The following is a 69,282-nucleotide window of genomic DNA, read 5'->3' as shown; positions in this document are numbered from 1 at the left end:
TGCCGCTCCTGCCCCACATCCCCGCCCAGGAGCTGCGGGGTGCGGGGGCGGCCGCCGGCCCGAAACCTGCCCTTGGGGCCGGGAAGTGTGCGGGAGAGGCTTTACCTGACCCTTCTTGGTCGAGCGCTATCGAATACACCACAGTCCTGGGCTCCCTTCGTGGCCAGTCAGGGTATTTTTCTTTCTTTTAAATAAGGGAATTAATTTCTAAGAAACTGGAAATGTCAATGGCGGATATAAATCAAAAGTGGCCAGAGGATGAACATTATCCAAAGTGAAGCAATTTAGTAAAATCATCTCTTTCCCTCCATCCTCCCCCCAGTGAAAATTAAATTATTAGCCCAACAGCATAAATGATAGTGCAGCACCAGTTGGAGATGCTGTTTGGGGGTGAGTTCATTAGGTAGATGGCACAGAGAAAGATTTACAAAAATCCAAATAAAAAATGATGTTTACTTCTGCTGATCACCAAAGGGGGTTATCTGTCATTAATATGATAACAAATATATTTCTTCTAATGACAGAAGAGAGGGCCTTCTCTTAAAATACTTCTATATTGGTATTTGGATATCTGGGCAGACTGTACAAACAGCATTGCTTCGTTGATTTCAGAAGTTACTAAAAGCGCTGGCAACACAAATGAATCATAAATGCCATTTGGATTTCATATGAAATTTCCACCCTGAAATAAAACTGTAATATTTTACAGAAGATGAGAGATCCCAATCAAGTTAGGCTACATTAAAAAAAATCCAGCATCCCAAAGGTTTCAAGGATTCCTAAATAATCCGCTTCTCCAAACACTTCGTTGATGGAGAAAAACTGTTTGTAAAAATAAACCCCTCCTGGACAGAAGCCTGGCTCAAGCAGCCCTGCTGTAGCTGCCATTCCCATGCCAAAGCCCTGGTCTTACATCTAAGACCCCTGTGAACTGCACATGGAGAGGCTTCAGCCCTCAGTTCACCTGCGGGAGATGGATAAGGAAGGCCTTGACAGAGGATGGGTTAAACTGGGTTGAAACCCTTCCTTAGCAGGGACACCCATAGCCCTAGGATGAACAGGGATGACATTTGTCATCTGTTCGTACTCCTGCAGCTTATTTCTCACGCTCACAAACGCAGAGGCATCTTATTAGCACACAGATGCCACCATGCAATTTGCTTTAGGTTTGTGCCCCGAGCTTTGCCGCTGTGCAAATGTCCAGAGAGAAAGAGAAGTATAATTATTCGGCTACAGCTCTGCTGACGCAGGGGCAGGGCCACGCCAACAAGCTGCAGCCTGTCAGCTGCTCGGCACTAACTGTCCATGGGGCTGCTCTTACCCCATCCCAAATGGGAAGACACCCAGAGCAGAGCCTCCTCCTTCCCTTTTCACCCCACGTAACGCTTTCTGCCTTTCTGCTTTGAATGCATCATGGTTTGAAGCACTCTGAAAGAGGTTAAAAAGAGCTGGAGCATAGTTTTTCTCTGGAGTCGGCAAACCCTCCATCTCTGGCAGTTCCAACAACGTAAAAACTTTCCTCTGAAGTGAGCATATTGATTGTTTACTTACTTATTTCTTTTCCCTTTGGGTGTCCTTGTGCCGTGCATAAAGCAGAGAGCAGCTGCTGCAATCGGCACCGTCTCGAGGTGCTCCTCACACCCGGGGAATAAAAGCACGGACAGGTACTTGCATGCAATTAAACATCAGGAGCTGCCACTTATCAGCGGGGCTGTGTTAACCAGCTGAGTGCGTGCTCTTGGCATGCTCTTGGCCCAGTGATTTCCATCTTTGCCAGCCCTCTAATGCTTTTTCCACTGGGTGTGGATCCCTGAGTTAGTGGTTTAACCCTGGTGACAAGTGGTTTGTTTTCCAGTTACCTTTGCAAACCTCTTAGAAACCAGTTTTAGACTCTGGGGCTGGAAAGTGCTGTCCTAGCCCATTCCCAATACAAATAAAATTACTTTACCCCAAGTATCCGTAGGGAGCACGCATGCAGGCAGTTAATGCAGTTCAGCTAACGAGCAGTAACTCGTTAAGTTTCAGTGACTTTGTCTATAAGGGAGACCACACAGAAGCAGAGAGAGCAGCCGGCTCTCTGTGGTCCTGCTAGCCAGAGTCAAGGGGGAGGTGATAATTATTTGTTTGAGCTCTTCTGTTTTAGGAGAGTTACCGTTTGTTTATTTTTAAGCTGATCAGGAGTCGAGCTGTGTTTGCCTTGTGGCTTTTAAGCCGGGCTGGCGAGAGAGCAGAACCATCGCTGGCTGTGGGCGGCCTTTGAGCAGCACTTCAGGGCGAGGAGCACGGAGGATGCGCTGGCTGCGGGGATGGGACTGCTCTGGGAGTCATTTGGGAATCTCAGTTAGTGATAATTGTGTCTTGGAGGTGTCACGCAGGGCTGTCGGCAGGCTCGGGAAGACAGGCACTTCTGACAACTGTCTCTCTAGTGGGAGGGGGATTAGGGGGATGGTTTTATGGCATTTAAGCCCCCTCCTCCCCTAACTCCATGACAGATAGTTAAAGGGTAAAAGAAGTATTCTGTTTGCTCGAACTGCTGTTGCTAGAGCTCTCAGCAAAAGGGAGACAAAGCCCGAGCTTATCTCCTAAGCGTTTCCCACCGCCTTGCTTAGCTCTTTGGCTCCTCTCATTGCAGCTGTAGGCCCCCTAATTGTCCTCCGGTGTTGTAGATGGGGCTGGAGACAAGGCTGGGCACTTTGCAGGACCCACACGCCGAGAGACCCCACAGCTTGACCCATGTCCCCATCTCCCACTCTGAGGCAGGGGTGTACGGAGTTGCACACAGCGGGCCAGGAGGCAGCTGGAGCTGTGGATCAGGCACACGGCTGCTCCGCGCTAGCAGGGCATGAAAGGTTCTCTGTCACCGGCCCAGTGTTTCTGCCCGTAACTTGAGCCCGAACTTTCTTATCATCTCCCAGGGGAAGGCAATAGCAGCGTCATACATAACTCCTTGGGGCAGGAGAATAACAACATTGAATTGCTACTTTAAAAAGCCAGTCACAGATATGCTTTTCTGCTTTTCCTTTGCTGTTATACAAGCACTACTCAAGGAAAAAAAAAACCACAACATTGGAGACAGACTTGAAACAACAGCACTCTGCTGGAAGAGCGTGCGTGTGAGATATGGAGTAGATTACAGCTTGACATGGCACGTAAAAACACTCTTTCCTTTTAACACCTTTATTGCAAGTTTTAAAGGGTAATCAAAATATGTTCTTAGCTGTTTGCTTCTATGCTATAAAAGGACACTCATACCTGTGAAACCCTATGACCTACAAATAGTAAAAATTGTGTAATTTTTTGCTCCAGTGATCTTTTGAGTGAGGCTACAGAAATAAAACATAAGCAAAGTGTTGGAGATGTGTTGTATAACAGGAGGATGGTGGGGACAGTGCTGGTTTCCACCAAAGTGAGTGAAAAAAGTGTTACAAACATTTGCTTAAGGAAAATAAAACCAGTCCTGAGGTAGCATAGTTTCTCTGAAGTCAATGGAATGATGCCAGTGAGCGTTGGGCCTCAGAGAAATGCACAACCCTGCTCGGAGGAAGGCACCTGTGCATGCTCTTAGATCCTTCCCTGCCTCTCAATTCTCTGTCCTGAGGTTTTCTTTACTGCTTTTTCTCTGGGAGGTCTGGACAGATGGATTCAGATCTGACGGGCTTAGAAAGGACCAAAAGAATGCGTGGAAATTAAAAAAAAATAATAATAATTAAAACCCAGTGGCTGTTACTAAGGGTCCTGCCACCACGGCCCCTCGGCTGCAGCCGAAGGGAGGACCCATCCAGCCGTGAGTTGCAGTCACCCCCTTCACCCGTTCCTGCTTCCCCCCAGTGCCCTGCAGAGCCCCTGCTGCCCAGCTTCCCGGGGTAGGCCTGATCCTGCCCGCAAGCCTTTCCATCGCTTGCAGTGACAGCTCACAGTGACTCTGCCACCAGGTCCCCGACAGCCGTAGCTCCAGGCAGGAGGGTAGGGCAGCAAGATTTCCCTCCCCACAAACTCCGTTCCCTTTGGTATTATTTTTATTTCTGATACTCTGTGGTTTTTGGTTTGTTTTTTTCTCTGAGTCAAACTCAATGAAAGTCTGAGAATGAAGTCGAACAAGTGAATTTTGTGGCCTTGCCTACACAAGGTCATGAGATTTTGCAAGAGACCAGGGGCTGGAATGCCTTGAGCGCTCAACGGCAACGCCGCACTTTGATTCCTCAGACACGCTGAGGCTCAGGAGGGTGGTTTTTAGTAAACAGGGCTCATACAGGTACCTGGCCCTGCTTTGACGTGGTGTTTGGAAAAAGGTGCGGGAGCGGTGGTAGCACTGGTTCAGCCGGATGGAGTCTGACTCCATCCCTCTGTCTGGAAACGAAGCAAATGCCTCTGCCCCCACTATCAGCTCTGTGCATCATATGATTCATGCTCAAGGAGTCCCAGAATTACAGCTGTAAGGCACATTGTGTTTAGGCTCACTAAAATGATTCTGTCATAAAAGGGCTGGCGTTGTGGGCGCGCTGGGGAGGAAAAAAAAAAAAAGAAAGTCTCAGGAAGACGAGCTAGGCGACCAGCCATCTTGTGCAATCAATAGTCCTGCAACCGTTTCCTTACTCGGAGTCCGGTTCTTTTAAAATGCCAAGCACCTTCTTGCTGAGAGCAGCTGCCTCGCTCTTCCCCAGGGGCACGGGGAGAGCATGGACCCACCATGAACACCCGTGCTGCCTTTCATGCCCATGCAGCAGCCACGTCCAGCCCTTCCCTTTAGGCTGCCCTCAGCATGCCTAAAATGTATCAATTTTCATTTGTTTCCAAATTGTCCTGAGATCGCATGACTTGATTAAAGGCTGGTTGAAATGCACAGTGCAATCTGGTTCATCTCCACCCTGCTCTTTTTTTTTTTTTCCTGAGGATAACAAGGGGCTGGACTTGGTGTGAAGGATCTTTTCCAAGCCTGCATCTCGGAGCGGAGCTGCCGAGGTGGGGGACAGCCAGCGAGGGGAAAGCATCCCAGGTAGTCGATGTTTTCCTCTGTTTGGGAGGTGGGAAAAGGAAAAGGGCATTTCACTGTCATCTTTTCTGCACCTATTTTGGTAAAAGATGAGTTTGTTCACCTGCCCTCTGCCACATGTGGCACCTGCGGAAGCTTAGCATCTCCTCACAACGTGCAGGGGGATTGCTTTGGTGCTGTGCTGCTGCCCAGAGAACCGCCATCCTCACTCCTTGCAAAGCACCTTTCAGCTTTGGAGGGCTCCTTGCCCAAGCTGTGGGCTGGCCCTGGCCGGCTGAGCAGGCGAGGCCTTGGGGGGGCTCCGCAGGGGCAGCAGGAGCAGGTCTTGAGAGGCAGCTGTTGGCAGGACCGCTTTTTCCTCAGCCCTTTCAAACTCAGGGGACTGACTTAGAGACGTCCAGTTTACGCTGATATCTAGCTGCTGCTCCGCTTTGTTTGCTGGTATCCCACCCTTCTGTATAATCTTCGTGGATCACCCCGGTATTTGCAAGCGTCCTCACCTAGGCTTGACTTAGCTAAATTAGTTTTCAGTTGCCGGCAAAGCACAATGCTTGCTTTCTCCCATGGATATTTCTCAGCCAGTGGGTCGCAGCCCATACGAGCTCAGGAAAGGCAGCCGGCGAAGGGAGGGAGAAAGGAGGGGGAGGGAATCACTGAAAACTTTATTGCAGTCAAAAGCAAAAAATAAGTTAAAATCCCGCTCCTCCGCTCTCCCGGTGCCAGGTATCCTTTGTCATTGCGCTCTCGAAATGTCTGCCCACGGAGGGAGTGTGGGGATGGAGAGGTGTCATTGAAACGTTTCTGTTCTTACTCTTATGGGGAATGAATGGGAATAATAACACTTTTTTTTTTTCTCCCTGAAGTAATCAAAAAAGTCTGATGGGTTGTTCTAGATCAGACTCTTACTTGCAGCACATGCAGGCAATGGATACAGGATCGACGTTGTTAGTAAGCTTCTGTTTATTATTCTACCAGGTCTAATTGCTATTAGTCATAAAGTCATACTACAGTTAACCACTTTCCAAATTCATCCTGGGGACACCTCCCCTAAATTATTTCCATGCTGGTCATTTGCCATTTATTTCCTTCTCCTCTGTTTTCTGTCTCAACAAGTTTTTAATCTATGACAGCACTTTATCTCCCAACCCCATGATTATAAAATTTCCTTCAGAGACTTTACTGAAGGGCTTTATCAAAAGCCCTTTGAACCTCTCCATAAATTAGAATCTCTGTTCTCCTTTTCCTACTATTTTGTTAACTCTTTCAGGGGTTCATAGGGATAAGGAAGGTTTAATTCACCTTTACCAGCACCAGATTCCCCTCTCTTTTCCTTTACTCACAACAGTTAATTTGCATCGCTATTTTGACGTTATTTTCTCTTTTTATCACCCCTCTCTCTCCCTGCCCAGCACATCCAGATCACTGGCTTGGGACCACATGTTGGTGCTCTCCTAATTGGGGTATGGCCTTGACTGAGCTCACAGCTCCCCTCTACTGTACCTGGCACTAGTGATTGATAATGTGGAGCAGATCCCGCTGGTGCTTAATGAGCAGAGCCCTGGCTGCTGGGGAACTGTGCTGATGTACTCCAGCCTGCTTATGACACCATAATTTCTTTATTGGCAACAGACACTTTATTCTCACAAGTATTTAGGATTCTCAGATGGTCTTCTCTTGGTATTTCTCCATTTGCTGCTTGTTGGCTGCTGCCTAGCTTCTCATTTTGATCGGAGGTGGCCCTTGCTCCCTGGTGTTATGAACAAATCAAAGGGGTAGGTAGGAGCAAGCTTGTCTGAAGTGCAGTGTTGGAATGGCACTCTGGAGCCTCGGATTATTTCTCCCTGTTTCTATTCTTGACCAGATAAGTAACCTGGGGTGAGTCAGTTCAATTCGCTTTAACCCTCCCATTTTCCCTCCCACACTCTTTCTGTCTCCGTAGCATAGATTTTAATATATCTAATGCAGGAAATTGTCTCTCACTGTGTGTTTGCACAGTGCCTATTGCAATGAGATCCTGGAGGAAAAATCATAAGTCAACTTGGAAATCTCTTCCTTGAATATCTGAACCTCCTTTCCTTCTTTGATGGATTCTTTCCTGTAGCTTCTTCTCTGGCTGCATGTGGATAGTGCGCAATTATTCTTTTTCTTTTTTTTTTTTTCCCAGACAGTTGTTAAGAAAAGGAGGTTTAATTGGCTTTGCCCTTCCCCTCCATCCCCTTCCCCTAGTACCTTTTGAATGCAAACAGTGGTTTCAGTCAAAGTTGACCAAAGGGTGACAGTTTCCTAAAGGTTTTGTGAAATAGAAGGCAGTAGGATAGAGGAGGAGACCATTAGAGATTTCCACTAAAACAGTGAGAGTTAGAGCAAGCACTCATTTCTGGGTAGAGGCGTGAGGATCCGCACTGGGGACAGCTGCTTGGTACCCAGAATGGGTGACAAAGCTGTCACTGGTGTCCATGCGTTAGTGGATGCTGGAGAAATCACTCAACAGAGTCACATCCCTTGTGCAGAACCCCTGGGGCCAGACAAGGGATGAGTTCATGCCTGAGCCTTAGTGTAACTTAGTTAAAGTGGGCAATCAGCTGCGGGTGCAGATCTGCTGGAAACCAGGCCACGTTCAGTCTGTTCTCGTGCTCGTGGCACTACGTGCTTCTTGCAACAGAGGTGTCTCCTGGCGAGCCACAAGCACTGAGCATCCTATGAAGCTGTTTGGAAATACCTCTCTTCCTCCCACCCTTTGCCCACACACTGAGCTCTCGGGCAGAAGAGGGGAAGATATTACCTGCTTTCCTATTTTTCCCTCCAGATATCTCTTCAAGTGCAGAAAGTGCAGAAAGGTTGAGATTTGGGAGTCATTAATAACACACCCTATCATCAGCTGAGTGTAACAAACCACCAGTTTTGGATGCCCTGATTTTTTCTGAGTGGGTGGTTTGGAAGATGATGGAGTTGACTTTCTGGAGCTCTGCAAAATCCTTCTGCCAAATATTTGGCTGCTCAGCATCCCTGAATACTGAAACCTTTAGGGCATTTTTGAGTTGGGAGTGTGGAAAACGAGGGACCGTGAATGAACAGACTCGTGAAAATTAGAGGTTCCAATCTGCTGTGCCTCAGTTTACTCATAAGTAAATTGGGCGAAGTAATCCTTGGGTTCTTGCCTCAGGGCCCCCCCAGTCCGAATTCTTCATGCTTCAAAGTCCTTGAAGGCACTTGAATGAAAGACTCTGGACCCGGTAATTACAGAGCGTTGTGCTTGCATGGGGCTATGAGATAGGGAAACCTTTGCCAGGCAAGGTTTGGAGAAGAAAATCAACATTGTACTGCCAAGCCCTCTGAGGGGAAAATGGAAGATTTACTGTTGTTGTGAGCATCAAAATCAGCTGTTGTCATTTAAGGCCACTGCAAATGGATTTGTGGCAAGACCTTATTTGCACAAACCTGGCTAGGAGGAGGAAAGAGCAGCCTTGCCAAAGCGAGACTGTTAGTGGTGGCAGTGGGATTTGCATAGGAGCAGGTCAGGAGGCAGTGCCTGCCTGGCCGAAGACAGCTCAGCCCGACCAACCCAGCCAAGCTCTGCTCATTTCCCTAAACTGAATTTTTGGCTTCTTTCCTTGAAAAACATCTCTTGGAGAGAGAGAAAGAAGGTCAGCTGTGTCAGAGGATGTTTTGCCTGTCTCCCTTAGGACTCAGTTATGGATTTAACACAAGATTTCCTTAAAGCCCTGGGAAAAAATCAGGCTTCAAATTGTAGGTCAAAGCTGTGATTCACCCCTTCATTTCTGCTTTACTTCGTGAGGAAGGGGAAGTCATTTCAGTCCATTCTGGCCTGCACAGGGGCATCTCCACACCGCGCTGGCTCTGACCAGGACACGGGATGCGGGTAGGAGGTGGGAGCAGGGATCTCCTGGTGCACTGCTGCATCTCATCCCTCTTGCCCTTGCTGAAGAGGGAGACATTACCCTCAGAGGTTGGGTTTCTTCCCCTGTGCTGTGCCTGGCATTGAAGATAGGCTAGAGAGGAGAACACGGGGTGTCTGATATTGTCACTCATTCGTGCGCAAAGGCATAAAATGTGCCTCGGGCACTCCCTTTGCTTTACTGTAGGAAAAGCTACAAGACCCCTCACGGCTCATTCTGCTGAAACCTCTTTTAGAAGTGCCACTCAGGAGCTTTCTGCATCAAGGAAGATGTCAGCGCAAGATGATAAATGATGAGGTGCCTGCATTATTGCTAAGGGCCCATTAAAATGAGACACCTTTGAATTCACGGGGTAATAACAGGCACGGGGTATGGGTTATTGGTCTCTTTTTCAACAGAGAAATGATAAATGTTCCTGCGGAAAGAAGTGCCACACCCCCTCAAACAAGACACCCTTCCCTCTCCCATCAAAATTCCTAGGTCAAAGGAAAGGATTTGATTTCACTGTTAACACTCAGCCAGGAGAAATATGTGCTAGGTGCGAAAGCCACCTGTTCTTGGTGCAAACCTGGCAGGAAAGATGTGTGCAAAGAGCGAAGGCTGCGAGGCAATTTGGCTGTCACTCATCTTCTCAGGGACTTGGGAGTGAGGGGTGTGCGTGTATGTGTGTGTGCAAGGCACACACACCTCTAGGAAAACTATCACTTGTGGTAAAAAGTGCAAACAACTTATTTCACCATTGCCTGTCAAAAAAAAAAAATCAAGAGTTGCTTCATTGCAAGAAAAGGGAACTAAAAAATCTTGGGTCAATATTTTTTGCCCATCTACTTGCAAGGGGCTGAGTGTGGCCCTTGGAAATCCCGCCGCTGATGACTTTGCTCAATGCTAATCTCTAAGTCTTTTGATCTTTATACATTTAGGGCTTGACCTGAAGTCGGAAAAATTAATGGGAGCCTTTCTCTCTCTCAGTGGGTATTCGCTTAGGGACTGATTAATTGATTTTTAGGTTTGTTGACTGTGCCTATATCATGGACTCAAAGTACACCATTAAAATTTAATGAAATATTAAAATAGGGTATTTGTTGACAAGAGTGACCCTTTGTGTCATGCAAGAAAAACTGCACGTTTGGAAGTGTCTTCTGAGTGTCCTTAACTTCCTCCAAATCTGATGTTTCCCAGCCATGTGCTCCATCTTCAGGCTTCTTTGGCTGGACAAACTATCTGATCATGGCATGTCTTGTGTAGGCTTAGAAAATGTCTGAGGTTTCTGAGCACACCCTTTTCCATGCCTGGAAATTATGTCTAGGCTGAACACATCCAGACTTCCCAGACGTGGTCATTGAATATATGCAGATAGGCTTTGTCTCAGAGAGATGCAGCAAACCCAGCACTTCTGGGATGCCTTGGATGTGTTGTGTATGCTCTGCAGAAGGGGAGCGGTAGCAGGAAGGAAATCCAGCGTGTGTGGGACCTGACAGGGCAGCAGGGCAGAACATGCATGCATTCCCATCTGGGAAATCCTTGATGGAAAAAAGTGGATCTCCACCAGGAGGTAACCACATCCAGGCTTTGGTAAATGGAGGTGAGAAGTGGGTCGTCTTGCTAAGGGCCTCTCACTGAGCAAAGCCTGCTGTCAGCACTCTCCCCTTCGCAAACTCCTCCTGGTATAAACTCCAGCGCCTCCAGTGATCCCAGCACAGAGGGGAAGTGGTTCCTCTGAGAGGCGGGGTTCAGATCATTTAAAGCAATGAGGACAAGACCTTGAGCTTGACTTTGTGGTTGACCTGAGATCACTGAACACAGGTGTAATGCATCCTCTGTCTGAAATTCTGGCCAGCAATGGCTGAGTAAGTACCTCCATGGAGAGATGTACTGTGGTGTCTAACCCTGTGTGGTCATGCACCTCGACTGATGCCTCCCTTCAGATGTCACTCCATCAACCCCAGAGTGGCTGGAAAAGAGACAATTCAGAAAAGTCTTGTATTCCATGCTCTTCTTCGCCCTGCCAATTCCAAAGAGCATCTCTATCTCTTCGCTGAAAGGTGTTTACTCTATAGAGTAGTCATATGCAAATTGCCGAGCTGAAGTATTCACATTGCAGATGAGAAACCAGCCGCATTTCTGCTCTGCTGCTGCGCTGCCGGCACTGTTATCTGGGCATTAACTCTTCCCTTGGTTTTGCTCATTGTGCCTAGCCTGCAAAAATGGTATCCAAAAAAATGTAATGGAAAATCAAAAATCACCCAAACCCCCCCCTTTTTTTAAAAAGTTTTCAAGCGATATTCTTGGCCTCATCGCTTTCTGCAATGTCTTCATTGGCAGAATCATCCCAGTAAGCCTGAGCCTCCGAAAGGGAATGCGGTAGGGAGAGGCACCCCTGCTTCCTCCAGGCTATAAACGATTTAACTCTTCTCCCTGTCCCCCGTACCCCTTCATGATATCCTTGTCCATCTTCTTCACTGGGGTGAGTTTTACCACAGCATGAGATGTTATCTCATGATTCATATGCAATAATGGTGTGTATCATAGGTGAAGTGGTGGGTTATTAATCTTAATTATCCTAGAGAAGGCGCTCTGAACTTGCACAGCCTATTTTTCTGGCCAGAGACTTGAAACTCAGCTATTAAGAGGAAGCAAGCTGTGAAATCTCTCTCCAGGCATCTGAAGAAGCTTTAAGAGATTTTCAGAAGTGCCGAACCCTTAGATGTTCCCAAAGATTTTAGAGGAATCTCGAGTGCTTGCCTCTGGCTATAACCCCAGCCCAGGGCTTAGGGCTGTCACCATGAGCAGAGGGACCTGTTTGCAAATCCCCTGCTTGCCTCATTTGGGTCAGGTTCTCTATACTTTCCTAGCCCCAGGGAGGCAAGAGTCCTCCTGTGAGGCATTCCCAGTCTTTTCTGTTGAAACTGTTTGACTTTGTGTAATTGGGAAATCGTTGCTGGAATGAACCTTAGAATAGGCACAGGGAGATGAGAAACCTTCTCTGGGCTTTTTGTAAGAATGTGTGACTGTGGCTCTGTTGCCTATTGCAGGAGAAGGGTCGCAGCTGGAAATCCTGAGCAGAATCTGGCACCTATGAAACTTTAGGTGAAGATGTTTGGACCAACTTAGGACTCAGTGTTTCTTTTGTGCATGCCGTCCTACATCCTGTGCATCCCATGTCTGAGCACTTTGTTGCCCAGGAGCTCTGTCCTGGGAACGTGGTCACCTAACATGGGCATGTGGGATCCGTCAGGAGACCTCAGTTACATGGTGCCGTGTCGTGTGGCTTTTGTATTTGTCTCTTTGAGTACAACTTAAGGCACCCTTGCTGGAAGAGAGAGTCCAAAGGTCCTGTTAAGTGATGTTTGCATGAGGTTGGGTGATGAGATGTTGAGCTGTGTTGCTTGTTTACAAGATGTTTTTGGCTAGGGGCTACCGAAACTCATTCCACCCCTCTCTAGAGGGGACGGGACCCTCAGCAACACCCCCCATGCCCTCAGCCTGAATGGCTGCAGCCAGCCCTTCGTCCGGGAGTGCTGAATGCAGGGCTGAGTGGTCCTGGCTCCACCAGACGCCACACTTAAGAGCTGGCTTTGAGGAGGGCTTTCAGCAGGCACTAGGAGGTGGCAACAGGCCCTTGGGTTGGGAGATGGGGAATGCAGCCTTTGTCCTCTCCACAGATGAAGATGGCAGCCAGGTCCAGCCAGATTCCAGAGGCATCTGGACAGCCTCTGTCATCGAGGTGGGATGGTTGGGGGGGGACAGGACATAAGGGGGGTTATCTCCCCTCTGTCTTCTTGGCTGGGAGGGGATGCTGAGAACTGAAGGTGGCCGCAGAGCTTGGGCACCCTGCAGAACCAAGGAGGTGCTGAGAAGGGGCTCCATGGGGTCAGTTGTGATATTTGTCTTCCAGGGGCAGGGGGTGGCTGAGGGGAGAGTATCAGTCAGGCGATCTGTCTGTGCTTCATGTTGTGCCATAAGAAAAGGGGGAAAGGGAGTAAGAAGGGGGGGTGGCGGGGAACAGAGAGAAATAAACAACACAAAAGCAGAGTGAACCTGCTGGCTTCCCCAGACTACATGGCACCACTGGTCATTTCTGTAGGCTATAGGGGATGTCAGAGTAAGCTGTAAGGACAGGTGTAAATCTGTCCTGTCATTCCACCCTTCCAGCATCTTCTCACCTGAAGGGCTCCCATTTATTGCAGAGAGCAAGCAAATAAACCCAGCCATCGCTTTGACTTGCAAAGGGCATGAAAAGACAACCCGTGCCGCCGGTGAACCTCAGTCCTCTGCCTTTCCCCTCCCGTGTGGGGCTTTTACAGCCAGCCTGAAAGTAAACCTCCCCCCTCCCCAGCTGTTTGTTAAAGCAAAGCAAATAAGGGCTATTGCAGCTCAGACCAAAATCCACTTGTTTGCAGTCTGATTTTTAACTGTCATTCCTAGCAGAGGGAGAGCAGGGGGAGGGCTGGAGGCTGGCCCCAGCCCAGGGCAAGAGGGGCCATTTGTCTGCCAGGAGGAGAGGGGTTTCGGCAGCTTCCAGAGTGCTCTGGGGCAAGCGGGGAGGGATGCTACGGGTCTTTCTAAATCAGGGTAACATCTGCGAAACGACCCCAGAAATGTGTGTCGAGTGGGGACATGACCTCTGGATGCGGTTTTCCTGCTCAGCCAGGCAAGGCGGGTGCCTTTGCCCACCTCTTTCCTCTCCTTCTCCTCTTCCCTTTGCAAACTGCAGCGGTGATTTTTGTCCTCAAACCTGGCGCGAGGCTTTTCTCTCCCTCTTTAAGAAGCCATCCACAGCATCAGTCTCCCCATGGTTTTCATTAAGAAGGGGATGGTGTGTTTCCCATCAAGAACGACTTTAATCTTGACTGAGTTCTGAAAGCTGAAGGTTTGCAGTTTTCTTCGGCCACCTTTGATTATTACTTCTTCTTGTTTTCCAACTCAATATTATAGATCCTCCCTCCTGGCTGAAGTCTTTAATGGCCCGGTCCATCCCCACTCCCCCAAGTACCCATTCTGTGGATGTAGCAAACTCTAATTAATTATAACTTATCTCATGACTTGTCAGCATCACATGTTTGATCCTGTTTAGAAACCATATTCCCAGGGGACGGAAAGACTCGGGAGTAGGTTGATGCTACTCAACAGTGATTTAATGGACGCATTAATGCCGAGACAGATAACTGTGTAGCCATGTTAAGTAATACATCAAGAATCTTTCCAGAGAGGCAACTTTACAGGTCACTGCAGAACTGCTAACTGATATTAACCCGCTTTGCATTGTGCTCTGCATATGGGCGCTGGGAGTTCACACACTTTCTTTTGTTTGTTTTTTTTTTTTTTTTTTTTTGTCGAGCAGCCTCTTCCCATTCCCCCCTGGAAGCGATGGAGATATTAGACGCCTAATGACAATGTTTCACACGCGGGGGTGGGGTGAGGAGGACAACAGGCTTGTTAGCCGGGTTGATTTTAAGCACACCCAATTACTGGCCCGGAGGAGACGGGGAGCAGAGGCTGCTGCCCGGCCGCGGAGATGCTCCGGGCTGGGCTGGGCTGTCGCCGGCCCCGCCGTGACCGCGGGTGGCTCCTCGCCGCCTCCCACGGGAGGTGTGGGAGATGAAGGGCAGCTCCCGGGCACGGCCGGCGATGCAGTCTTTTTGCAAAGCTTCCCTTCTGACAAACCCGGGGATTTTTCGCCTTCCTCCAGCCGGGGAGGGGTTCCTCTCTGCCACCCCCCCTTTCTGCCAAGCTCCGTCTCGGGATGGGGGGACGGCGGGGACTTGCCCCGGTGGCCCGGGAGGCCTGTGAGTTGGCAGGAGGACGGTAGCAGCGTGGAGAGCGGCTGCCCCGTCCCCGGCGGGCGGTTCGCGTCCCCGGGGCCCGTCCTTGCTCAGCCCCGGAGGAGGGGTGCGGTGTGCCCGGAGGACGGGGATCGCCCTGCGGCCCCGCCGCTAACTACAGCAACGGGGTGCAGCGGATTTTACTGGCGGGAAAGGTCCGTCTGTCCCTTCCTCGGGCTCTCACAGCCCCAGACGGGATGCTGGGGTACCCCATATGGGTCCTACGTGCCCGCCAAAGCCTCGCTCTCCGGTGCCTCCCGGCCCCCTCCCGCTGGGTTACCGGGGCCTGGGACACGGACCGACCCCCCGATAGAGCTCCTCAGAGGCCCCTCACTTTGTTCCCTCCGTGCGGGGGGACAGCGGGGTCCCCTCCCCACCTGAGAGTACGCAAAGCGGCTCGGGGGGTGGGGGGGACACCCACACCCAGCTGTGAGTTCCCGTGGGCTGAGGGCTCCCCCTCTCTGCTCCCCTCGCTCCAGCCCGGCCAGGCTCCGCGGCAGCACCGGGGGACCCCGGCGTGCTGCTGCCGCTCCCGGAGCCCCGTGCTCGGGGCACCGGCACGGCGGGGAGTGACATTTGCCTTCAATGCCAGAAGTTTTCTCCCCGTAAGGACTCCCCTCCCGCGGCTGGAGGGAAGGTGCCGCCGGATCCCTCGCTCCTTCCCATCTCTTTTCCCCTCTCCCTCCTTCCTGCCAGCTGGACCCTTCAGGGCAAACGGCGGAGGGAGGGAGAGTGCCTGGGAATTCACCTTGCTGAGAGCGAAGGGAAAGTCCTTTCCTCCAGCCGGGGTGAGACCCCGGCGGGGCTCCGCCGCCTGCCCGCCGGCGGGGCGACCCGGGGAGCCCCGCTCCGGCCGGGGGGACCGGGGAGGCAGCGGGTGACAAGCCGTGACTTCCTCAAGGAAAGCAGGCCGGGAAGGAGGAGAAAGAAACCGGCGGTGCCCGGCTTTCGGCGGGGCGGGCGGGGAGCGGCGGCCGAGGCTGCTCCGCGGGTGGGCATCGGGGACCGCCCCGTCCACCTCCGCGGGGAAAACTCCCTCCAGACACGGGCACGGCTCCTTCCCTGCCCCTTTGGTGAAAGGCAGAGCCCCAGGGAACGCGGAGACCCAGCCTTTCAACCACAAGCACGGGCGAAGCCCCACGTGTCCGGCCGGGGACCCGCCGCGCCCCGAGGGGCCGCGGGCAGCCCCGGTTCGGGGAACTCCGGGGGGGCTCCGCCACCGCCTCCCAGCTCGCAGGAGGGTTTCACCCACTCGGGAAAGGGGGTCTATTATTTTTCTCTCTCTTTCGGAGCGGCGTCTTGTGGCGGCGGGCCGTTTGCAGGGCGGAGGGGAGGGAAGGTGGTGTGATTTGCCCAGGTTGCGAGGGGAGGATTGTGTGCCACTGTTGATTAAACGCTCTCCCCGAAAGATAGTATCCGACATGAGATAATAAGGCTCTGTGACCGGCCCCAGGTTCCCTTTAAGTTTTCCCATGGACTCGAGCTGTCGCCAATTCACAAAACGACAGTGTAAGACCGCACCACGCTACTCAGATCCAATTTACGGCGCACAAAAGCTGATCCCCAAATCCCCACTAACAAACCGGGACCCGCAGACAATTCCGATAATGTTTAGTTTTTATTCATTTCTCGACTAATTAACTGGAATCCCACCTCCTCTCCCCCCCTCTTGACAGTGCCCAATTAATCCGCAATGTATGTCAAAGGTCTGGAACCTACTGTAAACTGGTGAACCTTTGCAAAGATTTGTGTGTCTCTATATTGATCTAATTAGGACCGGGATGCTTTTTCCCTCGCTGTTACTGCGTGCAAAATAAAAATGTCGCGCTTTTTTTTTTTTTTCCTTCCCTGAAAGCTTTACTTTCCCCAACTCTAATAGGATTTCTCCAAGGCGCCTTCAAACCTCCCTGGGTGTTCGTGAAAAGGCTTGAGTTGGGGTTTGGTTTTGTTGTTGGGTTGGTGGTTGGGTTTTTTTTTTTATATGTCGGGCTCCAAAGGGAATCAAGCGAAATTAAGTTATCTGCGAGACAGGAGGGGAGCGCGCGTGTGATGGGGTGTTAGACTAAATCTGGATTCGCTGCGAAACGTCTCGTCTTGAAAAATAAACAGGGGCGGGGAGGAATAGGAGTGGGCTAAATCGGTCCTTTTTTTGGGGGGGTGGGGGGTGTTAAACCTTTCTTTTGGGGAGAGGGTCGGTTGGTGCTAGCGCTGGGGAGCTGCGGAGCGATCCCTGCCGGCCGGGGCTGCCGCCCGCTCCGCCGTCGCTGGGGCTGGGGGAGCGAATATAAAAGAGGAATTTATTAGCTTTCAGGCCATCAGAGGAATAAACATTGATTTTATTGACCTAATTATGGGCCAAATGACTTCTTCCATCGATCACGTAAAATACTTCATTTGGAGAAAAACAGGCGCGGGCGCCTGGAGGCGGGGAGGAGAGCGGGTGGTTGTGCTGCAGAAGGGAAAGAAAAGCAAAAGCTAGAAAATGTATGGAGGGGTTTTAATGCAGTTAACGTGCCCGTCGCGATGGAGCTCAAGCCCTGTCTCCCAGACGTTACAGTGCGGATGTTTTGCAAACTAAAGCTTTTATGTCGAATTCCAATCCGGCCAGTCAATTTGGCTAAAATAGCATTAAACAAATGGACAGCGGTTTATTTATATTCCCCCCACTGTATTTTATAGACAGAGAGGAATTACTTGAAATGTATTTTACAAGCACAAGACAACACGTCGTTTCAGCCCGAGAGCAGCGATTTCTCGTAATTAAAGTAGGCTCGACGCTAATAAAGAAGCGAACAGGCTCTTTTCTCTGCTTAAACCCAGCTACTGGCCCCAGCGCTTCGCTGGGGGGGTGGGATTGGCATTGCGTGGCGAGGAGGGGGTGGAGGGCGCACCCGAAGGCACCTGCCTGGGGGAGGGGGACAGAAAGGGGCTCGGGGGCGACCGGCTCCTGTCCTGGTCTTGCCAGGGCGAGCAGGGCTCATGAAACGCGATTTGGTTTTGGGTTTTTTCCCCTTGCTGGCGGGTGACAGCGAGACCTGGCTTTGGATTTATTTGCCTTTTTTTTTTTTTTTTTTTTGACGGGGGTGGTCACTATGTTTCGGAGGAGGGGGCGGTGCGGGGCGAGAGGCGCTTTTATGTCACGCGAAATATTAGGTCTCGTACACCTTCACTCAGCCTTGAATGTGAGAGGGGGGTGGTGAATATGTTTAGTCTAGCAAGACTCGATCTTTCCCTTCCCGGTTCCTAGGCTCGGCTTAGCGCTTCCCTTGCCCGGCCGTGTTATTCCTCCCCGATGGCGAGCTTTGCAGCTCAGGGGCTGCTCCCTGCGCTGCTAACTCTGACGGCCAGACCCCCACCGCCCGGATCTGAACTTCCCCGATCCCCTTCGCCCCCGCTTTCCCCGCCACCCACCCCCGGCACCGGCTATTCTGCGTGACCCGCGGTTCCCCGGCGGAGGAGGCAGAGATGCTCTCCGCCGGGGCACGCGTTGTCTCTCAACCCATAAACGCCTGGCTGTCACTTGTAATAGCTCTTTGATTGCAATTCGTTAAGATGAGCGGTGCCACTGCTCCAGCTGCGGCCCCGGCCGCCCAAGCCCCCCCACCCCGGAGCAGAGCCGGGGCAGCCCCGGGCCGGGCCGGGGGAGCCGGGCCGCCCAGGTGAGCACCGCTCCGGCAGGTGAGAGCGGGCGGCCGCGGCGCCATCCCGTGGCCGGAGCCCACGGAGCGCTCCGCGGGCCGAGCCCGGCCCTCCGCGGGGACCCCGCGCCCGCTCCCCGCCCGCGGTGGGAGCGCGGAGCCCGCCGTTCGCTCCCTCCCTCCTTCCCGCTCTCTCATTAAGATATGGCTTTATGCAGAACAGCTGTAAGGGAAGGCAAAATAAATGACAACACTTTTACACCACTTCCTACTTAACTTTTCTTTTTATGTGGCTGCTCTGGATTTTCCGACGCTTTGTACTGCTCGAATCTTGTTTGGATGTTTGTACATGTAATACTCTGCCCACTTCTGCACTTGGGACGGGCTTGTCATGTATTTTCTGACTCTTTTTTTTTTTTTTCCTTCTTCTTTTTCCCCCTCTCCCACCCACGTCCCAGCGTGCAGACGGTCTTTCACAACATGCTCTGCTCACTTTGCTGTCGGGGGAAGAGCAGCAGGATTTGTGCTGCCTCTGTAGCCTGTGCCAGGGAAGGGGCAAACGGCTACACAAGTGGCGGGCATTAATCACGCCTTGTCTTTGCAGAAGGTGAGCTCCATGCACCGTACACCCACTTATTCGCTCTTAAAATCCCTCCTTCTCCTTCCAGCCCGTCGCCTTCCTGTCTCCACTGAGCAGCATTTTTCCCTGACCTGGGATCCGGACAATTGTCCTAATGGTATTTAAAGAAAACACGGATTAAACATTCATTAATGCTTTTCCCCCTTATTTAGACAGTAACCTCAGAAGCCAGGGTGCCCTGTGCCTGTGTGAAGCCTCAGTCTAACGAGTAAAAAGCTGTTTGAGGGGGGGATCCTCCACGGACCACGGAGGTGATTTGGGCGCCTGAATGCACTTGATGAACCAGGAACCACTTTCCCGGCTAAATTTAAGCTCCCAAACCCCCCAGGAACTAGTACCAAAGTAGCGAGAAAGTGCTTGTCCTCCCCGAAAGCACATTCCCCTTCTTATCCAGAGGATCAGCAGTGATGCCCTGGCTCCCCGGGTACTTTGTCCTACCCCATCTCCCGTCTAACTAGAATAATTTTCTCCACCGCCGCTTTTCCGACACCGCCTGTAAGCGTTTTAGCTTCTGTAAGTTCATACAATTAAAGAAGCGGCTGCAGCAACAGGTGAGCAGGGATTTTTCAGGGGTAGGAGGGGGCGGCCGGTGGTCCCGTGGGGCTGCAGGCACCGAGCAGCCCAGACGCGCATCGACCGCGGGGAAGGATGCTCCGTGCCGCGGAGCCCGGCGCCGGGCGGCCGTGCGGGGCAGAGGCGAGCCCCGCGGCTTCCCAGCAAAACCTGATGCTCGGAAAAAAAACCCAAAAACCCAACAAAAAAAAATCCCAAACCAAACCTTTCCCTCTAATTCTAGTTACAGGAGGGGGAAGGATCCGCTCCGGGAAGCGGAGCGAGAGCTGCACGAATATTGTTTACACCTGCGACGCGAAGCCGGTTGTATTCCGCTCCGCTCGGCTTTAATTGGAAATCTTTTCCGTCTGCCCCAACTCCCGGATCATCTGGGTTTAATAAATTTTCACAACACTCCTGCTGATCTAGAGAAACGCTGTGGTAGAAGGCGGTTCTGCCCGTGTTTCTGAATCCCAGCAGAAGAGTAATTACCGTAGGAGCAAGAGTGGCCTGGGACTTGGTTTTGGTCCAGGGGAAGGGGTTGGGGGGGACGGGGAGAGAGAAACCTGGCCACGAAGTGGGGGCTGTAAAGCTTACGTATGTGTTTACACACATGTATGTATAGAAAAGCAAGGAGCAAGTGCAAGATCGAAAGCAGAGCCTGTCTTTTCTACAGCCACGTGTGCCATTAAAAGCAAATAATTCAAAGTAGTCTAAAACTATAAAAATATGGTATCTTTTCCCTTCTGTTGCTTTTTTTTTGGGGCGGGGGGGAATATACAGATCCCGTCTCCCCTTCTCGGATGACCTCGGAGGACCGGTTTTTTCACTTTCCCATGTGTGCGCCTTTGCGCTTTCCGGAAATCAATCTAAAGTTTGTTCAAAATAGTAAACTAAAATAAAACAGCGCTGCAAAACCTCCCACGGCCTAAAGACAGAGAGGACACCCCCCACCCCACCCCCGCTTTTTTCCTCCTGCTGCTTTTTTTTTTTTTTTTTTTTTTTAATTTCCATCTTGTGCTCCCCACGGAAATGATCTCCGGAGGGTTTTGCTGGGTCGCGTGTGGATGTGTGAGCATGTAAAGAAAGGAGCTTTCTGGTGGAGCGCAGCGGGCTGCCTGCGGGGGCGGGGGACGGCGGGGCTGCCCGGAACCCCGGGGGCGGGGGTGAGGGCCTGGGCTGCCGGACGCCCCCGCCAGGACGGCTCAGTCCCCGCGGGGAGTTGTCCAAGGGGGCAGGAGGGAGAGTTGCAAAGTGGCGGGGAAGGAGGAGAGGACTTTCTCCCTCCAACATCTCTTGGAGCGCCTCTCGGACGGAGCCCGCAGCCCCCTCTCCTGCACGTCGGGTGTCAGCCTGAGGCTGGCCGAAGCGGCCAAGCTCTTCAGCGAAACTCGCTGCTACCCAGAGGTTTCCCCAGGGCTGAGCTGGCACGTTTCGGGTGCTTGTGCAGCCCCCGTATGAAGGCAGGGCGGGCGAAGCCCTATCCTCACCCTGCGCAGGCAGATGCCGGGGTCAAACATACAGAGGGGCTGCAGGGGAAGACAAAACCCCTTCCCAGCCGCCCCCAAACCTCCTAACTGGGGCACTGGAAAAAATAAAGCTTTTCCCTCCTTCCCTAGAAAACCGGTGGGGAGATTAAAATGTCTTTCTTTGCGCTGGGGATAGTTTGGGCTCTGTTTCACGCGAGAGGGAATGAGTGAAATGAAAGTACTGGGGAGGCGGTCGCGCCGTGGGTCCCCCACCGCAGCGAGCCGGAGCTCCTCCGCTGCCCAAGTGCGCCGGGAACATCCACCCACCCCTAGTAGGTTTTGTTTCATTTAAGTCCTACAGCCGACGGCCAGAGCTGCTGCCGGGGAGGGGCGGGGGGGGGCGATACGAAGGTGCTGGGGTCGGGGTGAATTCGTTGGGCACGTCAAGGGCTCGGGGCTGGTTACAGACGTCGGTACGGGCAGGAGGTGTCCGCTGCCTCCTCTTCCCTTTCATGTCTGTCCTGCCTTGGGGTGTGCGTGTGGGGGATATAGTTCTTTTTAATTGAAACCTAGTAAGGAAAATAGTAATGGATACCAGGCTCCGGTGGAGAATACGTGTCCGCGGCTACATGATGAGTGTTAGTTCAGCAGACTTTAAGAAGCCAATTCTTCTTCTCTGTCATTTCTCTATTGACAGCAGCCCCTATTAGATTTACCATGTCCTTTTGCAACAGCTGGTCCTCCCCCCGCCTCCCCCGGCCGAGGTATCAATCGATGGCCGGGTGACTTGGTGGCATCTTGAAGAAAACGGGAGCAAAGTGTGTGTCAGCGTCGGTGCCAGAGGCTCCCGAATCCCCCTCCTTTGCTCTGATACAACCCGGCGTCTACCGGTGTGCCCGGTGGTGCTCAGCACCGCCCGGGCTCCCGCACCGCGCCGCAGCCCCGGGGCGTGCTACCCGCCCGCGCCGCGGGGCGGGGGGCGCGGAGGAGATCCGGGGCGGGGAGGGGGCAGTCGGTGGAGATGGGAAAGGCTCCGGCTCTGTGTTGTTAAAGAACACGGCTGATGGTCAAAGCAGATAAAATCAGTTTCTTTGCTGGGCGCTCTCGAGTGCCTTGCTCTACTGGGTCTGCCGGGCGTGGGGTGGGGGGGCGGGCAATGCCACATCTGGAGAGCTGCTGCGGGAGGAACCGTCCCTCCTCAGTACTCGTGTTGTGTTGTGTATGTGTTTAAATAATTGAATAAACGTATCCACTCCTTCCCTCTTTCTCCCTTGCACGCAGACACACACACAAAGACAGCATTGAAAAGATAGATCTGTTTGACTATAGGAAACGACAATTAGTGCTACTTCCTGAGCAGCTAACTGTATGTATATGCCTGGCTATTTAAAAAAAAATAACCCTTATCCAAATAGTGACCTCTATTTACAATTTCTGCTCAGCCAACGGTGGTGGAAGCAGAAGGATGGGTGTAGAGAGGGCGAGGGAGGAAGCAAGGCTTTCATTTTGCCTCTGCCAGCAACACACCGGTCAGAAGAACAAGACCGGGGTGGGTGGGTGGTAAGGGCCGCTGGGGCTGCGTGTGCAGTGAGTGACGCTTTTGGGGTAAGGAGAAACCGAGTGGTGCAAAAACGGCTTGACAAGGGTAAAAGGGATGTGAGCTGGGAAGGGAAAAGGACTGGCTTCAAATTTTGCTGTGCTGCGAAGTGCCCCAGGCAGCGAGGCAGGGCCTGGGCAGGAGGCGAAGGGGAGGGCTGTGAGAAGTGGCTCTGGGTGCTCCTTTATTTTCATCAGTGGCAAAGTGGAGGTGACTGGAGAGCGTCAGAGCTGTCTGGGGACTGGGACAAGGTGAACACAGGTCTTGGAGAAGGGAGGAACCAGAACAGGGCCAGTGACCTGAGCATGAGTGATGTTTATGAGGGGAGTGAAAAATCCTAATCCTGGAGGCCTGATGTTTGGGCTCCCACCAGAGCCGGCACCTGGCAGGAGCTGGGCCTGGCCAGGGGGGGGCTCAGGAGGAGTGAGGAGCCGGAGGCTGCAGGCAGGGAAGGGCAGCTAGCTGCCAGCGCTGCGGTGACCCCGGGCTGGGGGGATGGTGTTGCCTGACCCGGCAGCAGCTCTGTCACAGTCAGTGCCGTGCTGCTCCCACTGGGCTGGGCCATGCCGGGGGCACAAGCGGCCTTTCCCAGAGGGTGGCATGCCAGTGAGGTCTGGAGGTGAGAAACCTCGCCAGCTGCTGCTTTCCTCTCTTTTTTTCCCCGGTGCTCCAACAAGGCATATGTAACGCTGTCTCTGGGCTCCTCCTGGCCCTGCAAAGCCCTGAGCTCATCTGAGCTGTGAAGAGGACCTGACCCCTCTGCTCCCCTCCCTCTACTTCTGTTCAGAGAGATGGGAACAGCCCCTTTGATTGTGGTGGGACACGATGGGGCCCAGCCTGCTGAGAGAGAGAGGCGTGGGTTTTTTTTCCTCTCACAATTTCTAATGCCTCACTGTGCTTTTGTGGACCAGGACAGGTTATTTTGCAAAGTTTTTGGGTCAGCCTTTCTGTGAAATTCAACTGGCAATTGGAAGGGCTCTGCCAAAGCGAAAGGCAAAGAGCTGCTGTAGTGCACTCCCTTTCCCTGTAGCAGTTTATATAGTCCCAGTATATAGACTCATACCCTAAGGGACCCATGTCATTACACTTGTGGCCTGCAGTGCCACTCTGGGATGGAGCTGTGTCAACATGGCCCCCATTTACTGACACCTTTTGCTGGGCTGGGAAAGGGCCTGCACAGGGTGGGGAAGAGTTTCCCTCAGAAGCAGCGTGTAATCACCACTTGCCAGATGCCCCCCGTGCTCCAGCCAGTATTTACTCCAAACCTGCCAAAGTAAACCAGCCCGCTGCGTTTTATTTCGGATAAACACAGTGCAGCCATGGTGGGGTGTTGCCTTCCAAAGGGCTGGAGACGGAGCTGAGGCTGTGGTGCCTGGAGGGGGGAGAAAGGGAGGGAGGAGAGGGATGAATCCTGCAGGGTGCGGGGCGGCTGGCAGGCAGGATGGGTCTGGGCCCTGGGGATGCTTGGGACCAACAGCGCGATAAGGAAATGCATAGAAGGATGCAAAACCCCACTTACTCTGTGCATGTTGGCCCTGCTCACCCTGCACCCGGGCTTGGCCTCTCCTGCAGAGCAGCCAGCACACACAGAGGGTGCAAGGGACACCTCAGGTTTTGCTGTTAGGAGCAGGGATTTGCGGTGTACCCCAGGGCACGAATCCCTCCGGGTGTCACACACCCACACAACATCTCCACGTACACACACAGAGGCTGTGTAGCACACACACACAGCCCCTCCACGCACGCACACATGCCTCGGAGCTGCTCCTGCAGGCCTGGGAGAAGTCGTGTGGGCCTGAAAACCCGGCTGCCTGTATTTTCCTCTTGCCTTCTTCCTCCAGCTGGCTCTTCAGGCCACCGGGAGAGAGCCAGAGCCTCTCTCTCCTCCCACACCTCCAACACACACGCACGGGGCAGGCTCACTACATGCCCCGAACTCTCGTGTAAACGCTAAAAGTTGCTTAGGAGGGTGAAATCTGAGCAAGCAGGACTCTCCCAGCTGCTCAACCACCAAAGGCCCAGGGTCTGGCTAGCTCTGCTTTCCCTCTGGCCTGGATTGAACCAAGGAAAAACCCCAGCGAGGTGCTGGCGATGGCAGTATCAGGGAGCAGAGGAGAGCTGGGGAAGGTGGGAGCCGCTCCCCCCCGCCCCGGCCTTTAGCTCTTTGCGCTCAGAGATTAGAGAGCCCCGGCCCGGCTGCTCTCTGGGGAGACAGCGGAGACCTTTCATGCCTCTTTGAAGAGCCAAGATAGTGTCGGCCTTGGTGCAGCCCAGCCTGCAGACGGGCCGGGAGGCGCGGGGGCAGCCGGCTATCTCAGCGTGCCATCACCCTGCCTCCCCCCCGCGACCAGCCCCATTCCCACCTCCGCCCGGCTCCCGGCCCCTTCGCCATCGGCCGCTCTGATCTCCTCTTCTTTTTTTTTTTTTTTTTTTTTTTCTTACCCCCCCCCCCCTTCCACCCCTTCGCTTTGCCATTCATTTCTGCGGGCCTCCTTATTTATTTATTTCTGCGCCTCGCTTATTTATTTATATCTGGCAAAGAGGCGGCTAACAAGTAGCTGGAAGCACTGGCCAATATTTAACTAAGATGGCTGGCCATCAGGTCCCTTTTGTTTGCTTGCAAATTAATCATCCAGCGCGCAGTCGGCGCCAGGGTAGATTTATCACACACAGAAGGGGGAATGAGGCGGCCGAAGGGAGACAAAGACTGTTCGCACCTTCCCGCTTTTGATCTTAGATTAGTGCAGCCTCCCTTCATAATACGAGTCTCCAGGGGGCTTCGTCGGGGAGGTCACTCGGAACTGGCGGAAGTTTGCACGCCATTAGCCAGACGCTGAAATTGGAAATCATAAGCGGCAAACATTTTATTTTCCCTCCGCGGGCCGCTGCGCGGGTGGGTGCCGAGCGCGGTGCAAGGTGCGGGGCAGGCGCGGAGGGCGGCAGCGACTCCGGCCTCCGCCGCCGCGCCGAGGGTGCGCTCCGGCGGGGCGGCCGCGAGGGCCGGGGCGCGGCGGGGCTGGGGGCGGCTGCGCTTGTCTTGCGGGAGCCCGCGGGCACCTCCAGGTCCTCGGGAGAGAGCGGCGGCCCCGCTGGGGCAAATTGCGGCAAACTTCTTGAAGCCGCCGGGCGTTTGTTGTGGGCTCTGTTAAAGGGAAGGCATGGGGTTTGGGGGTTCCTACCGCGGCAGCGGCTGGAGGCAGGAGCCCGAGAGCCGGTTCCAAGCAGAGCCTGAAAAAACTCGCTCCTTTCGTTGATAACTAGCTGCACAGCCCAGCCGAGCGCTGCGCGGGTAGCCAAGCTCCTGGCTTCGTGAAACACATCAGACTTTCTCCCCCCCCCCCGGCCCCAAGTGCCCCCATCCTCTTTGAACGCATTACTCCCGCTTCCTTTCCTCCCTCCTCCTCCTCCTTTCTCCATTCCCCCCCCCCCCGACCAAAGGGGAGATATTTTGGTGAATGCAAAGCGATCCTAGACGCTGGTTACTACAGGGACTTCACCAAGCTGGCGCCAAGCGCTCTTAACCATGTGCGTCAAAAATGCAATGTTAGAAGAGCTAATCACTTTAGAGGTTCCGCTCCCATCTGCGCGCAGCCAGCGCCGAGCCCCCGCACTCCGCCGCTCCGCTCCCGCAGGATTATCTTCCCCTCCTTAAAGCAAGATGGGGGGTGGGGGGGTGGGGTTGTGCCGGGAGATCCCCCAGGGAGGGATCGGGGAGGGGGGCTGGGTGGTGATTCGGCATCTCCCAGCGCTGGCATATCCCGCCCGACACCCGCGTGGGCGCGCCGTGCCCTGCATGCCCACGGCTCCACGACACGCACACGCACGACGCCCCGTCTTGCTGCCCTGCACTGGCGTTCCCCGAGGAACATGTCTCCCCAGAAACTTCCCAAGCGGATCCTGCCCTGCTCTTCCCTCTCCGTGAGGCCGGCGCAGGCCCACGCGTGATGCCTTCCCCGCGCGGGAGGGGAGGTGGCTCCATGCAGCCCGGGCACGGGGGCAGCCGGGGATGGCCCCCCCCGCCCGGCGCTGCCGCGGCCCGGGCGCAGGGAAAGCCGCACTTCCCGTCTCCTCCCCGCGCACCTCATGGAAGAGGAGGGGTGTGGGAGCGTAACCCTCTCGGCGCCGGTGCCAGCCGAGTGGCCTTCATCCTCAGCGCCAAGAAAGAAAATAAAAAGAATAATGAATTTTTTTAAATCCCGTTTCCAGCCGCGCCCCCCCGCCCCTTCGCCGGCGGGATTAGCAGCCGTCCGGCCCGGGGCTGAGCGAGCGGCGGCCCCTGCCCGACTCCCCGCAGCCTGCAGCCGCCCACGACAACAATAATAACGGCGGCCGCGGCCGGAGCCGAGCCCCGAGCCAGGGGGAGACCCGCAGGGCCACCCCCCGGGCCGGCTCCCACCCCCCGGGGCTCGCCCCAGATTTGTGGGGGGATGGGGGTGGGGGGGAAAGCGCCCGGCCCCTGGCCTGGAGGTCCTGTCTCGTTTAAAGAAATTAACTTTCTCGGAGGTGGGGGAGGAGAACGGGGTGGGGTGGGGGTGCAGCGGCAGAGGGGGTGACACTAACCCCGGTGGCTGTGGGGACCGGCGGCAACCGCGCCGCGGCGGGGATGAGCGTGCGGCGCGGCGGGCCCCGCGGCCGCCCGAGGTGGGTCCGGAGCCGCGGGGTGGAGGGGGAGTGTGTGGGGGGGGCGCCTGGGGTCACCCCCGCCGCTGCGGGCCGAGAGGCGGCTGCCGGGGCAAAGCTCGTAGTGCCAGGCCCACCTGGGGTGCGGTGCGATGCGGGGGGGGCCACCCGGAGCCGGACCCCCCCACCACGCGTGGAACCCCCCCTCCTCCCCGCACTCCCGGCGCTCCCACGCCGCCTCCCGAGCGCTGCCGCTGCCTCGGAAGCTCCTACCGGGGCAGGCAGCCGGAGGAGAGCGCACTGGAAATGCCCAGCCTGCCATCTCGCCGGGGCCGCGGGGGGCCAGGGCCGGGGCTGGGGGGGGGCGAGGCGGCCCCGAGCACCCCCCTAGAGGCGGGTGCTCCCGGCCGCCCTCCCCGGCGCTGCCTGCTCCCTCCCCTCCGATCATGTTGACATATTCACACGGCCCGGAGTACTAGTGATGCTTTGCTGCAGCGTTACAGTTTCCGACACCTTCTTTTTATAACTCGGCTCTGTCCCCCTTCCACTCGACCTGTCAAAACCACGCCTATGGAGCCACACAATTGGTCCGAAAGCGTCAAAGAGCCAATCAAGGAGGCTCCAGCTCCCTTGTAACCCACAACACATCCATACAATCTGGTGCACGCAGAGCACAGACTCACAGGGAATTCTCAGAGCTGAGAGGCTCCTTCTCCCTCTCTCTCTTTCTCTTTTCCTCTCTTTCTCCCCCCCTTTTCTCTTCCTTTCTCTTTCCCTCTCTCTTTCTCCCTCTCTCCTTTGCTGGAGCGCTGCTGGAGAGAAGGCAAGCGTGTAATTCTTCCAGATTTCTTTTTTTTTTTTTTTTTTTTTTTTTTAAAGCAGAGCGAAAGAGAAAGAGAGGGGAGGAAAAAAAAAAAAAAGGAGGAGGGTGAAGAAAGAAGAGATCCTGATGGAAATCAGGGCACCCTGACCAGCTCCTGCTTGGAGAGGGGGGAAGGAGAGGCGGAAACGAGATTTCCCTACAAGTTTTTGCTGCTGAAGGTTGCTCAGGAGCCTTCCTCGGTCGGCGAGGGGGGGTGGGTTTGTTTGCTTCTTTCTGCTTTCCCTCCCTTCCCAGCCTCTGCTCTGCAGCCTGACCGTACGGAGGAAAGGTGGAGGGGTGGGGGGGAGGGGGGGGGGAGAGCCAGCCACCCAAAAAGAAAACCCAGCTTCGAGCCGTCACCCTCCGCCACGAAAGAAGAGAAGGGGGATCGAGACTAAGAGAAAAAGAAAAAGAAGAAAAAAAAGGATCTCGGCTTGTCCAGCCTTTCTGCGGCAACAGGAGCAGACAGCGAACCCGGTGGATTTTTTTTTTCCCCCTTCTTCGGCGTTTCTATTCCAGCGCAAGGACTTCCACTCAGGGAAAAAAAAAAAACCAAAACAATCAAACAAAACAAACCTGCAGAGACCGAACACACAAAAAAGCAAGACTAATAATGAACAATCTTGTTAATCCGCTGTCCCGAGGGCTGGGGATGTGCTCCGGCTCGGGAAGTTGTAGGCTGTAGAAGTTCTGCCTCTCCCCCATGTACTGTGCTGTCTAGAGCTTGTTTCCCCCCACCCTATTTTTTTGGTGCTTTATTGCTGTTATTGTTAGTATCTTAATTTTTCTTCTTCATGATGTGCTGTTAGAAACCACTCCGGGACTACTCCAGCAGTAGGAAGACCGAGGAGTGGAGTGGATGAATATACCGATGAGAGATCCAGTAATCCCTGGGACAAGCATGGCTTATCATCCTTTTTTACCTCACCGGGCACCGGACTTTGCCATGAGCGCTGTGTTGGGACATCAGCCTCCCTTCTTCCCGGCTCTGGCTTTGCCTCCCAACGGGGCGGCCGCCCTCTCCCTTCCCGGGGCTCTGGCTAAACCCATCATGGATCAGTTAGTGGGGGCTGCAGAGACTGGTATACCCTTTTCTTCCCTGGGTCACCAGGCAGCAGCCCATCTGAGGCCTTTAAAAACTCTGGAGCCAGAAGAAGAGGTGGAAGATGACCCAAAAGTGCATCTGGAAGCCAAAGAGCTTTGGGAACAATTCCATAAAAGAGGCACGGAGATGGTGATTACTAAATCGGGAAGGTAGGTCTGGGTCGGGGGTTCGTGCCTTTTATTTCTTCCCCCTTCTCTCCCACCCTTCAGCCTCTGCACCCCACCTGGCTGCTCCAGAGCAAGGCTTTTTCGCTGACAAATTGCTCCATAAAGCTTCTTTCACCTGGAATTATGGAAAGTTTTAGGCAGCTGAGGATCCGAGCCCATCTCGGGCACCACACTGCAGGGAAAGGCTCGACCACTGAACCGGCCCTGCTCTGCGTGTGCGGGGGGCGAGGGGGTCCCTTCATGGTTCAGTAGCTTAATACTTTCCGGAGAAGACTGGTAGCAGAAAGAAAATAATTTGGGGTTGGAAAAGGAGCTGGCCTGATTTCAGCCTTGCCATATGTAATTTGTCTTCCTTAAGAAAGAGAAGGGGGAATACAGGAAAAATTATTTGGAGCGGTGTATCGCTGCTGCTGAGGCAGGAGCTGCAGGCGGGCAGAGGGGCTCAGTTTATCAGTCGCTGCTCTTGTGCCTGTCTCTCTGCTGGGATCTAGGCGTGCATTTGTGCTGACTAATTGTATCTGGAAAGGCACAAAAAGCTGACAAAAATACTCAGCGGTCCTGCAGCCGCTGCTTTGGTGGCTGGGGAGGTTTTGCAGCTCCGCGCTGCCTGTCCCTGTATTTATGTAACCTTCACGTGGGAATGAATGAACATACACGGCGCGTCCACGCTCGGCATTTCTCCTTTTTATAGGTTTGCCCATCCGAAATCCCTCGCTGTATTCGCTACTCGTTGACATCTATGCTCTTTTCCAACTCTGCCTATCGCTGCGATGACACGTAGGGAGAAAACCTCCTTTGCACCCGGGTGTTTTTCTAAGGGACTCGCTTAGAAACCTCCCAAACAATTCCCGTGTAATTTGCCAGTAGAATTACTCGAGGAAGCCACTCCTGAAAAGTCTTCTTAGATGGCCTTCAGCTGCCTTGCTGGAGCTCACCTACTTGCAGAGCACCAGTTGCAGGCTACAGGCTCAGGGAAAAAAAAAAGAGCAGCAAAGAGGAAAGGAAAAAAAAAAAATCCCCTCACCCATTTTACTGCTTTCCCAAAGTTTTTTCTGTTAATTGTGGTGAAAAGTTTTTTTTTGGGTTTGTTGTGTTTGGTTGTGTGTTTTGTTTTGTTTTTTTTCGCGAAAGCCTCGGCGAGTATTAAGCGCTTTTACATGTTGCAAAGTCATGTGTTTCCTTTTAAGTTGAGATTGCTGAATGCCAACCGCTCGATATAATAAACAGCAAATTTGTGGTATCCTGTTGCAGTTTCGAGCTGGACTTGGGAGCGGAGGGGAGCGGGCTTTGCAGAGAGCCCTCTGCACAAATGGGTTATCACCGGGAGGCTGTAGCGCTGGGAAGCCGCGGCAGCCACCCTGCCCTCGCTGGAAGTTTTTTTTCCCTCCCCCTCTGCAAAGTGAAAAACTCCCCTCTCCGCTCTTCATGGCTGGATTATACTAATGCGGGGTGTTTATTGTATCGGGGTGCGATCTGTTCCCCTTTCTTTGTTTAGCAGGCGAAAAAGGAAATAATGAGAGATCTGAGAGCCCCAGATGAGGCTTGGCTGTTTAGGAATGGCAGAGGGTAGGCGCCTGCTGATTTCTAGGGAATACGTACCTCTCCCCTCCGCCGCCCATCCCAGGGACCATTTTCTCCTGAAACTTTTAAGCATTTGAGAACCCTTTCGCTGGGGGTGGAGGGAAGCCCTTTTGCTTGGAGGGGGGGGCACACAGGACTTTCCCGCTTCTGAGAGCCGAGGTGATTGCTTGGTGGACGCGCTATCGAGATTCAGGAGCTTATTTAAATGCTGTAATTAATTTTATTTTATTTTCGTCTTGTCTCTTCTTTACCCCCCCCCCCCCCCGCCCATAGGAGAATGTTTCCTCCATTTAAAGTGAGATGCACTGGACTGGATAAAAAGGCCAAGTACATTTTATTGATGGATATTGTGGCGGCTGATGATTGTAGGTACAAATTCCATAATTCCCGGTGGATGGTAGCCGGCAAAGCTGACCCTGAAATGCCAAAGAGAATGTACATCCACCCGGACAGCCCGGCCACCGGCGAACAATGGATGTCCAAAGTCGTCACCTTTCACAAGCTGAAACTCACTAACAACATCTCTGACAAGCACGGATTTGTGAGTGCCTTTTACACCTTCCTTTGCCCCCGCCTTCCCCCTCCCTCGCTGCCTGTCCGGAGCGGGGGGTGCCGGCGGGGGGATCCACCGGGAGCGCGGCGGCTGCTCGGCCGCAGCCGTGTCCGCAGCCCCGGCTCCCGCGGGTGGGAGAAATGCGGGGAGAAGGGGGAATAAATACCTCCCTCCCTCCCTGCACAAGGGGGATGCGCATCTGTCCAGTTTCTGATACTAGTTGAATTTTTTTTTCTATGGCTGAGGTCAGGATTAAGCACTCGAGTTTATTCTGTAACCTTTCCAAAGCCCCATCGTGCCATTCAGCGTTAACTTTAGAGTTGGATTTCCAGCATAGCTCAACTCACTATTTCTCGGAGCTGTGTTGACTTTATATATCTATATAATTTTTTTCTAATAAAGTCGATCACACTTTTTTTTTAAGCGTAGGAAAATGATATGCATATGTGTATAAAGAGCTTAAAGGCCTAAGTACGCAAACATTTAAATATATATTAATCTGGATAATGTAAAGCAAGCAGGAGTGAAAATAAACAGGGACGAAAATCAGAGGTCAAGTTGCCCATTCATGTCTATCCACTCCTTTACATTTACTGGGTGTGCAGAGATAAAAACTTACCCCTAAGAGTGAAATCAAACAAACCTGCTGATAAGTGCTCTAACGATCCTTGCCATTTCTTTCTATTCCTGGGAAAGCCTCAGCCTCGGAGCCGGGGGTTGCTGGTGGTGGCCGCGGTCGGGGGATCTCTAATGTGCCGAAGATTGCATTTGCTGGCTGTGATTTGATTAGATGATACATTTTTGCCTTTCGCAGAAGGCCTTAAGTGGATTGGGGCGAGCAATTAGACCTAGCCAAGGCTCTCGTGGTGGTGTTGCTATTGTAGCTGCTGCTGCTTCTTGACTTGATTTTGATTTTTTTTTTTTCCACGTTGAAATCAAAAGACATTGCGGCCGGAGCCCAAACAGCTTCTCCCACTCTCCTAGGAGAGCTCTGCTGGGATTTTACACACACACACACACACACACAAACACACACACACACACAGACAGAGGTCCAGCGGAGAGCCTAACCCCGGCGAGCTGGAGCTGTCAGTGTTTTTTGTTGGATGCTGCAAGGAGTGTGCGTGTGTTTGGAGTGTGCTCGGCGGGGAGGAGGAGTGAGGGGAGGAAGAGTGAGGGGAGGAAGGAGAGGGAAGGCAAATTAGGAGGAGAAAGTGCCGATGGCTGGGGGAAGTGCGAGGCGGGGGTGCTGCTCCAGCTGACCGTCTTCTTTCCCCCCCTCCGCCCTCTCTGCTGCCGGCCGCTGCCCCCCCCAGACCATTTTAAACTCCATGCACAAGTACCAGCCCCGGTTCCACATCGTCCGAGCAAACGATATTCTCAAGCTTCCCTATAGCACGTTCAGGACCTACGTTTTCCCGGAGACTGAATTCATCGCAGTGACCGCATACCAGAATGATAAGGTAAGGAGATTAAGAAAGGATTTGTTTTACGTGTTTTGGCTTTTAAGAGAGCTTTTACTCTGCATTGTTCCCTTAAAAATCACGAAGCCCATCCCGCTCCTCTCTCTCTCCCCCTCCCCCCGTCTTTCCCCCAAAACCTTCTTGATCCAACTTCGGGAAGGCGCCGGGGGAGGGGGCCGGGCACTCTCCTAATAGCAACCTCGGGGAAGGCAATTAAAGGGGGGGGGGGGGGGGCTGTTTAGGGGTTTGGGTTTTCTTTTTTGCTCCCCGGTATGGGGAAAGCGGTAGGATGGGGTGGGGATCGCTGCTTTCAGTGTGGATTTAATCTAAGAGGCATCAGGGAGGGAAAAAAAAAAAAAAAAAAGAATCGGCTCCGTGTGTCGAAAGACAGAGGGGGAGAGCAGCGGGGCTGGAGATTTTGTAATTCTTCCTGGCCTTTGTGCTGTTTTAGCTCCTTTAACAGCAATTGGCAATAAGGCTGGAGCGCACGTCTGGTTCCTATTATTATTATATTATGATTCTTTTTTTTGCATCCTGCAGTGTTTTATTATTTTTTGTGGTGCAGAAATATGCTCTGATCAGAGAGGGGTATCTCGCTTGAATTTAGCTGGAAGGTCTGAAAGAGCCAGTGTGAGAAAGTTTTGCAGCGCTGCAGACGCTGCTTTTGGATTTCTGCTGGTTTATTGTCGCTTGCGACGAAGGTGGTATATTTGGGCGAGTGGCAAATGGCGAATTTACGATAATTAAGTCAAGTGGAAGGAAGCGAAGGAGCCAAAAAAGGGGCTTTGGGTTTTTTTTTTTTCTGTCTATGACTTACAACTTTGCGTGCGTGTGCATTAAGCGCAGAGGGTCCGGGTGTGCAGCGCCCGCTCTCTGCAGCTTCCCCGTGCCTCTCTCTGCCCCCTCACTCCTTTCACTGTTAAAAATAAAGGGGTGAAGATGGGAGGGTCTGCACCCTTCTGCCCTCTGTTTCTGGAAAGCCACTTCTCCCTCGGGGCTCGGGCTGTTTTCCTCTCTTTCTGCGGCCGGGCGCTTGCAAGGAAACGGAAAGAAAATGTGCGTACAGAGAGTAGACTTTGCTTTGGGACTTATCAGCAGGGCTGTTCGCCCCGGTCTATCAGCCGAGGCCGGCTTGGTTGAAGGACAGAAATAAGCATATTTGTCTGATTGCCATGAAATCGCCTGGAAAGCGGCGTGCGGGAGCGGCGGGGAGCCCTCGGCTCCGGCGCTGTGGGAGCCGCCTCGCCAGCAGGTCAGAAGGCACGGCCGGAATCACCAGGATTAAAAGTCCTGCTGGTTTTTAGCAGTGGGTTTTCCTGCTCTTTCCTGATCCCGCGTGTGCTGCGGGGGAGAGGGAGGGGGGAGCTCGGGAGCCGGGGCCGGTCCTGCCCCGCACTCAGCCGCAGGCAGGGGTTTGCTCTCCGGTGTCCTGCCCTCCTGCCACCGGGTTGTGGCACTCCCAGCCCGGTCCGGGAACTGGAGCAGGAGCGGGGCGGCGGGCAGGCGGCATCCCCGTCCCCACCGCCCGCGTCCCGTTAGAGCGAGGGAAGCCCCCGGCTGGGCTTTGAATCCGTCTCCACGCATAGTGCGTGCAGGCACGGGGAGTCGCGGGGTGCCCTGCACCCATCCCGCCAAACGCTGGAAGGATCGGCCATTCCCAGCGATAACCTGAATCCCGAGGAAACCCCCAAGCATTCACCAAAAAAGTTACCCGCCCCCCGAAAAAACACCAGAAAACCTGCCTCAATCCCAGCTCGCTCCGGCACCGCCAGTACCGCAACACACACGCACCCGCGGAGCATAATGCGATTATATAGAGTATTTTATTATAGCAAGGGGGTGGGTATGATTCCTTTGCGGTTTAATTATGGCATTTAAAGAGTTTTAAGCGCAGGCATAACTTGCACGGATCGCATTGCACGGCTAAATTAATTCCGATGCGGTGGCAGCAGCACGGGGTTCTTTCATTGCCACCACAGCCCGGGTCACCGGCCAGCCCGGCCAGGGGATCGGGTGCGAGCTGCCTCCAAAACAGCTCGGGAAACCATAGGGATTCACCCCAAAACCAGGGACCTTTGCTCCTGCCTTGTCCTCGTCCTGCCGGCATGGGTGAACTGAGAAGAGGGGGGTTTTGCTGTTGTTTTTAATCTAAAATCTTCTTTCTGCCCCAACCCCCTGCCTATTTTTTTTCCCCTCCTTTCTATAGATCACTCAGTTAAAAATTGACAACAATCCCTTTGCCAAAGGTTTTCGGGACACCGGGAATGGAAGGAGGGAAAAAAGGTGAGTCTGGATAGATTATATATAGGTGCCTCGCTTGGTTTTCATGTGTAAAGCTCAGAACATAAGCAGAGGTCAAAATCACCTTACCTTGCCTCCAAACCACACCTCCCCCCGCCAAAATTCATAAGGATTTTGTCGTTAATAACGCCAAACTGATTGCATAGGAATTCTTTCCTGCTTTCCACATTTATTTTTCACATCGCAGGGAATGGCTGGCCAAAGCGATGTTGGTGCATTAAGCAATTATCACTGGAGAAGGAAGTTTCTCTTAAAATTTGGAGAGGAATATTACATTATAGTTTGTATTTGGACTGTGAAGGAGGGAGAAGCGAGGGCAGAGCTGATCGCTGGTTGAATCTCCTCTGGCTTTTTCCCGGGGACTGTATGGAAAAGACTAAAGTGTGGAGGAGAAACATAAATAAACTGTTTTGACAGAGGTGTCTCGTGAATATGGAAGTAATCAATGATAGAAGAGTCTTTATTTTTTTCCAAGAGCAGCAGGACACAGTTTGTTCCCCAGGTAGACAGACAGAACTCATTTTAATTGGACTCAAGTTTTTTGTTTTTAATCTTGGAGAAAATAGAGAAAATGATATTTTTTTTCCTTCGATGGAGGATATGTCTCTGTTTTGTTACAGCAGACAGGATATTTTAGCCATTTGCACTCGGGTTTAGATAATGAATATATGCCTGTTCCTCTTTTTTTTTTTTTAAACAAAAAAAAAAAAGGGGGTGGGGGTGGTAGGGAAGAATATGATGTAAAACAAGAGGCCTTTCTCCCTGCCCAGCAGTGAGCCCAGCACACATTCACGCGCACACACACACACACACGCCAGCTCCTCTTGCCCGACAGTGTGAAAATAAAGTCAATGCTGGAGCCACAGGACGGAAATTATTTCTAATTTCTCTCTAAATATAAATAGATTTTTACTCCGGGTTAATTGTTGGTGAAAAGATTACATAAAGTGCCTAACAAAATAACCACTTCCTAGCAATCTTAGCAACCATTAAGATGGTTCATATCTCTGGAACATCCTCGCCTTTTAAAAGCTAATCTCCAGGGAACGCTTCCCTCTCCCCTCCACCCCTTGTCTTTAATATCTGCCCTTGCCGAGGAGCCGCTCGGCGCTTCCAAGAAAGCTCCTCTCATTGCCAGCCAAGTCCTGCCTGCGTGTTCCCCCTCCAGGGAACCTTGGACCTTAATTCCTCTGCCCCAGTGACCCCCAAATAGGAACTCAAAAACGGGCTGGGGAAGGGATGGGGGGTCCCGGGGTGGTGCCGGGGTCCGCTCGCCCAGCGGGTGCATGTCCCCATAGGAAGCAGCTGACCCTGCAGTCCATGCGGGTGTACGACGAGAGGCAGAAGAAGGAAAACCCCACCTCAGACGAGTCCTCCAACGAGCAGACGGCCTTCAAGTGCTTTGCCCAGTCCTCCTGCCCCACCGTGCCTGCCGTCGGCACCTCCAGCCTCAAAGGTGAGAGCTGCGGCCCCTGGACCCCCCCGGGGAGAGTCTGGGTGCCTGCTCTGCGAGGGGACGGATCCCAGCCTGTACCGCTGCCCTCTGGCACCGGCGCGTCTTCCTTCTTTCTTTCCTTTATCCTTCTTTTCTCTTTTTGCTCTCTTCCTTCTCACTTCTATCTCTTCTTTACCTCTTCCCTCCTCTCTGTCCTTCGTGCTCTTTTTATCTTTTTCTTTGTCTCTCCTTCCTCCTTCCTCCTTCTTTCCTTCTTTCCTTCTTTCCTTCTTTCCTTCTTTCCTTCTTTCCTTCTTTCCTTCTTTCCTTCTTTCCTTCTTTCCTTCTTTCCTTCTTTCCTTCTCTCTCCTTGCTTTTTTTTCTTTTTATTTCTTTTTCTTCCCCCCCCCCCCTTCTCTCTCTTTATCCCTCTCTGCCCTTCTCACCGTCTCCCTCTCACTTTCTTTCTCTCCTTCTCCCTCTCCCCCCGGCCTCCCTCTCCTCCCACTGCACATTCATTCCTCCCCTCCTTGGTTCAGAAAGGAGCCAGCTCCAAGTCAAGGGAGCAAAGACAGACCACGGGGCAAAAGTTCAAAACTGGAGTCACTCCATTAATATTCCTCTCTGAATCTGTTATTAGAGGAAGGATCTTTCCCCTGGATACAGTCCCGAACTTTGTTATAGAAAAGTCACCCTCGATTTCTCTCCGTGCGGGGTTGGGAGCTGTCTGCAGCTCTCTCACATGTATTAATCCATCCAGGGGCGGGGGGTGCAGGGGGAGGAAGAAACAACCTCTTTTTTGTTGTTGCTTTACTCGTTTGTTTAAAGTCCTGCCGAGCTGAGGGGAGGGGAGCTGGGAGGGGACCCGAAAAGCAAACCAGAGCTTCGCACCTGGGGCGCTGAAATTCGGAGATGAAGTGCAGAGGAATCCAGCGAAGCCGTGCATGCGTTTGGGGAGGAGGAGGAGGGGGGTCCAGGAGATGATGGAGGCGGGAGTGGGGGGGTGTTCAAATTTTGCCCATTGAAAAGGGCTGAAAACTTTAGAGAAGTTCTTAAGAGGCACATCCCCAAGGCCCTCCGACCCCACCGGGAGGACGCTGCCGTCTCTGCCGTGGCCGGGGGTGCTCCCGGGGGGTCCCGGGGGGCTCCCCGCCGCCCCGGCGCAGCGCAGCCGCTGGCCCCGGGCCCGCCCGGCTGGGGGGTCGCTCCTCCGGGCCGCCGCTTTGTTTCGCAGCCAGTTTTGTTGCTCGGTGTAAAACTCGGCTTTGGCTTGGATGGGGTGGGTGGTGGGAGCCGGGGGGCGTATTTATTTATATCATAATAAAAAAAGGAAGTGTTTACATTTAAACCTCTGGCCGACCAGGAAGCCTCTCTGCCCCCTCTCCCAGCCCGACGGGGCTTTAGGGACGTGCAGCGCCGGATCCCAGCCCCGGGCTCCCTTTGTCTTGCAGATCTCTGCCCCAGCGAGGGAGATAGCGATGCAGACAGCAAAGACGATCCCTTGCTAGAAACCAACGAGTCGGGTAAAATCAGCACGACCACCGCCGCCACCCCAGCGCCGGCCAGCTCCGCCGCGGCCGGGGGAGACGACCCCCGGGAGAAGGGGGGCAGCCCCTCCAAGAGCCACTTCTTTCCCGGTGACTCGGCGGGGAGCCGGAACCGAGAGAGAACGGAGAAAGCCCCTCCGGACTCCCGGCACAGCCCGGCTACTATCTCCTCCAGCACCCGGGGGGGAAGTCTGAGCGGCGAGGAACTGAAAAGCCCCCTCAGGGATGGCCCCAAAGTAGATGAGAACCGGCTGCTGGGTAAAGAGCCCTTTGTCCCCCTCACGGTCCAGACCGACAGCACGGCCCACCTGAGCCAGGGACACTTGCAAAACCTCGGTTTCCCCCCGGCCCTGGCCGGCCAGCAGTTCTTCAACCCGCTGGGGAACGGGCACCCGCTGCTGCTTCACCCCGGGCAGTTCGCCATGGGGGGCGCCTTCTCCGGCATGGCCGCAGGCATGGGTCCCCTCCTCGCCACCGTCTCCGGGGCATCTGCCGGGGTCTCGGGACTGGACAACACGGTCATGGCCACGGCGGCTGCCCAGGGACTCTCGGGAGCATCGGCGGCTGCTTTGCCCTTCCATCTGCAGCAGCACGTCCTGGCTTCTCAGGTACCGCATCCCTCCCCCCTCCTCTGCGCTGCTCCAGGGGCTCCGTCCCGGGGGAAGGGGGGGTAGCAGCCAGGCACCCCTTTAGCTTCCCCGCTGCGTGTCCCCCGCTCCAGCTCTCTCTGCAGGGACAGGCGCTGGATTTGGGGGAAAGTCGGAGGTGGAAAGCCCCAGGGAGGGGGGGGACACGTGTGTGTGGGAGGTGTGTGACCCAGCTTGAACTCCCGCAGCTCTTCCACCCGCCCTGCTGTCCTCTAGCTCCTGTGCTCCCTGGGACACTGTGGCGGGGCCAGGCCTTTGCCCCCCCCCACCCCCGGGGGCTTGACGGCCCCCCCGGCGCAGTCCCGGCGCGGTGCTGGGCGCGCCGCAGCTTGCGGAGCGGAGCCGCCGGCGGGGGAGGGGAGGGAATGCCCGGGGCTGCCCTGTGGGGACAGAGCGTTTGCCCCAGCGAAAGAAAAATCCCCGCGCAGAGGAGGGGGGGGGAGGCACCACGGCCCTTATCTCATTTCTCCTCCGTTGTGCCGCGACCTCCCCCACCAGTGGAAGTGGGGCCGATGGGGTGGGGGTCGTGCAGGGCAGAGCACCGGCAGGGGCGGGGGGAGGGGTGTCCGGGTGGCTTTGGCCTCGGCATTAGCAGGATGGATCTTCACCCCCTCCCGTAGGCAGCAGCAGCTTGGCCGCTGTCAGCTCTCCCACGGGCGTGTGCGTGGGGGTGGGGGTGGTGTGTGTGCTAGAGCGGGGTGCCGCGGAGCATCCCCCGGGGTGGGGGATGTTCAGGCCGGTAACCCTTTCCTTTCTCTCTCCTCCCTTCCCGCAGGGCCTGGCCATGTCTCCCTTCGGAAGCCTCTTCCCCTACCCCTACACCTACATGGCGGCGGCGGCCGCCGCCTCCAGCGCCGCCTCCAGCTCGGTGCACCGGCACCCCTTCCTCAATGCCGTGCGGCCGCGGCTCCGCTACAGCCCCTACCCGCTGCCCGTCCCCCTGCCCGACGGCAGCAGCCTCCTCACCACCGCCCTGCCCGGCCTGGCCGCCGGCTCCGGCGAGGGCAAAGCCGGGGGGCTGACCACTAGCCCCGGTTCCGTGCCCCTGGACTCCGCCTCGGACCTCACCAGCCGCTCGTCCACCCTCTCCTCCGGTTCCGTCTCCCTCTCCCCCAAACTGGTCGCAGAGAAGGAGGCGGCCACCAGCGAACTGCAAAACATCCAGCGCCTGGTCAGTGGGCTCGACCCCAAGCAGGACAGATCCCGCAGCGGCTCCCCGTAACGCCCCGGCCTCCAGGAGCTCATTTCAAATCAGTCTCGCAGTGCACTTTGTTTGAAAGAAACCACATCCTCCACCCGCGAGTTGTTTTTTTTTTTCTTGTTTACCCCCCTCTTTTGTTTTTTCTTGCCCTGTCTATTTTTTTTTTAATATGAAAATCCCCCAGCGTTGTGTGTGCGCTAATCACAAAAAAGGTATCTGGTGAAGCAGGGGGGTGAGGGTAGGGAGGGGGTCGGGGATGGGGGAGCAGAGCCGAGTTGGGAGAGCTGGGTCAGAGAACTGCTCACAGGGAGCAGGCTGGCCTGGCCAGGTCACCGGCAGGGTTGTGGCATCCTCCTTTCCTTTTTTTTTTTTTTAAACTGTGTAAAAAAAAAAAAAAGAACAACAAAAAAAAACAGAAAAAAAGGAAAAATCACCTAAAAGCAAAAATAAAACAAAAAAATCAAACAAACGTATGAATAAAAATTAAGTAAGAGAAGTGATTGTTTTCTTTCCGAAAGAAAAGTGTGTAACTCGCATATCGGTTCTTCAACAGTTGTTTCTTGGGCGGGTTGTTAACGACAACCCACTTAGTCAATATTAAGGGAAGCTGTGTGTTTATTATTGTGATGTCTGAGAGCCAGCCGGTGGCTTTTTTTGCATGTTCCATAGTAGTCTGCTTTTTTTGGGGGGGTTATTTTTTATTTCGGTGGGGTTTTGTTGTTTATTTTTAATGCTCGTTTCAAATCCCAGGGAAAAAAATTATTAATAATAAAAACAAAAATAAGACCCTCGTCCCTCTACCTTAAACATCCTCCCTGTAGCAACAACAATAAGAAGTGTAGTTGGAAAGAAAAAAAGTGAATTTATTTTATATAAAAACCTCTGTAGCTTGACTGTAGGTTTATCACAGCTTTCCCTCTGTAATTGTATATGCAATAACAAGGTTTAAACATACTGAGAAGAAGAAAAGAGCGGACACTATTATTAAAACAAAGTATTTATGTAATTATTTGATAACTCTTGTAAATACGTGGAATATGAATACTCGAAATTAAACTTTAATTTATTGACATTGTACATATCTCTGTAAATACGACTGCAGCTGTCTTTTTTCTTCCTTCTGTTTTTATTTTTAGTCGTTTTCATTTCAAGTTCGTAATTCCTTTAAACATACACCCCGACCCAGAGGAGAAATACCCCCGTTTCTGAGGGCTCGCTTTTTAAATCGGAGTTCACCCCAGAAAACCTGACCTCGTCCTTTTGTAAAGGAGCCGAACGCAAAAGGCAAAGCAGAAACAAACACGATTAATCAAAGAAAGACCTTTAAAAAAATAAAAGAAAAAGCAATGTGCCATGGTAGCTTTTAATCCTCGATTTCTCCAGTGTTCAAAGTGCTACTTTCCGTATAAAATGTCAGCAAGAACGAAATGATTTACGTTAATACACGACAACAGGCTTCTCCAGTGGCTTGAGAGAAAAAAAAAAAAAAGATTATGATTCTAGGATTTTCTTTACTTTGTATTATTTTTTTTCCCCATTTCCTTGGTGTGTCAAAAACCCCCCAGCCCCACGATGGAGTTTTACTACTGTGCTTATTGTTGTCTTTGTTTGAGTGAGTGCATATTTTCTTGGCTTGAAAGTCAGGTGTTCAGAGCTGGTTCAAAGAAAAAAAAATGAAGGTATATTTTGTGTTATATAAATGTTGAGAAGTTCTTGATTTTTTTTTCTGTATTTTTTTTCCCTTTTAAAAGTCACTGAAGTTTCAATAAATTTTTATTGAAATGTCTTGGGCGTACTGTGAAATGCCTTCACCCCAACCCTCCCCAAAGTGCCTGGGAGGATGGAGGGGTTGAAAGATATATATCCCTCCCCTGCCTTTCTCCTCCACCCCCCATCCCCTTCCCGATATTAAGATATTTCTCCTGGAAGGAGCTGGTACGAACCAGTCGGGATGGTGTGGTTTGAATTGTTGGTGGGGAAGTACGAGTTTTAAGCAAGCTGTTTAATGTACCTTTTCCGTCTTCATCCCTCTCGCTTTTAAAGTCGATCCAGAGGCTACTAAGTCACCTCTTTTAATGGAAGAATATTAAGTGGCGTTTGAAAAGTTAATGAGAAAGGCTCAGCTATGCTTTTATCTGTCATAAATTAATAACGCAAAAGTGAAGAATTAGAGAATAGATTGCTTAAATTTTAATGCACAGCCCTCCTCCAAAGTTTCCAGGTAAAGTGCTCAGGCGTTGATGGTGTTGCTGGGCTCGTTTTCCCTCCCGTCCGGGCAGAGGAATTGGCTTTTCCAGTTAGTTATCACCTGGAAAGACATGGGTTTGGTGTTTGGGTTTTTTTTTCCTTCCCCCCCCCGCCCCGAATCGCCCCTTCTCACCCTTGGGCTGATGACACGTTGAGATTAAGCTAGAAAATGGCTGAAACGGGGACAGGCATCCAGGCTGCTGGGAGGACCAGTGGCCTGGGAGGTCACCGAGAAGAGAACTAAGAACTGGCAGCCCCTGCCTGTACCTTTGCCAGTCCATGAGCACATCCTTTAGCAGAACATATATATTTCTCTCCTTGTTAAAGAGATTTTTTTCCCCCTCCCTTCAACAGTTAGTGGCCTGTATATTGGAAAGTGATTCATCCTCCGCCAGTAATAAATATTGTAAGAATGTACTTCCAGCCTGTATCCTGTTTTATACTCTGCCTGCCCCTCAGCCCGTGGCCCCGGCTCCTGCGCCGGCAAGATAAAGGGGGCCAGTGGATGAAAGTGGCCATAAACCCTTTTTTCCACCCGTTTTTTAACAAGTCCCCAGCGGGACCCCCCTCCATGCCCATCAAACCCTGCTCAGGGGGCCAGGACCCTTCTCATTTCGGCTTGTGTGTGTACGTGTGCTCATTTTAAAGCCACGGTGCTTGCAGCAGGGGAAAGGTTTGGGCTGAGCAGGGTTTTTTTTCCTCTCCCTCTTCCCCCACCCTCGAATGGCCCAAGGTGATGGCTGCTGGAAATGTCACTTCAGCTGGTGCTCCTCTGAGCTGGCCTGGGCGAGCTGGGGCTTTTAGGGGTAGGCTTGGCTTTTTTTCAGGGATAGGGGTGGATTTTAGGGGTACGGATGGCGTCGGGGCTGGCAAAAGAAATTAAAACCACCCCACCCCAAGAACCAGGCAGGGTCTGCAGGCAGCCAGCCTTCGGGCTGCAGCCCCGCAAGCCGGTTTCCACCCAGATCCTCCGCACGGGTGAGAGCCGGGGCTGCTCCTGGGGGGTTTACCCTGCCCCAGAGGGGAGCAGAGCGGCGGGGCCGGCCCCTGCCAGCCCCTCTGGGCTGTAAAACCATTCTTCGCTGTTCAACCTTCTCCCCTGCCCTGAGCTCTGGCCTTAGGGGCAGCGCAGAGGCACCCTCCCATGTGTTCCAGATCCCCCCCACTCTTCTTAATTTGGCTTCAGGAATGATGGGGGAACCGCTGTTTTTTTCCTCTTCCCCAGCTGCTGGCCCCCCAAATCTCTGTTACAGAGGGAGAGCAGTAATTGTCTGTAGGGGAGGGAGATTTTTCGTAGTTGGCGAGGAAATTCGCTGCTGATGTTTAGAGGAAAGCAGATCTCCCCCACCCCTCCCGCCTCGTTTTCCTGCCGGCCCAGGAGTCCGGTAGCCGCTCCGCAGCTCAGGCGGGCACCGGCAGCCCCGGGGCGCCACAAACCCAGAGGTCACCATTTATTTATTATTATTTTTTTTTTAAGGCTGAGGATGCAGCCTGAGTGATTTACCACCCCCTACACTCCCCTTCCACGGGCCTAATGCTGACCTCTCCCTCTCCATGCCCTTGCAAGAAATCCGTGTACCGCAGGTGTAACTCTGACTTGCAAATGGCTTTATCTCTTGTGTATCTTATTTGTATATAGTAACGTTAATGAGTAACTCTTGTGGCGCTTGTGGATGGAGGTAAACAGCGAGCAATCTCTCTGGATTATCCTGTCTATTACTCACCTGGCGCCTGTCTTGATATCCTCAATGGTTTTATGGCTGATGCAGGCGACCCGGCGCTGGGTGGGGGGGGTGTCCGGCGGCGGGGGGTCCGGCGGGGTGCCGGCGCCACCTCTCGGGCAGCCCAAGCAGTGCGGAGCGACCCCCGAGGGGATCCACGGCCCGTGGGAGGGGGCACGGCACCCACGGAAAGGGTGGCTCCGGGAGGGGTGGGTGGTGGGGAAGCGAGCCGTCATCCCCCCCCCCTCGCTGGGACCCCGGAGCTCGCCGCTGGCTTTGTTGGGAGCGGAGCTGGGGTTTACCCGCAGGAGTTTTAGTCCCAAGTCTAAATCTGTAGGAAAGTGGGGCTGGGGACGCACCGCCGGCCCCGGGGGGTGGGTTGGGGCGGGGGGCGCACCGGAGCGGCAGCAGCCCGGGAGGACACCCACACCCCCGCCGTCCTGCCGGCCTGCTCGGCCCACGCTCCGCTATTAGTTAATTATTGATTGATTACAAGTGAAAATTTATGACCCTTCCCCCCTCCCCCCCGCAGCCTCCCGGCCCCCTCGCACGCACACACGCTCCTGCCCTCTGCAAACACTCCGAGGGAGGGAGGCGGGAGGCGTGTTGTTGTTTTTGGCCTTGACAGCTTCCAGGAATATGAAATATTTAAGCCCTTCGGTCGATCTTCCGTAACCTGGCCGCCCTTTCCCCCCCCCCCCTTTTTTTTTTTTTTTTCAAATTCCCCCCCCTCTCCTTTCATGTCTCGGCTCGGGCGGGGGGGGGGGGTTGCTCCCGCGGCGGCCGGGCCCCCTCCCCGCACATAGCCGGCGTGCGGGCTCGGAGCATGCCAGGCCTCGCAGATCAAAGGGACCTCTCCGGCCTCCGCGCAAGGGAAAAGAAAGAGAGAGAGAGAGAAAAAAAAGTTTGATTTCTTTAACGATTGTTCGTAAAAGTCTTGGAAGCAGGGGCCATCCCGCCTCCTCCCTCGCCCCGGGCTGCAGGATTGCACAGGGAAATGATTTTTTGGGAAGGCAGAGAGAGGGCTAGGGAGAAGAGAAGGGTTGGGGGGGGCGGGGGGGAAGAGGAGTTGCTTGAAATTTAGCAGCCTTGTGTCTGCAGGGGTGCAAATCCCCGTCCCGGGTGGGAGCCCGAGCCGCGGGGTCTGCGCGCCCCGGGTGGGCAGCGGGGCCCGGGCCGCGCTCGGAGCTGCGCTCCCAAAAATGCCCCGCAAGAGCGGGGCCGAGGCAAACCCCAAGAGCCTTAGTAAGCCCGTTGGTGTGCGGGGGGCGTATCAGGGCGCCCCCCCCCCAACACCTTCCCGCCCCGTTTCTGCAGCTCCTGCTGCCGGGCAGCTCGGGGCGAAGGGCGCTGCAAACCGGGTACCGGAGCGCGCTGCCCCTCGCACGGACACGCACTGCCCTGGCCAGGGCTGAGACATGGACGGACGACGGACGGACGGATGGATCGGTTGTTTGTTGTCTTGGGAGGGTAAACGGTGTGATGTGGCGATTGCCTTGGGGCGCTGGGGTTTGACGCGGCCGAGGCGAGCCACCGGGGCACCCCGCGGGGTCCGCCCCGCTCCCCCCGGCCCGCCGGCCCCTCTCACCCCGGCCCCGGGGCGACACCGGGCGCAGCCGGCCGGGCGGCCCCGTTCTGGCGGCGGCGGGTTGGGATGAGCTCGGGGAGGGGGAAACGGAGCGGGAAAACCCTCCCTCCTTCGGCACCTATAGCCGCGCCTTGCAAAGCAGCCCCCGTCCCCAGGAGCACGGTGGCACCGCCGAGCCCTCGGCCCTTTCCACACCGCACACACACGCACCGGGAGAACGAACGGCCCCGCACAGGGACATTCCAGACCGTGGAGCTGGGGGCTCGCATCACCTTACCGCCCTGACCCGCCGACCTCTCCGGCACCGGCCTCTCCGCGCATCCAGCGCCCGAGCCGTGCAAGGGCGGCCCTTTACACCTGAAGCCTTTTGACTGCGGGCGGAGAGAAAAAGCCAGCGGCTCCCGGGGACCCCGCTCTGCGGGGTGATGCATGGGGGTGGCGTGGGGTTTTTGTTATTTTTTTTTTTCAGCCAGCCCCGAACTTCCCACGTGCTTCTCCCCAAACCCCACATTATTAGTGAACAATTAAGGCGTGTAAAAACACGGCGAGGCGAAGCCCTTAGCTTGAAGTGGCCGTTTCAAGGCGCTGTTGTAACTCCTGGTTCCAGCAGCTCGCCCCGGTGCGGAGGGCTGCAGCGGGTCCCCGCGGCCGCTGCGGGCAGGGTCAGCTGCGGGGCTCGGTAGCTGCGCCCTCCTCTTCCTCCTTGGGAGCTCAGACCGCAGCCACCACCGTCGGGTTTTCCCTTTTCTAAACCCCCTCTTCTATTTTTAAAATTATTTTTTAAATGATTTGATTATTCTGGAGAAAGTGCTTTATTTTTATTTTTTAAAGCGCTCTCAACAGAATCAGAGTTCCACCTTTAGCGCAGGTAACCGCGGCCGTAATTCTAGTTGAATCTGACGTTGGTCACACTAAGCTTACCTTCCCCTCACTTCCCCAAATAAAGCTCTTTCTAGAGAAGGTCTCTTTCCAACATGGCATTGAAAATAACATTTAAGAAACCCAACCCTGATGGCAAGCGGGCCGGGCTGCGGGGAGCCCGAGCCGACCCCACGGACACTCCGACCCCCTCCCCGCCCGGGGCAGCCCCCCTCTGCCTCTGGCTTCTCTCCTTTCCGAAATCCTTTCAAGCTTTATTTCCTTTCAAGCCGCCAAAGTGTCACTGACAAAAATAAAGTTAACAAGGAAATTAGCCCGATAGAAAAATCCAGCGGTGCCTTTGCCCCCGGACCTGCTCCTTCCAGGGAAGCTACGAGCGGAGCGGCTCCAGGGAAGGTGGGGGGGTGTCGGCCGTGGAGAGGGGAGCCGGTTGGGGTATCCCACCGACTGGACAGAAGGTTCTGTGAAATAGCCTTTCTTGGGGCAGGAGGAGGCGGCGGGAGGGAGCTGGAAGGGTTTGCTCCAAGCTTTTGTGCACAACGCGGAGTCACGTTGCCGGTCCCTCGGCAGGGAAGGGGGTCCCCGCGCCGCAGCCCCCCGCCATCGCGCCGCCCGATCGCGCTCCTCGGGAAATTTGTCACCGAGATCTTCGGGCAGGATTATTTCCTTTCTGCCGTGAAACTTTTCCTAGGCGCTCTCGCATTTATTTTTCACAAGTTTCTTGAAATTATTTTTTTTTTTTCAGCTTTCCCTTTCTGTCCGGTCGTGGCCTTCCTTCGTGGATTTTTGAGGGGTGTTTTTTAATTCTTCCGCTTTCCTGAGTCCTATCGCAGCCGCTTTCCATTTCTCCCGACTCCGACCTAAAAACCAAACAGCAACACCCCCCACCCCCCCCAAACCTCAAATACAAATACAAGCCAGGTCAGGAGGCTCCCCCGCTCCGCTTGCTGGAGCGGGTGGGGGTAGGGGCTACCCCTAGGAAAAGTGAAAAGCTTGTTTTAATGGGCGGTCATTGCTAAATCTCACCTTAGGGCCAAAACGACTCGCGACCCATTGCCCTCCTTACGATGTATTTATTTGTCTCAGTGGCACCAGCCGTCAGTCATTAGTGGGGGGGTTAACCCGAGAGCCGCACCACGGTGCTGCCTGTGGTCTTGTGGCTCTTTGGTTTGTTTTAAGTATGATTTCTCAACAGGAACCTGGCCACAAGCGGAGGAATAACGTGTCCCGGGAGGGCTCCCTGGTGAAACGCGGCGGGAAACACTCGTGGGAGCACAACGAGCGACGACCCCTCCGAAAACGCGTCTGTTTCGGTCTGAGAAAGTGGGGCTTTGGTTTGCACCCCGAAGGGTTTGCTCCCGGGAGAAGCGGCGGCTCGGGCCACCAGAGACTATTTAATGAACCTGGCCGTGTTTTCCAATATTCTTAACGATCACGGAGGAGGGAAAAAAACCCAAAACAAAAAAGAAAAACAGAGAAGCCGAAGAGCAGTCGCCCGAGCCCGCGGCAGCCGGGTGAGCTGCCGCTGTCCCCGGCCCGGCCCGAGGGCTCCCCCCGGGCAGCAGCTTCCGGCACCCGCACCCCGACGGCGGCGTTACATGCACGCATTTCTGCGGTTACAGACAGACAGTGGGCTCCTGAGCCTCTCCTTAGCTGTACATTACTTTTTTAGATGTAGTTCTCTCCGTACGTAACATGCATAAAGCGCTAAGTAGCTTCATATATTTCAAATATTTATATAGTTCAAATACATCTATATGTATGTGTCGTTATACGAAGATAATGCGAAGAGATGAGGCTGTGCGCGGATTCATTTCGCTTTGCCCAGTCGTGTGCGGTGGGGACACCGCACCCGGTGTCCCCCGTGCCCCCTCCCGGCTTTCCCAGGCTCTGTCCCGCCTGGCCGGGCACGGCAATACAACCCTCAGGCTGGGGCCGGGAGGCTCTAACTGGTGCGTTTGGTAGCTTGTGCCTCTGTCGGCTTTGCGTTATCTTCGCTATCGTGTGTCCTGGGTGAATTCAGCTCTGCATCACCCGCTCGCCGAGCAGCCCCGGGCTCTCCCGCCGCCTCCGGGCAGCTTTGAGGGGTCCCTGCCCGTCGCCCCTCGAGGAGCGGGGAGCATGCGGGAGCCTCCCCGCTCAGCTGCCGGCCGGGAGCCCCGGTGCTTGTGTTCACACCCCTTTGACAACCGGCTTGCTGGTTTGTTCCCTTTGCCAAATATTTAACCGGGGCCGGGGTGGGGAAGAGAGATAAAACATACATTTAATCCTCTTCTTATTATTATTTCTTTTTTATCCCCCCCAACCCGGCATCCCGCGGCTCCAAATTTCTGCTGCCAGGAGGATGGACCGATGGTGCGAGGTGCTTCCCTTGAGCCCAGCTTGTCCCCAGCGCAGCCCCGGCTGACTCCGGGCAGCGGGGAGAGCAACGCCGGGAGGGAGCCCCAGCCTCGACCCGCGTCTCACGCAGCCCTGACATCGCGAAATAATGAAATTAGGGAGTCGTGAAATCACGGCAGCAGACAGGACTTGGATGCCCCATGCCAGCAGCCTGCCTGGTGAGGAGGAGGAGAGGAGGGTGCCTCGCTGCTGGGGGTGTCCCGGTGGCCGGGGCCGGGGCCGCTCCCGGGGCCGGGTCGCGCCGTTAAGCCGCTCCTGGAGTGCCACCTGGTGGGAAGAGCCCGGCAGCACGGGCAGGGATCGGCTCCAGGGCCCCCCGCAGCCTCCTGGCCCCCCACCCGGCAAGGGTCTCCCCAGAGCTGGCAGGGGGAGCGGCGCGGGGCGTGTAGGGTATCCCCAACTGCCCGGGCATGAGAAACGCTGAGGATGGAAGTAGCATCATTAAAAAGGAAAAGATTATGAATTAAAAGTGTTTTTCCTTCAGAGTCTGAGAAAGAAGAGCCTCTTCTGGAAATCCTACCCATCCACCCTCCTTCTGTTCACTTATAATCATGGGGGGGCTAGAGGCATGCGTGCAAGAATGCCATCAGCACCGGCACAATGGCTCCTGGGGATTTCAGTGAACTCCAAATGAGAACCTCGGTGCTGGGCTTTCGTGGGGAAGTGGCATTAGGCCTGGCATTTCTGTAGGAAACCTCCCAGAGTTTTACCCGTGTGTGTGTAGCTGCGCTCTGTGAGCAGGCGGCCTCTTAAATGAACCGTTGCCCCCCTCCGGCTGCACCCACGGGCTGGTTTGCATGGCACAGGGCCTCCCTTGCTTTGTCTCCTTGGGTTTCTGTTGTCCTCCCTCACGCAGCCACATGTGTGCGTGTACTGAGCTGTTCTGCTTCTGTGTTTTCATCGTTTCTCATATGCTAGCTTCTCTACTTTCTCACTCATATACTTTTATAAATGCATGCAAGCACCAAACTAATCTTTCAACACTTTGTTTCATAGTTTTATTCATACTCTTCCAACTTGTCGTGCATTTTTTGCTCTCTTATGTGCACACAGAGCTATTCTTCGTAAGCAGTTTGTCTTCTTATATCCGTATTTCTGTTTTCTGCCTCCTCTCTCACTACAAAACTATTCTGTGCCACAAACTGCCATTTTGCATGAAACGCTTCACGCTGGGCCAGCAATCAAGTTGCTTTGGTGGAACTGGGGGGCACTAAAATGTGAGAACAAGGATGTAAAAGCAGGAAGATATGCATCAAACTTCAGGGTAAACAATGGGAATGATATTGATTGCCTTTTAATGTGCAGTGGTCACACAATGGGGAAGAAAGCCTTCCCAGGGAAGAAAAAGACACTTCCCACTTAAGAAACTGGTAGCAGACACATATATTTCAGTGAAACTTCTGGAGCAGTGCTGAAGAGACCTTATTCCGGGGCTCCTGTAGGGAAGTGGCTTTCCAGGTCTAGAAAAGCTTCCAAATAAAGTGCTGTCCTACTTTCCAACTGCCTCTGATGAGTGATGAGAAATGGCTATTGTCCCTGCCCAGGCTGGTGCGCGCTCTCATTAAGGCCCCTGAATTGTGTGTGTGCATGTCGGCGTCAGAGCTGTTTGGCAGGGAGGAACAGGCAGGGTTTCTGTGGAAGGTAATTCCTGGGTTCTGAAGGAGTTAAACCCTTGGAGTCTCCATGCTTCCAGGAGTGGCGGGTAGGGAAGACAGGATGATGGTCATGCAACTGCATTGCAAACATTCAGTGAAGCTGTGTCAGCAGAGCTCTGGGGGAATGCACAGCTTCGCCGGGAGTAGACAGATTAATTTGAGATGTATCAAAGTAACCCCACTTCACTCCTTGGTCATCAGGTTCTGATCCACATTGACAGGGGTTAGGTTATCTGAAAAACAGCCACCTCTGCCTTTCCTTAATGAGTTATCTCAAGTCCAAATGTCTTAATTTTCAGCGAGGATGGTGTAACACACAAGAAAAAGTGTCAGGAAACATGAAGGCACAGCTGCTCTTTCCGCTTGGGTAGCTGCGATCGGTTTGAATAATGGATAATCTGTTCAGCTCCTTTGAGGGGAACGTCGGGTCTCCAGCTCTTCGCTAAGAGGAGACATGCTGATTTATCATTTATTTATTGGATTATAACACTGTTTTACGGGTAATCAATTGCTGCATTTTCAGCTTCCTCTTAAATCACATCACCCCGGTGCAATCAGGGCGTGAGACCACTTCAAGTGCACAGAGGTTTCCCTTCAAAAAGTATTTCCATCAGGTTTTTAGGTGCTAATGTGAGCAACCGATGGAAGAAATAACAGTCAGGGTCTGACTTAGCCATGTACTCTGGGGTTGGGCGAGCACCCTGGTCCTCCTGGACTGAGGACACAGTGATGTAGGTGATGTTTTCTAACCTGCTTTCACAGCTTGGGGAAGTTGGTGCTTTCCCCAGCTCTCCTCTGAGCACTGTGCACATCAGGCTCAACCGCTCTCTTGCGTTGAAACAAGCTGAGACAGAAAAGACACCCGTTTTGGGGCTAAACCCTACTTCTCACAGAAAAATAGGGAGGGGGGATGCTCTGTAAGCTCAGACAGCAAGGGCTCTGAAGGCTGCCCTTTAGTCCTAGCACATCACTTGAACATCCCACCAGAGGCCTCCCCACCTTTGAGCGAGACCCAACATGTCTCTGGTCATGGGCCCACATGAAGCTTTGTGCAAGACATTACCCTACAGGAGCAAAGGGAACCAGCTGTGATTGATAGAGTTAAAATTAAGGTGTGAACTTGCTGCAGAGAGGAAGAGGAACCTGAGTCTTTATAAGCTTGGCTCAGGCCAAGGCAAGGCTTTTCCAGAAGGCTGCAGTGTTAAAGGAGCTGTGCGAAGCTGTTGAGGGGACCTGTGGTGGCTGTAATGGGGACCTCGGGATTCACTCTGGAGGTAGGAAGCTGTGTGGGAAGCAATGGGGATTTGGTGTCAGTATGATGCTGGAAATGGCTGCTGTGTGGTTCTTTTTGTTACTCTTGAGAGCTGTGAGGTGGATGTTTTGCTGGAGGGAGTCTTGCTGTGTTGGATGTGCCCTGCTTATGGCTTAGAGGGCTCCAGGGACTTGGTGCTTCTGTGGGGACTGAGCAGAGACACAAGCAATATGATTTACGTGGAACTGAAGTGTGGAGGAGAAAGCTGCTCTGCAAATCTGCAATCTGTGTGTATGAAAACTTGAGGGGGGTGGTGGGGACCGGCAGGGGCTCCCTGTGATGCAGCTTTCCCTCTCTGGGCTGCTGGTTTGCCTTGGTCTTCCAGCTGATACTGGGTCTCTGGCCTTCACCCTATGTCTGTGTGCCAGTCAGGCAAAGCATTGAAGACTAGAAGGGGGTCTAGATTTTCCCATCGTGCCTGTGCAAATATCTAGCTGGTTCCATTCCCTGCTGAGGCTCTTCCAGACTTACTTTGCTTATCTGTGGGACTCAAACTAGAGCTAAGCAAGCCCAACCTGGTTTTTGGTCCCCAGGTGCCAATATGTCCCTGCAGAGAGCTTGTAGCCAATCTGTTTTGCACCTGAAAGTGGATGTGAAATTATTTGGGTTATACATGGGGTCCTGTGGTATCAGTCTCTTGTGCTTTTTCATTTCTTGGAGTTCCTTGGCTGGAGAACAAAGGAGGCGGCCTGGATTTGGGGAGGATGTTGAAACTCAGGGATGAGTGTGGCAAAGATTTTGTTCCAGAGTCAGGAGTATAGCTGGAAGGGAAAGAACTTGATAAACAAGTGACAGCTGCCTCTAGCTGGCCTGGCAGCCTTTTGTCATCCTGCATTCATCTGCCAGCTTGGCTGGTCCGTTCAACACCTGCTTTCTTATGTGAGAAGTCCCCAAACTACCTACAGTGTCATTTTTGAGGACCACACTCAGGTAAAGCATTGATGTGTAATTTTCCATTCTTGGCAAGGCACACCCCAGTAAATCTGGGGCAGTCATCTGCTGATAACGATTGCCACTTGGGGCTGTGGGTGCTCTGGGGCAAGTACTGTCAGTAACCAGCATACAGGAATACAGTAGGAGTTCTGATAGGAGCTTCTGGGCATTAGTCAATGCTATGGCCTCGTATGGCTGAAATGGAATAGAAATTAATATTGTTTTTAAGAAACTATTCCTGGGGAACTGTGATCCTTTGGCTTTAAATCAACTTGTTGCCCCCTCTACAGATTTAACGTAGCAAAATGAAAAGAGTTTCGAAGGGTGTAGAGGGAAAGACCAGATGGAGCCATCTTATTTTCTGGTGTCTGTTCTTCTTAATCCTAGCTATCCTCCCATTGTAGCTTGCAGTTTTGGCTGAATATCCTTATGTGCCTCTCTGACAGTGGCTTTCCCTGTGCCCAGCTTGGCCAGCCAGCTACACTTTCTATGATGGGAGCTTTAACTGCAAAATGGGTTGGGAATTGAGTCAGTGATTGTACTGTGCCTGAGCAGAGACTTGAATCAAGGTCTCCAAAGCTGGATTGAAACCTGGGCTTCTCAGTTTGGATTCTCACTACACTGGATGTTCTTGATGGCCTCCATTTACCCCTTTCTCAGTGCCCTGCAAAACTGAGCTAGGCAGTCAGTTCATGTCCTGGCTCTGCAGAACATGGGGAAATAACCACGAGATCACCTGCTGGATTTACTAAATGAGGCTCTGCAAGTGTAAGACCTGTTCATGTCGGTTTTAGTGATAATAAACCTTAGTCTTGCTATGTTTCTGAAATCTACCTTTTCTTGAAGATACCAGAGCTTGGAGGTGGGTTTAGCTGCAGTTTCTCATGAAGAATGTGTTTGCCCTGGGACCTGTGCTGTGATGGAAGGAGATGCCCTCCTGAGGAGAGGGTTCAGAGTGTCCGTGATCATCTGTGATCATTGACTGTAGAGGCTCCTTGACTGTAGACGCAAGTGGGAGTGATCTGAGGTTTATGGGGGGGAATTTGGGGATGTAATAAGGGAAGGGCTTTCCTCTTCCAGCACTGCAGAGGATCAGTGGTGTAGGCATGAAAAATGCAAGTATCTTTGATCAAAGGATTAGGCAGTTAAAAAACATGTGCAAATGCACTAAAGAATGGATTCCATAACTTCGGCTAAGCTTTTTTTCTCAGCTACCTTAATGCTAAAGTTTGCCGGGTGTGGGTGCCTTTCTTCCCACCAGTGAAGCCTGTTGTTGCACAGGCTACTGGTCATGTTGGGAGCCATGGACTTGCAAAAAACTCCTTTCTCATTGGCAGCGTGGCTGCATCAGACTTACAGCTTTTGCACATACATGAGCCTTAAGCTCCAAGCGGGCTTGAATCACAAATAGAAGGGCAGAGGCTTTATCTGGGGGCCTCCCTGAAGGTCTTGAGGGTGATCAGCCTTTAGCAGGTCCAAGATGAACAGAAATATTGTGTATGTGGGATATGCTGCGTTCCCTTCTCTGTCTATATCCAACAGAGCTCCAAGACAGGGCATGTCTTGTTCCTTAGGCTCTGTCATACAGACTGCTCTTGTCTTTGTGGAGCAGGTGATGGATATAGTACTGACTGAGGAATGTGAAGCCTATTTTGGCTGGATGACCCAGTTCAGGCAGGCCAGACCAAACCTCTCCTGACACTTGAGATCAGGAAAATGTCTGCCAAAAACCGGGAGAACTGATCCTGAAGATGATCCCAGCTTTGTCCAGTTAACCTGTTTTCTGCTGCTGGAAAGGGGTGTGTAAAATCAATCTGATTTAGAGTATGGACACTTCAAGGGTCAGAAGTATGAGACTGGTGGGTAGGTGCATGGATGATGCTTGCTGTAGCTCTTGCACTCACATTAGTTACTCCTCAGACTCAAGGAGGGAAAAGCAGGGCTCCAGGAGCTGCATGTAGCTCTTGGTGTTATTCCTGGATTAGTAGCATATTTAAGATCTGCACTACTTCCCATTGGGAAGGCATTGCCAAGAAGTGCTTTTGACTTCTCTTGCCCAAAAGCAGCTCTCAGACAGGACCCCTGCTTCTAGTGTACCTGCCTGTGTGAGGACAGGAGGTAGTGGTCCTGGGAAGAGTGGGTCCCAGTGTGTCTACTGGCAGGAAAACTGCCGGGCTGTCAGAGTATCCTGAGTGCCAGGCTCACTTGACAAGTCCTTGGCCTTTCTCCTTCCCCACTGCTGTGAGGGAACATAACTGATGGGACCATTTGATTCCTTCTGGTTTTGTTCTAATCTGACCTTCTCTGTTATGGATTGACCAGCTTCATCCAGCTGCTTCTATTTAAGCCTAATAAAGATCTTCCAGAGGTCCATCCTGACTTAGTATCAAGACTATAAGAGATCCCCTCTCTTCTCTGTCTAGTTCTAGTGGTTAATATTACCTCTGAAGGGTCTTATTTGCCACTACAATCTTCAAAGCTGTAGATACTGCTGCTTGTACCTTTTGTCACGGGGCTGCAGAATGTGCTCGGCTTTGCCACAGGGCAATACCAGGTACTTGATCACTGAGGAAATATTTACTACTTTTTTTGTAGGAAAGCTAATGTACTGGATTCATTCTTCGTTTGTTAGAAAATGAAATGTTGTATGGAAGAGGGAACAATACAACCTTCCAGGCTGCGTTATGTTCCCAACAGTCTACATCTGCATAAAAGTTGATGAAGACTAGAAGCATAATAATATCTGCTCTCTTCATGTTAGGAGCTTGTTTACCTTCAAAAAGGCCATGAGGCAGGAACAACACACCTGCCCCAAACCCATTGTATAAATGCTGGTCCCCTGATGACTTACTGATGACCCACCAGTCGCAGATGGAGAGGATGGAGTTCATGAGGGATGCATCTTACAGCTGAGGGCTGAAGAGCCTGTTGCTGGGTTTACAAAGGGTAAATAGACTCAAGACCTCTGCCTTGACACTGAGGGGACAGAGCAATGGGAGGGGGTGAAGACCACAGCCCTGCCTATTTCTTGGGCTCAGAAATCAATCTCCTCTGCTCTGTGAGAGGTTGTGCCCAGAGAAAAAGTGTTGCTTCCCTGGTGAGCCCAGCAGCACTCTGCAGACAACTCTTTTCCAGTGTCTGCTGACATATCTTCCTGCATGTGAAGGGAAGAGCTGGTCTGAGTCCCTTTTCGCTAAGCTGCACCTGTGTGCAGGAGAAGGGCTGCCCTCATCCTCCTGGTTCATGCCATATTAGTGACTTGATTTGTTGGATCTGGCTTTTGGGGCCAGGGTTGGCAGACATCAATACTGTGCTCTGATGCTGTGTGGAGGAAAACCATTAGCATTTCACTGATCTGATACTAATGTAGCCTCACCTAGATCGAGGAGTGCTTTTCCTAGACTTGGATGAGGTTTGCAGGAATCTTTTGTTCCACTTAAATCACTTTAGGCAGAAGGAGTTTATTTTTGACCCAGGGCTTAATGCACAGAAATAGCTATATACACATTGTGTGAAATGTAATTTGGAGAATGTCTGCTTTAACAAAAGAATGGATGTAGAGGCATAGGTGTTTAAGTCCTTAACTCTGAAGGAGAAAAAACCCTTGGAGTTAGCAGTCCTGATCATTCTGACCCAGCTGTGAGGTGCCAGGCTTGGAGACCCAAATGGCTTTCTCACAACTAATCAGCCTGCTGCCTTGGTGAAAGCATGTTTTTGGATTAAGAAAGCTTATATGCTCTCTGTACATAAAGATAGTAAATATAGGAGAAAAGGGTGCATATGCTGCTCCTGGTCTGTCAAAGGAAGGGCTCGGTGTTGGTGAGGCAGCTGGGGAGCTGCTGCTGGAAGTGATGGCTGTGCTGGAGATCCTGGTTTGTGCTCAGATGCAGAAGGATGCACAGTAGGCTCTCATAGAGCCATGCTTGCATAAACGTCAGGTGAACGTGTTTGTGTTTTAAGGAACTATATTAAAATATGCCACTAGATGGCCCCAGGAAGAAGCCGGTTCAGGCTGTGGGGCCCGAGGGAGTGAGGGGAGGGCAGCCTCCAGCAGGCATCTGGCTGGCCCCGCCGGCGGGCTTCTCATCTCCCTGCTCTGGGGAAGGGCTGGCACAGTCCAACTGCTGAAACACCACTGGTGGGAAAGAACAAGGGGAGCACTTAGGGCTCCCACACAGCCTTATCTTCTGCAGCGCCTTCTGTTGGGTCTTGCACCATGGGAGTGTGCTCCGGGGTGCAGGGGAGCATGCAGGTGTGGTGCTTCCTCGGAGGAATGGGGTGAGCTGTGTGTTCTGGTGTTGTGCCCTATCTCAGCACCCATCAGAGAAATGGGTGGCAGCCCAGTAAACCTGACACGTGCAGGTGGCTCTATAGCCTGTGTGGAGGTTGCATATCTGAGTGTCACCACCCTAATCAGACTGGGGAATTAGCTGGATTTCTCGGAGTCCTGGGTAGGTCCCAAACAGCATCGTCCATCTAAAATTAAGCTAGCAACTATGCCTAAAGTCACATGTTAGTCATCGACATGTGCAGCATTGTGATGAGTAAATCCCTGGTGCCTGCTGGCCTGAATGGTGGGACCTGAGCTCAGAGTTGCTGTTCAGGGGACTCTCTTCTAGCTGGGATGCTGAAGCAAGGTGCCTTTGTGCAAGGGAACCTTAAAGGCTGACTTTGCAAGTGGACACAGTGTCTTGTTCTGGTTATACTTTGCAAGGGGACACTGTCTTGTTATGTTATAGTTGCTACTTCAATTAAAAATAGGATCCCAGCTAGATACTTAGGTCCAGGCATAACTCCAGGTCATCTGGAAGGAAAGGTGGTAGCTGTGTTAATTTCTAAAGGAGCAAATGGTCTTATCCCAGGGTTAGGAGGGGAGTATTAGAGCCTGTAATGTGCTTATGGCCCATGCTTCAAACCTTAGCCCCTGGGAACCAGGAGGAATACAAAGCTGTGGATGGTAACAGCTGAGCGGTGCTTCTCTCTGTGGTGCTGATGAGCTCCTGTGGAGGCTTTAATGATTGGAACTTCACTGATAGATAAGAAAAATTGCTAACCTGGGGAAGTGTAAAACTAGGCTGTGCCACAGAGTGAGCCTGGCCTGGTGGTCCTTCAGGAGGAGATGGCTGCTGCAAAAGCCAGTTAGGAGGGGAAACATAGGTAGGGAAGGACCGGTCTGGAGCTGTCACAAAGTCAGCTTTCTGGGACGTGCTGGCACAAAAGTCTGCACTAAAATGAGATCTCAGAGGCTTTGCAGTGCCACAGGCAGGTTGTGAGGGCTGCCAGGGAAGGCTGCAGGGCATGCTCCCCTTGGGGCTGCTGAGGCTTCTTCCCTGCCTTGCACCTTGCCCCCAGCTGGGGGGAAGTACCTGTTCTCCTGCATACAGGGAAGCTGTGTCCCTCTCCCCTCTGATATGGACTTCTTGTGCAGCCTGAGGCGAGCGGCGCTGCTCTTCCAAGCCAAGCTTCACTCCCAAGGCAAACTGGAATTGGTCCAAGGGTTTGTCTGGTTTCCTTTCTAGGTTTCCTCCCCTGCTTAGTGGGATTAATAACACCTGAGGGTGTCAGAGTTAATTACTCATCAGGTTTCAAGTGCTCTGAAAAAGCCCTGTGCAATTTATGGTTTGAATTTACAAGACACTGCTGCCTACTGTCTCCCAGAGGAGTGACCAATGTTGAAGGACTGAGGTCCCTTGAATGACTTTGCTTTCTGAAGGACTTATGTCCTGAAGGGCTTATGCTGCGGCCCTCAGAAGATCCTGAGCAGTCTGCTGTGCCCGCTGATGCCAGCGGGAATAGATGGTGCACAGTGGGGAGGGGAATAACTGTGCTCTTAGCAGTTTTATTTAGGAGTTGGTGCTTTGACCCTCCTCCCTTTATAAAAGATGAGGGCTCCTCCACAAGACCCTTTGCTCAAAAGAGCATCCCAGCCTTCAGGTGGAAACCTCTGGACAAGCTGCCTTTTTGTATGTGGCCATTGGCTATTAGTGGTAAAACCCCGGGACAGAGCTCAGGTCTTTCAGGTGAGAAATGCAGCTTTCATCCTATGAAATCATCCCTGTGCTTGAACTGGCATGACTGAATTTACTCAGTTTGGGATGTTTTATGCAGACTTCAGCTACAGGACAAATGTCACTTTTTTGTTCTTGATAACGACCAGTGTGAGCTGAAATAACACCTGCTAGGAAAAGAGGCCCTGGATATCCATAGATAAATCCAGTTAAGCATGGCTCAGAAAGGGATTGACAAGCCTGTAACCAGGAGCTTTGCCCCTGAAAAGCTTCATCTTCCTCCTGCTCATCCCCAAATATCAGTTCAGAGTCTTTATTTTCCTCCCAGTACCGTCTGAAGAGTGAAAAATAGCTGTTCACTGAATATATTTCCTCTGTGACAGGTAAACTGAGACCTGCTATGAGCCCTTCTGGCCTGGGGATTCAGCAAAGCTGCAATGCTTTGGATTTTGCTTCTTTTATGTCAGGTTTAGTTCCAGCTGAACCATAGCAAGTCCCTGCTGAGTCAATCTCTCTTGCTGCTGCTGTGTTTGATGTGAAGTGAAACGCACTACCTGACACCTGCTGAAGATCTCAGCTGGGATTTTTTTACCTGTGGGAGGAGGAATTTCTGGAAGGTGAAATGCAGAAGAGAGCAGGAATGATTCCTGAGCAGGAACGATTTGAGGTCGAGCTGAACCTGTTCTGTGGGGTGCCGGTCCTGCTGCAGCGCTTGAACGTTTGCTCAGACCACTAGTTCTGTTGGATTAGGCAAGGGAACCTACCAACACATCACTGTGAGGACTTTACTCTCAGGCTTCGTTAGTCTGGTTGCTGCTGAGTTTATTAGGTGTCAGCAGTGGTAGGTTTGGATCCTTTGTGATCTAGATGCTATGGGGGGAATGTGTGCTATGGATTTACCCAGCTAATTGCATGGTGTATCTTGAGGCTTTTGGTCTCTTGAATTTTAGGCCTTTTAGTGATGTGGGGAATGGAGTGTTTTGTGCTGTCCATGAAGGATGCAGGAGGGTGAAGTGGGTATTCAGTGGGCCCTTTGGGATGGAGAATAACGTGGTTAGCTGTGCCTGGAGGAAATTGGGGTTTTGTTGCCTCAGATGACTCCTTTTGGCCTTTTGTTCTTCATCATTCCCACCCTATAGCACCAGCATGATGGAACTGTGTCCAGTGTCCAAGCCCTTACTGCCATATTCATGGGAGCCCTTGGAAATATCATTGCAAGGTGGGGAGGAAACTCTTGGGAGGATAGAAAAAATAAAATGACCTCTAAATACTGACAGGGCTGTACCAGAGGACCCTGCTGCATGGTGGCCGGTGCACAGTTCTGGGGTTTCTGGTTTGTCTCATGGGTGTGGGGAGGTCTGGGGCTGGAGAGGAACAGGCTGTGCTGTGCCTGGGCTGGAAGAAGGAATGTCGATCTCTGCTGACAGCAGTGCTGTGGTTTCCCAAGCAGAGCTGTTCCCAGGCAGGGGTGGCATCAGCTCTGCTGCTTCTGGAGGAGCTTTGAAAGAAAGCTGGTTGCCTCCTATCCCCTTCTTGACTGGGGGTAGTTTTGCCTGGGGGGATCCCAACTGATGGGTCCCACCCATCTCTTTGCAGATTTCTCAGGGTGGGATACAACATCCTTGTAATGCCACATATCCCCGTGCTTCCAAACTGCAGCCTGGGGTCAGGGTAGGAGAAGAGTGGGTCTTGCTTGCCCATTCTGTCCTGAAATGGGTGTAGAAGGCTGGTCCATGAGCTGGTTGTAAATCAGTATGCATGAGGAAGGCAATTTTCTGCAAGTGAAACCTGCCCTAACCAAGCCCTGGGGGAGGGAGGAGAACTGCAAGTGTCAAGGTGAGACGGAAGAGCAACAGAACGAGATTTAATTTCCTTCCCAATAATTTTCTCAAGCTGTATAAACTTTCCTTATTTAAAATAAATACTCCCTGAAAACACATTCTGTGTCAGTGGCCCTGTGAAAACACCCCCAGTCACAACCTGTGCCTGTCCTTTGCTTGCAGCCTCAGCCAAAAGCCAGCAGTTTTACATTTTGCTCTATTAACTTGAGCTGTAAATTTCCTTGTGCAAAGTCTCCCAGGCTGTGGAATGAATTTAAGTAAACAGGGTGTACAATAATAGACTTGTGTTAGGGCAGGTTTTTCAAGTGGCCTGTAACTCTTGGAGTAAGTTCTTCTAAATCTCTCCCTGTTATGGTGGAGAGTGTGAGAGCTTGTCCAGAAGGTGGAGGAAGTAACAGAAAAGACCTGGCTGGTAACCATCTCTGGTATCCTATCAGTGGTCCAGAGAAGAGCATCCAATATTTCATAAGTAAAGAATTCAGGTGAGACCCTCTCTTGGTCTTTTTTTGGTTCAAAACCTCCAAAGTTATTAATTTCTCCTCAGTGACAGCATCTGTGTGAGATACTTGTAAAGACACAGAATTTCTCACCTTGTCACCTTGTCCTACAACATGCTGAATGCAAACTCTAAAATCAGTTTTGAGAAGGGTTTCAAGCTTAATTCCTGAAGGCAGCACCCAAAATTGCTTGTTCCTTTGGAGACTGTAGGGTTAGCTCCTTCACAGAATTATTCTCTGGGGAAAAAAAGACAGGGGGAATTTCTCCTGTAAGCATGTGATGGAAAACAATATTCTGTTTCAGGTTTGTGGTCATCATTGCTCTGAGACTCCTGAAATTCTGCCTGCTCAGTGTCCAGATGTGTTATGTGTGTTTCTGCTTCATATTGCCAAGGAATCTGAAGTGGTTCTGGGGATGTTATGAAGTGTTCACGTTTCCTGTAGAGCCAGGAAGGCATCTCTACTGTGAATACAACCTACTTAGATCATTGTCCAGTCTTCAGCTAAAAGCAGGTTCAAGATGAACATGCTCTAGAAGGTTGTGAGTGAAGAAAGACTGATCCCACTTTGCAAGCTAGGCAGTTTTCCTAACTGATGCTGCTTCTGCAGTGGGTTATTGCTATTTTTCCCATGAACCTGCAGTTAAAATGCACATCTGTTTGGTGTCTTTGAGTAGTCTTGTTAAGGGTGCTTGATCATTAGATAAAGAGGAAAGGAACTTCTGGCTTATAGAGAGCCCTTTCCTGAAAAAAGGTTGTAAGCAGTACCTTGGCATAGAAGCCCACAAATAGGGGTTTCTTTAGACTCCCCTGGGTCTGGCCGCGTTGTCTGGTTATCTAATCTTTCACCAGCTGCCTCTTGTAAAACTGCAGGCAAAGTGGTTCTGACTTCTGCTAAGCTGTGGAGAAAAAAGGCAAGAAAACCTCTTTAAGGCCCTAATCCAGAACTCAGTAAAACCAATGCAAAACCTTGAGTCTAGGGGATATAGAATTGCTTCCAAAGTGTGGAGAGCACTGGAGAAGTGTTGAGCCCAGCTTGTGTTGTATCTAGAAGCCAAGGGAAATTCTCTGATCCTGGGAGTGGAAAAAAGTCTCAGCAAAGTCTGAATCTTAGTGCTGGCACAAGTGATTGACCCAAAATGGTAGAAATTGGGATTTAGGGGATAGAAGGAGGATAAAGCCTTGTCCACTGGGGTACTTGAGCACCTCATGAATTGGACATTTCCTCTTGGTCTTTTGGTATATATCCTCTATTAGATAAAAGGAGAGTGACAGATGCTTCAAGATGCCTGCTGCTGGCTTGGCCTCTGCTACAATATAGCTCTTGCTTCTCTTTGAAAAAAGTGTCTGGGCCCAGAATTCCTGTTTTCTTCCCAGTAGGAGAGTGATACTGCAACTAGGCTTAACTTGGATGTCTTTGTAGCAGCTAGCTCCAAAAGATTTTGAGGGAAGTTCTTGTGGGACTGAGTGGTTCTGGATCTGCTGTGTAACTGGCAGCGTAAGAACAAATTTGCCCAGCTGAATGCAAAGGCTTTTAGATAATACAGAAGCCCGGAGATGCCACAGATGGAGAACTGCCAGTTGGCTGATCACCAGCCACTGATTCATAATGTGAAAGTGTAGTGTGAGGCCGTCTCTTTTTTTTTTCCCCCTTCTTGACAAACTTTACAACTAGCTTTTTTTGAGAGGAGGAGGGAATTCTCATGGCTTTAAGCAAATCACAACTGACTCAGCCTAAGCCCAAGGGTAGAATGGCAAAGGCTTGATGGATTAAGTGTCCTGGAACAACTGGCTACACAGCTCTTTCTTGTTTTCTGGCTGTGAGGATTGTCCTTTTGATCAGATTCTTCTCCCTGCTGCTTTCCGGGTTGTAAATTGAGATTAGTCATGGCAGGGTGGCAAACAATTAATGGAGTAGGAGGTTAAACTCTGGGATTGTGAGTGGTGGCCTCTGGAGAGTGAATGCACTCTGGTGGCCAGGTGGAGAAGTGAGGACATCCTGAGGCCACCTGCCCATGCACTTGCTGATTGGAAAGGTTGAGCACCTGAGACTCCTACAACAATCCATATTTCTGTAATCTACTCAGAGATGTGTCTCTAGCTGGTCCCAGTTAGTTATGACCTGCTTGACTGACTTCCGAGGTCCCGAGTCTTGCTGTAAGACTGATTTGTGTCCTGTAGCCAGGGTAGAAATCTGTAGTTTGGCTATTTGTATATTTGTACATTTCCTGTATATCTGACCTTCATTGCTTCCTCCCTGTGCTGCCTAGGTCATTGTTACCCTCAGGATCTACTGGTTAACTGGTCTTTGAGAGCATTAGTCAACTGTTGCTCAACTTGTCTCGGGTACTGATGATCTCTACTGCGAGCCGACTTTCTTGTTCTCTGGTCATATGAAGGTCCAGGAAACTGGGCTGTTTTTATAGGCCTCTGAAATGGGAAGAAAACACTGCAGAGTGTCTTGTTTAGGTCTTTAGTGACCATGAAAAAGTGGGTTGCTAAACCCAACAAGAGAAGGCAAAGGCTTAAAATTCAAGGGACGAAGTATCCTGATTCCCAGTCAGCTGTGCTGAGGGATGAGCGTTGGTGTGCACAGGAATGCCACAACTCTGCTTGTCTTTGGTTGAAAGCCCTTACCAGCTGCCATACTTGCATGTCAGTCTGACAGGCTTGGATTGAAGGCCAGTTAGGGTTATACTTCCCCAAACAGCTGCTGCTGTGGCTTCAAATGCAGCTGCTACTACAAAATGATCCAAGTCCAAAGGTGATGTCTTTGCAAAGGATGAGATGACCATGCCCAAATGTGGTTGCCTATTACATATCCAAGTCTGCTGAAAATGTTACTTTAAGGTAGTATTTTAAAGCAGTTGACTTGCAATGTAATCTGTTTGGGTGGGGTCCTGAACCTGTGTAGCTCCCTGCTGGAGCTAGCAAGTGGTGGTGTGTGAATTTGCAGGTTTAGTTGCAATGAACTGATTTGCCTGTTTAAGGTGGCTTGTGAACACAGCTGCTGCTTGGTGCATGGCTTCTGACATCAGTAGTGTTATACCAGGGGTGAAATTGGCCTTCCCTATATTGTTGCCAGTTGCAAGAATTTATCATCCACCTGTGCTCTGATTTATGTGTGTGTAAATACAGAGTAACTCCATTAACATCAATAAAGCTGCTTGAATAGATGTCTATCTGAATTTTGTGCTGAAGACTTCTCATGTTGCTGCTAGCAATGCAGGTGCAGGGATGTGGTTGGGTTCAGCTGGGAAACATGATGCCATCCAAGTGAGTGTCTAGCATGCAAACAAGAAGAAAATGCTGAGCTGAAACCACAATGTGCATTTAAAGGGATGCTATTGAGCTTTCAAGAGAAGATTTCTCTTTGCTGTCTTAAAATATTTGAACAGGCTGGAATTTCTGAAGTGTTTCCCTGGTCACTTGAGGGGAAGAAAATGTCCTGCTCCTCTGTGGTGGAAGACATAGTGGACAGATGAAGATGGGTTAGTCCCAGATCAGTTTTGATGACAAAGTTGGGGAGAAAAATGAGATGGGTTTCTATTCCTCATTTACCTCCTTCACCTTCACTGTACCTGTACTTTAAACAACTGTACACAAGGACAAAGAACACTAACTTGCTTTTTAACATGTGTTTATTTTGTGGGCTATTTTTTGCATGAATTGTGGAAACTAGAAACACAGGAAGAAGCAATATTAAGGACATGGGGTGGGCAGTGCTGCCTTACACTGTTGTGTGTGTTTTGAGGGACGGAGGGGTCGGTTATCCTGTTAATGCAGCAGCAGAAATGAAAAGTCACCTGGAAAAAATTGTCACAGGGAGATGAGATAACTTAGCCCTTGGATAAGCTCTCCTCTGAGCTGGTGGCTATCAGCCCAAAGCATTTGGGGCTGATAGCTCTTCTGAACCACTTGTGATGTTACTAGAGACTCTCATAGATAAGTTATCTATACAAATTCTGAACCTTGCTAACCCCTTTGTGACGGCGAGCTCCTGGTAGGCAGATTTGGGGATTTTTGGGTTGTTTGGCAACTTCATGGATTAAGGTGCAAAACAGTATCAATTGGGACTGGTTTTGGGAGTGTGGAATGCAGCTTTATCAGCTCTGGTGGAATTTCTCCTGGTTAGCAGAAACAGAAAGATTGGAAACATAGCGTTCAGGGTGGTTCATTTTTGGGAGCAGGTGTTCATGTTTTGGGGACTCCGTCACTTAGCTAACGTATGATATGTGCAGAGGAGAAGGAAAGAGGGTCATTGGCAAGTTTGTTATGGGTTGGGTTTTTAGGCGATTAAGACACTTGGCTCTTTGGAGTAAAAGGTGGCATTTCTTTTACGGAAAAGGCTTGTAGCATCCTGCTGTTTTCCATTGCTGGCCAGGCAGAGGGATGTTTACTGCATGTTCTCCACTGGTGACAGTCTGGGGAGGAGGAAGGGGATGCCAGGCTCAGACTCTGGGGAGACTGGGCATCTGTTGCTGTGAGGCTGTAGGTACCCATGATCATCCCTGCTGTGTCTGTGTGTAACCACTGTGTCCTACAGGTCTCCCTTTTGGCCGTCTTCTCATTATATTTATACATCTGAAAATGGTCATTGGTGGGGTGGATAACCCTGCTCCACTTTTTTACCCCTGTTTTATCTTGATGGTAAGGTATCCCTCTGAGCTGAAAGCAAAACAAGACAAAAGATAAAGCCCAGAACCTTAACCCCCAACCCAAACTATATCGCCCTCCCATAGCTTTTATTCCATAGAAAACCATAACACTGTCTTTGGCATGAGCAAAGCATGTGCTTTTAGGTTATAACCTTCGGACCTGATGGTCCTTTAACATGAAGAAGTGTTGGAAAATATCAGTTTGGGTCTGATACTCATCTACCTTCCAGGGCCCCTGAAGCAACTAGTGCAGTAGTTGCAGTTCAGGTGTCTCATGTGCCTATTTTTCATGAACAGGTTTCCCACCTGGTCTGTGTCTCCCATGGCAGACCATAGCTGTAGGTCTCCATTGGGTATTCTGGCTGTTTTTCCCACAGGGTAATGCAAACTACCACAGGAGATGGGAAGTGGGCAGGAGTCTGTCATACAGAGGGAAACAGAGGCCTGACTAGAAGCTTGTCTGCATTGACATTTGGAATGGCTTTTTGGTAGTAATGCCTTTTGTCTTGATATGTTTTTGTTTGGGGAGAATGTGTTGCAGACAGCTTTCCTTGAGGATAGAGGGTGGAGTGGCGCTTGTGGAGAAGCCACCTGTAAGGTGGTGTGAAGAAGGGGACCATTAAAACAAAGAATTCCTTTCCAGCCTTAGTATTCTTGTAGGTGTACGCAGGCTTTCTAAAAATAACCTCCTTATGCTGACTGAAAATGGGATGCCCCAGGCATTTGACTCTGTGCAGCTCCCCTCCTTTTCCTGCTTTTGAAGTTGAATGCTTATGGATGTTTTTTAGCTTATCGTAAACCCATCACAACTGGCAGTACTCCACTGTTCCAGGGCTGAGGGTTTTCTTTCTCAGCCTCCACCCATGCATGTACCTCTCAGGAAAAGATCACGTGAAATCCTCTGCCTGTCTTAGAGAAGATTGTCACTTTTCCATGCCTTAACGATTATGCTTAGCATTTATTTAACTGAGAAAATTTCCCACCTTCCTAAGGACCTCAGACACTGGCTATGCCCTTGATCTCGGCAGCTCCTTCCCTGTGACAGACTAGTTCTTGTGGCCTTTAGTCTCTCCACTGAACCCTTAAGCTTGTCCTAAGGGGCTGGATTGGCTTGTGAAGAGGATGCTATTTCTAGGAGTCCTTCTGTTTTAAGTGTTTCTCTCCCAGAGATCACAGGGAGAAGAAAACTTGCCGTTGATATCTGCTGAGATTTAAGGAGTTGTGCCATCAGCAGCAACAGCAGCTGAAGTTGTCCTGTCCTGACCTCACTGTCTGTGGGGCTGTGCTGTGGGGCACATTAGGGGACAGACCCGGCTGGGGAATAACTTGGTAGAAGGAAAGGACACTTAGAAAAAGTGGTTTGGTCTGTAGCATGGCCCTGTGAGCATGAGGCTGGTGCAGAAGCTGCAAGGCACTGTGAGGTGGGCAGTGATCCAGCTGGTGTTGCCACCAGGAAAACGTAGATGGAATAACTGGGTGATGTTTTTGGTGTTGAAATGGCTGTGTTGGATGCCATGTGAGCACTGAAAGACTCTGAGCACAGACAGCTAGAGGCTGGGAAAACACAGTGGGAAAGATGTGTGGGCCCCATTATACCTGCCAGGTGTGGGCTATGGGGTCCCAGCTAGAGTCAGGATGCTTTTTCTGACCTTGGGTCTGACTGTTACAGCTGGGCTTAGGGAGGTTGTTTTATAAGCTATATTTCAAGGAGTTGAGGGAACTGGTTTCTGCACAGGTGTGTGCTTCCAAGTGGATTATAGCTGAGGCCTGGAGAGGTGTGCAGCCTCCCAGGTGGTGCTGCATATGGCTCCATGGGTGGAAGATGTGTGCAGAAGCTGAGGCTTGTGGACTTGACCACAGCTGGAATGATCTGTTGAAAATGTTTATGCTCTCCCTACTGCTTATCCACAAATCACTAGCTGGTGCCCAAGGTCTTGGTCAGCAGGTCTGAGTCAATCCTCATTTGTGTGATGAGCAGGTTGAGAAAAGCACCCCAGGTGGGCAGTATGATCATGGTGGTGTGTCTTCCGAAGCAAATTTTGCTGAACAGGCCACGTGGATGATGGGCTGCTTCTCCATCAAACACCTTGCACCCCAGCACAGATGAACTGTCATAGCTGCTGGATAAGAGGAGGTCCCTTCCCAGGAGAGGGGAACAGGATTTCCCCATAACCGGCACCCTGATCCAAGTGTGCACGCTTGAGGCTGCCAGTCTCTGCACACAAAGGCACACAAGGGATCTGCTATGAATCCCCACCAGACTTTCTAGCACGTTTCTATCATGGGAGCCTCTGAGGAGGAGAAGAGACGGGCAAGAGAGGAGTGGAGGTGTATGCAAGGTGGCTTATTGGTGAAAGGTGTTTCGTCTCCTCGAACCCAGTTGAATGCTCTTGGATTTGAGAGCTGGGTTAATCCAGATGTGTTTGGCTTTGATTTCCACTTGGTGAAAAAGGAAAAGGGTGGAGCAAGAAAACTATTTTAGGTAGAAATCTGCAAGGTTTCTTCAAAAAATCTTCTAGAGAAAGGAATAAAGTAGAACATGTAGGGAAAGAGTTAAGGCAGAGCTAGTGTGCAGGGTATGACCTTTTTGGAGGGACAGTGTTTCAGTCAGGTATCTCACAGGGAAAGGGACACCTCTGCAGTGTCACAACAAAGCAGCCCTGCTCCATCCTACAGATACATGTGAGAAAATCTCAGCAAGAGAGTATGTGCAGGAGGAGATGGATGCAAATCTAGCTGAATTTCAATGGTTTGTGACAGTCTGTGTTGCTTCAGGTGTATGCCCATGGATTATAGCTGTGCCACCCACGTTACTGTGTCCATGTGCCCCATGTAGCTGTAGAGATGGGTGATATCCCTGGTGTGAGACTCCTTTGTGCTCAGGGGAGTGGCGATGACTGGCTTTCCAGGGGTGTCATCAATGTTAGTTCTTAACAAGACAGTATAATTCACAAATCTGCTTTGAAACACGTTCGTCTTTCTAAAAGCATTGCTCCCTAGGTCAGGCTCACAGATAACATCAGTGCCTATCATTAAAGGAAGAATGTATTTTGGTGGATGGTACATTGCAAACAAGACAGATAAATAATAGCAATCCATGTAGACAGAGGTAATTAAAGTGACAGCCACACTGACAAATAGCTAAGTAAATGGATAGGGCGATTTACTAATGAAATGAGTATAAACGGATATATGGACATGCAAGATGGGGGAAAATGACAGAAATATGAATTTGGCGTATTCCCAAAAGGCGCTCTCAGGGCTGCTGTTCATGCTGTGCAATGATTGTTAGTCAAACAAGGCTTTGTGTCCTAAATCATGAGGTTGTTACAGATCGCAAAGACTTTTTTTCCTGTGGCTAAACACAGGATTTATCCATAACTGGGGTAAGAGTGCAAATTCCCGCTTCACCAAGCAGAAAGAGGCAAAGCCGGCCG

The 69,282-nt window shown here is 52.0% G+C and overlaps 1 protein-coding gene and 1 long non-coding RNA gene across 5 annotated transcripts; one reads left to right on the top strand and one right to left on the bottom strand.

Annotated features, from left to right (window-relative positions):
• Positions 1 to 25,464: 25,464 nt before the first annotated feature.
• Positions 25,465 to 27,748, bottom strand: LOC142065071 (uncharacterized). Of its 2 annotated transcripts, none has more exons than XR_012663274.1 (2): positions 27,519 to 27,748; positions 25,465 to 26,773 (listed from the first exon to the last, which is right to left on the bottom strand). It is a non-coding gene; the product is annotated as an uncharacterized LOC142065071 (long non-coding RNA). The 2 variants fall into 2 exon arrangements; XR_012663275.1 differs by lacking the exon at positions 27,519 to 27,748 and adding an exon at positions 27,383 to 27,512.
• On the top strand, positions 27,143 to 41,893 carry TBX3 (T-box transcription factor 3). 3 transcript variants are annotated; one of them, XM_075110847.1, is made up of 8 exons: positions 27,143 to 27,266; positions 28,917 to 29,361; positions 31,234 to 31,501; positions 32,830 to 32,976; positions 35,183 to 35,259; positions 36,576 to 36,733; positions 38,164 to 38,867; positions 39,682 to 41,893. In XM_075110847.1, exons 2-8 carry the CDS (start codon positions 28,967 to 28,969, stop codon positions 40,126 to 40,128), a joined length of 2,196 nt encoding a protein of 731 aa, XP_074966948.1. In that variant the 5' UTR covers positions 27,143 to 27,266; positions 28,917 to 28,966; the 3' UTR covers positions 40,129 to 41,893. The 3 variants fall into 3 exon arrangements, with proteins under 3 accessions (XP_074966948.1, XP_074966947.1, XP_074966949.1); XM_075110846.1 differs by lacking the exon at positions 27,143 to 27,266 and adding an exon at positions 27,785 to 28,321; XM_075110848.1 differs by lacking the exons at positions 27,143 to 27,266; positions 28,917 to 29,361 and adding an exon at positions 30,644 to 30,945.
• The last annotated feature ends 27,389 nt before the right edge of the window (positions 41,894 to 69,282 follow it).

The sequence above is a fragment of the Phalacrocorax aristotelis genome, chromosome 15 (genome assembly GCF_949628215.1).
Source record: "Phalacrocorax aristotelis chromosome 15, bGulAri2.1, whole genome shotgun sequence".
Taxonomy (NCBI): domain Eukaryota; kingdom Metazoa; phylum Chordata; class Aves; order Suliformes; family Phalacrocoracidae; genus Phalacrocorax; species Phalacrocorax aristotelis.
This window is presented reverse-complemented; position numbering and strand designations above follow the sequence as displayed.

Coding starts and splice junctions, on each gene's coding strand:
- TBX3 (XM_075110847.1), top strand. CDS start 28,967: ATGAATATACCGATGAGAGATCCAGTAATCCCTGGGACAAGCATGGCT. Junction 29,362..31,233: donor GTGATTACTAAATCGGGAAG/GTAGGTCTGGGT, acceptor CCCCGCCCATAG/GAGAATGTTTCCTCCATTTA. Junction 36,734..38,163: donor CGGCACCTCCAGCCTCAAAG/GTGAGAGCTGCG, acceptor TTTGTCTTGCAG/ATCTCTGCCCCAGCGAGGGA.